The following is a 72,089-nucleotide window of genomic DNA, read 5'->3' on the forward strand; positions in this document are numbered from 1 at the left end:
TTTAATTCCTCGCTGAGTTCGTGGAGCACACAGGACACCATCAGGTCCCATGGATGCTGTGTTTTTGGCTTTGAGAGAGCAGTTCTCACTTGGGCGTGAGATGTTTGGGGGCTGCAATCGCTTGGTATAGATATCTCTCCTTTGGGGAGGGGGAAGTTTGCACTGAACCTGTCAGCCAGTTGGCAATGTCTGGCAATGTCTGTAGGATCACATCATTTTGAACTAGTTCTGAGCATATCTGGGAGTTTCCTCCCAGGTTTCTACATCAGCCAGCTAAAGAAGGCCTTATGATTGTCTTTGAGTCTTTAGCTATTTTCTCTCAAAATTTGCTTTGGATGATTTTATGAGAGCTCTTAGTTTTTTACTTATAGTGATCAAGGGTGTCTTACCTTTTAAGGATTTTGCTTTATCTTGTAGTAGCCTCCTTTGTTGTAGAGTTTGTTTATGGCTGGGGTCCACCAGACTGGACGCTTGCCTTTGGTACAAAGAGTCTTTGTTTTGCTTGGGATTGCCTTATCCATGCAGTCCTGCAGGTGCTGGTAGAAGGCATTTGTATACAAGTCTTTTAACTGCATTGTAAGATATAGGTACTGTTGTCTGATTTCTTTTTGCATTTGTTGAGTTGGAATATATTCATTTCCTTTGTGTTTCCTGAAGCATACCTTGATTTTTGTTTTAATATCCGGTAAATTACTTATTCCCTGTATGATTAAATTATTCAGTCACTAGCTTCCTCACACATGCATACACAAAAGTGTGCACACAGACAGGCAGACACACATTGGACACTGACTCATGATCTGACTCCCTGACTCTGTAATTCATATTAATTCAGACGATGACCGACTCACTTATTCCTTGACTCATTCACATTTATTTTGATTCTGACTTAGTGACTCATTGAAACACAAAATGATGCATATTTGCACATCATTTTGATGTTATTCACTCACTGGAAAGCATTATATATTAGTATTATAAGAATGACATCTTATTTCCCTGTGGTTTACTATCATTTCACTGATCGCACTTTGTGCGTGTTATTGTTTCAACTAACCGGATAATGGAAAAAAAAAAAACAACTGACACAAAAATCGAACGCGGAAGGGGAGAATGTCGAATTTGACACAATTCGAACATTCTCCACACATCTGCAACTGGCACTACTATGCAACACACAGTAAGCAACATTTTTGCAGGGGGCAAGCCTCCCTGCACCCCATACCCTGCTACTTATATATACACAAACTCAGAGTTCGCACCAGAGTGAGGGAAAGGGTACATTTCCCGATCCCCACTATAGTGCGATCTGCATTAAAATGTTGAAATTCAAAACAGCGGATGCTGTAGTGCAGTTGTGCATTTCAACATTTATTTTTTTCGTTCTTTTGATACTATTGAATTGGGCATTTGGGCTAACATAAATCGAACAAAGACCGATCTCCCATTTGATAGTAACCTTTTCCCTGCATAGACGTGGAACTTCCATGGAGCTCTCTAACTACAGACCCATAACCATTCCTCAGAACAAAATGTCCTTTCACAACCATAGCTAACAATTCAGCAGGTGAATAATTAAAAAACTATGCTGCAAAACTATGGAACTTTATCCCATTCCATCTAAAACAAATAAAAAAGGTACCCAGCTTCAAACAGCAACTAAAAGAGGACCTAACCAAACCGTGGCTCTATTCATGCCATACACCTAACAACATCATCTCATCTTAACATCTCCTTTTCCTATTCAAAAATCTAAAAAGGTTTTTCTTTCAATGCCTCCTCATATCTACCATTACTCCACTCTCCTTTCTCCTACATTAGATAAGCTAAACTTTGACCTGCCTTACTCATAAACTGCCTTCAAAATTTATACCTATGTAAACGTTCAAAACTTGTACCATTTCTGCTGTTTTACCACTATTATTTTTATTTGTATATCTTTGTTTACCAGGAAAGTCCGACTACGTGATACCAATTTTCAGCAGAGGCCTGGGGAGAAAAGCTCCATTGGCTTACATTGCATTATACTGATTTTCAGTTAAACACAGAGTAGTTACATTTATATATATACAGTAGTTACAGTTATACATTCTAAGATTTTACAGAGGTAGAAGTTACTAAAGAGAAAGTCCATGTGCAACTTAGTAGATTGTACAGGCAGCAGTTGTGTATAAAAATTGTTCTGTCTTTTTAGTGAGTGGTTGACAGTATTCTGTTTAAGGAAAGTGTTTGGAGAGTATTGGACAGTGAACACAAAGTCTTGACATTGTGATGAGCATGTAGGACCAGGATTTGTTATCCTCACTAATACGCTGGAAGCACTTATTACAATAAGTTATGGTCATGTTCTATATCTATTGCAAAACTTCCATGTTATTCTTCATGCTGCATCTGTACTGTGTCATTTTTTCAACTTTATATATCTGATGTTTAGTTAACATAATGTATTAAGACTGTAACATGCTTATCTTACTGTAATCATATAATGATGTATTGTAATGTAATTTATAATATATATTTTTTCTGCTGAGCTTTTTTCCCCTGGTCCTCTGCTGAAAAGGAGATATGCCAGTCATCCTATTCGCACTGTCCCAGTAAACAAATGCTAAATAAATCAAAATAAATAAAATACACACTGACTAATGCACTTACTAACGCACTGAATGACTCACTGACACACCAATTCACTAATTCACATAGTGACTCAAAATGGCAAACACCGACTCTGTCACTGACACACACACACACACACACACACACACACACACACACACACACACACACACACACACACACACACACACACACACACACACACACACACACACACACACACACACTTTCACTGAGTGACTCATATACTAACTCAGTGATGCATACAATAACAGTAACACACTAAATGACATTCTCATTGAAACACACACGCACACTCACGCTCTGATGCACTGACTGACATACAGATTGTTGACACACTCACTAATAGACTTACTAATTCACAAAGTGACTTACAGTGACACACACTGATGCACTCACTGACAAATACTGAATGACACTTGCTGACTCATTGATACTCATAGTGACTCACAGTGAGTAACACTCACTGATGAATTCACTGATTCACAGACAGACACACATACACACACATACATATACACACACACACACACACACACACACACACACACACACACACACACACACACACACACACACACACACACACACACACTGACTGATGGACTTACTGACGCAAAGATATTGATTCACGTAATCAGTGACTCCTTGATACATACATTTCATCACACAGTGACATGTATTGACTCATTCTTACTAAGTGAGTTGCAATATAAACAGACTCACTCATGCACATTTTGACTCACAGCAAGATGCACTGCCTGATGCTCTAACTGACACCTGCACTTACTGAAGAACTCACTGACAAGCACTGGCACACTAATGCACATAGGGACTAATAGTGGCATACACTAACACATTCACCATCACACCTTGAATGTATTTCTCACGCACTGAATCATTGATGGACACAGTGACTCAGTCACACACAGTGATTGACTCCTTGATACACACATTGCATTGCACACTGACATGTACTGACTCTGTCTCACTGTCTGAATCACTAATAAACAAACTCACTCATGCACATAGTGACTCATAGTGACACAGGCAGAGAGACACACACAAACACATGCACACAAACACATACTCACCTGCTGACCCAGTCACTAGCACAAACTAACTCATTGGTTCAAATAATTATTTCAGTGGCACACTGAATGATGCATTCCTTGACATATCACACACATGCACTGAACGGTTCACTTATGCACACATTGACTCACTGAGATTCATGTAGTGATTGGAAGATTCAATGATACACACTGATTCACAGATTCATATAGTCACTCACTGTGACATACCCTGACTGATGCACATAATGACTCAGAATGGCACACTCGCTGACACACAATGGCTCACCGATTCACACTGACAAATCCTGACTAGTGCTGTCACTCACACACACATACTCTGACTTAGACACACTCACTGATGCACACAGTGACTCACAGGGACACATAGCGCCTGACACAATTACTGGCATGCACATTGCATGACTCACTCACTCACATTGTGTTATTGATTTACATAGGCACTCACAGTAACACTGATGCATTCACTGACAAACAATGACTGATACATTGACTGACACACAGTGGCTCACCTAGTAACCTACACTGACACATGTACACTGAATGAGTCACTGACACTGAGACAGTGATTCTCATAGTGACTAACTGGCACACTCATTGACAGAGGAACTGACTGATGCACTCACTTGCACACTGATTCACATAGTGACTCAGAATGACACATATGGTCTGATGCAAAAAATCACTTCCTCACTGATACAAACATTGCTTCACACTGATTTGTTCTGACTCACTGTCTCACACAGATGCAGAATCACTGATGCACATAGTAACTAACAGTAACACACATTGGCTGACACACTCACTGATATACCCAGTGAATTACTCACTCACTTACTCTCACACCCACTAACTGACTTACTCACTGACTCACTCAGTCTTCCACCCACTCACTCACTGACTCAATTACTCACTCTCACTCCCACTCATTCACTCACTGACTCACTGATTCATTCACTCACACACTCAATCCCTCCCTGGCTAACTATCACACAAGTTAGTCATACTGACTCATTTTCATTGAGTCATGTATCGACACATGCACACACATGGACACACAAACACACACATATACAAGCACACTATATGACTCACTCATACTCCGACTCACTAATATGAATAGTGACTCATACTTAGACACACTGAATGACTCACTCAGTGACTCACTGATATGCACATTTCCTCACTTGTTGAGGTATCTTAATTCACTCCTGTTGATTGGCTAATTGACTCTCACATACTGGTGCACATAATTACTAACACTATCACAATATGAATGACTCACTTCAACAGATATTCACTGATGCACACATTGGATTGCTTACTCACGTAATACATCAATCATGATTGACTGAAAAAGTGACTTACAAATACTTATTCAGTGTCTCACTCTCATTTATTTAAATCTTATTCATTGCTTCACACTTAACTGACAGTCACAGATTGGCTAGTAACTGTTTATAATGTCAAAACTTGGATTGCTGAGTCCCAAAATGTGGAGATCAAATGACCAAAAATTCTCTGAGATTGCCATTTCTTGAGATAGTCTCTTGCTGACCTGAAAAAAAAACAAGTTTAAAGAAGAATGATATCTCATATTTGCCTTTTTCCTACATTTGTGGTCTTTTCTGTATTTCAAGACTAGACAATTTGAGTTACAGTATGTCAGTAGGAAGCCCACTGGCTACCTTATTCCTCTGAGATATCAATCCACCAACTGATATGTAATGAGTCAGTTACTGATGCTTGCTGATTCATTCAGTCTAAAAAGGTACGAAACCACGGAGACTAGTAAAGCAGATGCTATATGTCTTCTGGCTGTGTCAGTGAGGTAGTTTTTCACCCAGCATAATGTACCCATTTTTGATGAGTTCTTTTAACCACATTTGATACATGATGGTTACATTTCAACTGGTCGTCTATGATGTGATGACACAGTAGTTTTGTATGTTTTACTTGTTCTATCATGGTATTGTTGGCAGAGATGATAGTGAATGGTGTTTTGGTAGATATGTGTTTTGGGGTAAAGAGCAGCAATTTAGTTAATTTAGGGTTTAGAAGTAGTTGCAACTTATTTAACCGTGTGCAGTTGATAAGAAGGATTGTTGTATAAGGTCTTTGAATTTAGACAGAGAGATTTGACAAAGCAGACTAGGTTTGAGTCATCTCTGTATTGAACTAGGGTTGCATTTTTTGTTGTAGTGTACAGGTCATTGATGAATATGTTGAAAATTATGGGGCTTAGTATAGATTCTTGTGGAAGACCAATGCTTACTGGCAAGAAGATGGAGAAATCATTTGTCCATTTCATTGCTTGTGCTATGTTTCAGAGGTAGCTATGGAACCACAGCAGTGAAGAGTTGGTGAGCCCTAATAATTGGGTTTATGTAATTGTTTCTGGTGGGAGACAATATCAAAAGCTTTTGATAAGTCTAGGAAGATGGTGGAGATTAGGCTTCTGGTACTTCTATGACTGTTGACAGTATTAAAATTCATAAAAATAGTAGTTGTCCTGTGTTGAAGATGGATGCCATCTTGGGTTGAAGATTGAAGCCGGTTATTTATTAGATAGTTGAGAAGTTGCATATGATAACATGTAATATTTTTGATGGGGGAGATAAAATGGAAATTATTCTATAGTTTGAAAGATCTTAATTGATTCCAGCCTTGTGTAGTAGAATAATTAATGCTTTTTTCCATAGTGAAAGGACTTTAATTTCAGATAGGGATCAATTTATCAGAAATGAAACTAGATATGCAATAGCATCAGATGCTTTTTTAAGATATTCACCAGATAGATTGCAAGGGGCAGTCACAGAGTTTAATTTTGGGGCATTTTTGATGGTTTTTCTGTGATCTGGTTGGAGGGAGAAATGTTGATAAAGTTTATTTGACTGAGTAGGGACCTTAAGAGCTTGATTGGTTAATGAGTGTATTGTCTGTATAAGATGGGTATTGAATTTGTTGGTTATGGTATCCTTTTGTTTCTGTGTGTTCGATGTTGGCTGAGTAGCTTGTCCTGGATTTAACAGTGTATTGACTGAGGGCCAAAATTGATTTGGATTATTAGTGTGTATGTTTTGATTAGCTGAGTAGTAGTTTCTTTTATCTGTAGGTTCATCCTGCTAACTTCCAGTTTAGATTCCTTTAATAGAAAGTATCATCACCAGTATTTGATGTTCATTGTTGGGTAGCAGCAAATTGGCTGGTATTTTATGGGACCAACTAGGGAGCTAGCTATCTGAATATCGTGTTGTGGTGGTTAAGGCTAATATAGTCTTTGAAAAAACTAGGAAGCCTTGGAGTAACTTTTTTGTGGCTTTTGTAAACACTGTACATATAGGGATATAGGGGCTTTTCTTAACTTTGGTCATACTGATTAATAATTTGGTGATAATGGTCATATTTTGACTGCAATACTAGAATTGTAATTTATGTTGGGTGATGCATTTACTGTGACAACGTCTATGTGGGAAAGGCATGTAAAAGCTGTCACAGTACAGCTATGAGTTCCCCTATGCCATGAAGTCAAATGATAATGTTAATGCCCTAAGAAAGTAGACAACACAATATCTAGACTTTAAAAGGTCATATGTTTGTGCTAATATGGCCAAACTTGGGCCACGTGGGGGTGAGTCTGACAGTCTGTTGGAACATAAATAGATGTAGTGGCAGATTAAATTAAATATCAGTCAGCCATAGGTTAAATAAAAATATAAGTAATATGAAAAGGTAGCATGTATATCTGTATTTTTTTTGTGTGTCTGCTTCATTCTTTGATGATGTACATATCTTCTTTATGAAGTGGACTAAACTGGCCACAGGTGTGACTTTGCATGCATGCGTTTAGTGTGGAAGAACAACTGCAGGAGGATTAACCCCCTGGCAGTGTGAACATTGACTCTAAATGATTGTCATTGTTGAAGTGACATCCCTACTTCTTGTGCAAAAATTGGAAAAAAAAAGGTTGCAGATAGATGGATATGTTCTGGTAAAGGCTGTGTCATCCTTACAAAATAAAAGCATCTAATTTTTTGTAATAAAACAGTTTTGTTCAGTATCAGCTGTTCAGATATGTATTGTTTTTGCCTGACTCAGCTCAGTCTCGCTGCTCATTGATGCACATGCTGAAGCTCTCACTTACTAATTTGATGTCTCTCACACTGGGCTGGCATACTTTAATTCACTGATTCACTGACACACTGATGAAATTAATCACCGATTCACCAATTGACTGGATAACTCGCTCACTCACTCACTTACAAGAACGTGAAATACAGCAATTGGCATGTTATGTAAATGGCTGTATGAGACAGAAATGAGAAAGATTATCATACTAGACCAATGCTGAACTAAGAAATGTGTGGTAAGGCACAGCTTTTAGTACAGCTGTATGCCATAATTTCCTGCTGAACAGTGACAGACTGCACTAAGATGTTTGGGGTAGTGGCAGGATTTGATGAAGTGTATGTGACAGAGGCCCTTCTCTCAGGCACTAGTCATATTGGTGTGCATTCTCTTGCATAGCCAGAGGATGTGATCATATCTAACATACCAGCACCTGCACTAAACAGACACAGTGGACTACTACAGTGTGTTCAGACAAATCATACATGAGCTGGTATAAATGTGCCACCCTCACAGGCACATGGGATGTGTAGAAGACCAATTACTGTAGACATAAATGTATGTGTAGCAGTAACAATGATGACAGGGACCTTCCAGTGACCAAATGGGGAAGCAGTGGGTGTATCCAAAGCATATGTCACATGGATACTATACCAGTTCATCAATGCCATGCTTCAGCACATGAAGAAGCTTATGTGATTGCCACATATCACAGACAAGAGAGAGAGACAGAGATAATGCTATTTGGGCATTCTGTGAAATAGCCTATTTTTCCCTGATGTACTTGGTGCCATTGACTGTACTCGTATCATTATAAAGACTACATCTGGGATGCAGGATCCATGGTATATCAATTGTAAGGGATTTTACTCCATCAACTGCCATGTGGTCTGCAGTGAGCAGGGTATAATATACAGTGTGTCATTGATGACGCTATACCAAAGAACAACTGATAAACCATAGCAGAAAATGCCTACAACTAGGAAGTGGTACAGACTTGTATTATTGTTGAACATGTGTTTGTATGGATAATGATCTGCTTTCACTATTTAAATGTCTCCAGTGACTCACTGCAGTATGCTCAACAAATCTGCATCAAGATATTTGTCATCTGACGGTTTTGCACAGCATGTTGGTAGGCAGACAGGTGCATCAGGATATTGCCATTGAAGGACATGATGTATCAGAGTCAGCAGTGCAAAATGGGCTTAGTGAGCAGTTATTGGAGGACCTAACTGCATGGGCTGATCATGTGACATGGAGGTTAGTGCAGTGTACTAGGCTACTAGCTAAGAGGCAATGTCTGAGTCAGAACTATGGGCCAGATCTGATATAGCGAACATTAGCAGTGATATATATATATATATATATATATATATATATATATATATATATATATATATACATACATACACACACACACACACATACACACATGGTTCCCCTTTAGAAGGTCGAACGGCTGAAATCTTGAAATTCATATGGCCGAAGCCATATGCTCGAAATTTAGAAGCTCGACCTTCTGAAAGGGAACTACAAAAAAAACAACAAAACACAAAACAATGTTTCTGCAGGGGGGCAAGCACCCCACACCCCCCGCTACTTATTTATTCTAACTCCAAGATCGCACTACAGTGCAGAAAAGGAAATCTCCCGGTCTGCGCTGTATGCCAATCCCCATTCAGAAGGTCGAGCTTCTGAAATTTCAAGCATATGGTCTCGGCCATATGAATTTCGAGATTTCAGCTGTTCGACCTTCTAAAGGGGAACCATACACACACATAGACTAATGGTAACATCTCCTACCTTAAAATAAAAATAAAGACAACTTACAAACTGGTATAGTTTACATTCATTCATTACTAAAAAACAAAAGTTAGTTCATGCACTCCACTGTTGTATATATTAAGGTTTTTGTGCATTGAATTTACAAAGTGTAAATAACTGCAGTTTAACAACTTTAAATTTGGATAAAATTATTTCCCAATGCTTCCTGCCACCAATGTTAACTAAATAATAAAACACACATATAGACTGAGATTCAGATATATTATTTACATTGCCATATAATGATACAATGACACTTCAAAATAGTGCCATGTGGTCAGGACAGATTAATAATCCCCCATTTTCGCTTTCCTGCCATGCAGGACTAGCTTAGTCCTGCATGGAAGCAGCCGTTTAGGAGCAAGATGGCAGCATGCCATGCATATTAATGAAGGCGCGCTGCCTGAGCTCCTAAACGGACATGGAGCATGTACGAGTGCATGGGGCGTGTCTGATAGCAGAGCTCCCAGAATATACATGCCCCTGCAATGAACAGCAGTGTATGAATAAGAATGAGCGAGACCACTCATAGGTTTTCGCATACCCCCAACGACATCCCCCCAAGTTTACAAGAGCAATAGTTAAAACAGTAAAGATAAAGTAGTTTATTTTTTTGTAAAACAGATTCAATGTAACTGTAGTTGTGTGAGTTTGCCCATCACTTAGCTATGGTTAATGCAGCTTAAATGGCACAAGAGGATAAAAAGCAAGATATATGCAAATGAAGCAGTACAACAATAGTGCAGTGGGCAAAGCATTCACCTTCTGAGCAGTCATTCCTGGTTTGAGTCACATTATGATCAATTTAGTTTGTTGCACACCCTACGACATAACATATATTTGTGAACTGGAGTACTGCATTAAATGCAGATGTGAGGTGTCATTGTCATAATGTTGCAAAGTTCACAGATAATCACAAGTGGCCCATACAGTATATGTACACAGGAATCAGGGATACAAATAGAAGGTAAAATGTGTAATGAATGATAAATCCATACAGTTTCCAAATCCACTACCTTCCCAAGAACCATTAGACATTGCTGTCTAAATTAGTGTGGTGGTAAGTGGGTGTAAGCACTAGTAAGCAAGAGTAAGCATATTTAAGCAGTAGAAAGTGAGAGTAAGCATATTTAAACAGCAGTAAGCAAGTTTAAGCCCGTTTGCGTGGGCGTCAGCAATGCGCACACAGGTTAAGCAATATTGAAGCTACCTCTCTGTAAGCATATTTAACCAGAGGTTATCATTGCTTACCTTAGTGCAAACCCACTTACAATTGCTTAAAAGTGCCTAAATAACTCTGTATGCATTATCCGCTGTTCTGGCCAGAAAAAAAATAAACAGCCTTTGCAGGTCTTGAACCCAGGACACTGTATACTGTAGTCATAGTAGTTAACCACTAAGCCATCACAGCAGTACATACAATTGAAGTATCAACAAACAGATCCTCCCTATAGCAAATAAAAACTGAACACGTGAAAGGCATCTATATACAGTTTTGTATTGTATAACCTACTACAGGACATAAATGTGTGAACTGGAGTACTGCATTAAGCCCAGATGTGAGATGTCATTGTAATAAAGTGTTGAAACCCCCCAATAAACACAAGTAACCCATAGAGTGTACGTACACATGAAACATGGATACCAAACACATATATAACATGTAATGAATAATAAATCAATGCCACAATGATCAATTTTAACAATTGGCTAAAGTATTGGTGTCATTCAAAGGGGATCCAGTGTCTGTCATGCTTGACAAGCCACTTTGCTTCTTGAGGGCCATCTTGCACCTGTCACCCCTGGGCTTTTAAATATTGGCTAAGGCTCTTGCCACCCCCATAGTGCCTTTTTTAGGCAAGGCTCAAAAGACAAACCCACCACCATAGACAACACAAGGAAAAAAAAACTAAGGGTAATGCTGCTCAACACCAGAAGTCTAAACCTCAAGATGCACTCCTGGCTCTCCTCAGTATGGAGAATATCGATATCTGTGCAGTAACAGAAAACTGGTTCAAGGCTCCCGAGAGCACCCCAGCACTACCAGGTTATACCTCATACCATGCTTTTCGGCCCCAAAACTTGGACCGAACCACAAAAGGAGGGGGAGTATCCATATTCATCAAAGCTACCCATACCTCCAGGTTAGTGGCACTGCACGAAGCATCGGAGACCATCCATGTGCAACTAACAGTGGGCAAAACTGCCTTTTAGTTTGTAGCCTGCTATAGACCACCCTCCCAAACTCAGGAACCCCACTCAGCTTTCTTGAGAACACTGGAGAATATGAAGGTCTCTCCGAACACCATCATATTGGGTGACTTCAACTACCCAAACATAGACTGGGAGCACTACACAAGCCCCAACAACCTCGCCCAACGGTTCCTAGAATTTATAAACTCAAATGCTATGGAACAACTGGTCACCACTCCCACAAGAGGGAAAAACATATTTGACCTGATCATCACCAACATGGGGACTCTATGTTCCATACCAGAGGTATACTCCTCATTGGTAAGATCTGACCATAAATTAATCTCACTGGACATCCATATCCTGTCCCCACCCCCAGCCAAGGAAACCACAGTGAAGAACTTCTCAAAAGCAAACTTCACACTTCTCAAAACCGAGGTGGAATCATTCAAAGCCCCCGGGCCAGTGGAAAATATGGCCCAAACCGCAGAATCCTTTCCAAACGCATTCTATGGACACCTACAGGAATGCATGGATTGTGCTATCCCAAATAAAATCAAGACTCACTCCTCCAAAGGCAGGAGACCTGTCTGGTGGACCCCAGCCATAAATAAGCTATACAACAGAAGGAGGAAGCTACTACATGATCGAACAAAATCCCAAAAAGGGAAGGCATCTCTGTTCAGTACTAGCAAGAAACTACGATCCCTCATAAAATTATCTAAGGCCAGCTTCGAAAGAAAAATTGCACAAGACGCTAAAGATAATCACAAGGCCTTCTTTAGGTATGTCAGGAACCTGGGTGGCAACTCCCAGATATGCTCTGAGTTAGTGCAAAATGACAAAAAATACACTGAATCCACAGACATTGCCAACATCCTGGCAGACAGGTTCTGTGCAAACTCCCCCCCTTCCCCCCCAAAAGAGAGAACGTCTATCCTAACAGAGTGTAGCCTCCCTGACATCACAGATGCACAGGTGAGAGCTGCCCACTCCAAAGCAAAAAACACAGCATCAATGGGACTGGACGGTGTCCCGGGCTGCGTCTTACATGAGCTCCAAGAAGAACTGAACCCTCACATAAATTCACTGTTCAATCTCAGCCTTACTACAGGATATGTACCCAAGAAATGGCGTACAGCAACAGTGGTCCCACTCCACAAAGGTGGTGCCACAACGGACCCCAGAAACTATCACCCTATAAGCCTGACTAGCCTGGTCTGCAAAGCTATGGAGTGTATCATCATGGAAATCATAAACAAAGACATTGGGAACCTCCAAACACTGGATCCTACCCAATTCGGCTTTGTTAAGGGCAGATCTTGCCTCTTAAACCTGATCAACTTCTTTGAAACAGTCACCAAGGCCATAGATGAAGGGAAGGTAGTCCACACAGCCTACCTGGACCTCGCAAAAGCCTTTGACACAATACCCCACTCGGGCATCATAAATAAGCTCACCAGCTTAAATATCAACCCCTATGTCACAAGATGGGTTGCAAACTGGCTCAGGGATAGAACCCACATGGTCAGAATTGCAGGTGCCATGTCAGACTCTAAACCAGTTACAAGTGGCATCCCACAAGGCTCAGTCCTGGGACCTCTCTTGTTCGGTACATATTTCTCTGAGGTACAGGCTAACACAGGAGGACTATAGCTGACCAAGTTCACAGATGACTGCAAACTGGGTGCCATAATTGACTCACCGACTGACACAAGCATCCTCCAAAAGGGTCTCACAGAGATGGATAACTGGTGCCAGAGCCATGGCCTAAAGCTAAATGCCAAAAAGTGCATAGTCATCCCCTTTGGGAAAAACAAAGTGCCCACAAATTACCACATAGGTGGTAATCCATTAAGTACGGAAGAAGTAATTAGGGATTTGTGGACCCAAGTAGATAGCAATCTCTCCTTTGACAATCATGTTGCCAAAGTGATTAGAAAGACCTTCTATATAGCCCACCTTATCACGAAAGGGTTCACATCTAGATCAAGAGAGGTCATTGTGCCTCTCTACTCATCACTCATCAGGCCCATAATAGAATACAATGCCACATTTGGGATGTACCTTACCCGACATCTGCAGCAACTGGAAAGACCCCAAATGTACCTCACCAAGAGGAACAAGTTACTCAAACAGATGCCCTACGCAGTTAGGCTAAAGAAACCCCAGCTCTACTCAGTTGCTTACTGCCTACTCAGAGGCGATCTGTGCCTGACATATAAAGGCATGTGCAAACCAGAATTAATGGACATGCTCCACCTCAGGAAATCCAAATCCCTTAGAGCTACACGCTCCAGAGAATTAAACCTCAGCACAGAAATAAATAGGATATGCTGGAGGGATAGATTCATATCCTAGAGGCTCCCCTCACTCTGGAACAAAATCCCAATCCATGTTAGGCAGAGCCCCTCAATGACCCTCTTCAAGAGAAATCTTGACGAGTGGATGGGAGATCGTAGGTTTAACCCTGGGATCTCTTCTGTGTCCCTACTAGACAGAGGCACAGTAAACTAACCTTAAAAGGGCTATCTTCTGTGACCTACTATACAGAGGCACAGTCAACTAATCTAAAAGTGTGGCGAAAGCCAAACACACTCTGGCTAGGCTTATAAATGCCCTAGGGCAGATAGCCTAGTATCAACCTATGAACCTATGAACCTATGAACAATGCAAATATAATTCAAATTAAATATTAAGCAAGGCTAAGCATTGCACAGCCCAGCTTAGTAGGTGTCAGCAATGTGTAGGCCAGCTAATTCAGTCTGCCCATTGGTATACCTCTTTAAGCAATGCCACTCTTAGGTAAGCAGGTTTGACCACAGCTTAGCATTTTCAAAACCGTCCAATCATGGCAAAGTGCGGGAAACTGTCCCTATTTAAACCCAACAAAGACTCTTTGTGAAAGACCATGACCAGAGACTGCTGCAGGGCCAGTACCAGTGTTCCCAATACAAAACAGAAGCCTGGGACCATCTTGCCCATGACCTCACCAGTGCCACTGGCATACCCCAAACTGTTGAGCAGGTTAGGCATTACTATGTCGACCTGAAGCGGAGAAAGGGGGATATCTTGGATCAGTGGATCCAAGAGGCTAGGAGGACAGGAGAAGTCCCAGACGTGCGTATCAATACACTACCTGTTTAATAATTGCCAGCTCATGTATATTATGGATAGGTATGGCTAAATATTCTTCTTATGTCTTCCACAGTGGCAGGTGAGCAGGCTGTGAATCAGGAAGCCTATGTCTGTAGACTGCAGAGGTTGCGATGCGCAAGGCCGGTTAGTAATACTCTTGCATGTACTGTCATAGAAAATAAATCTAAAGGTAGTAGTAAGTTAATTGCCTGTATAAAACCTGTACTGTTTAAGGCATGTACTGCATACACCAGAGAATAGGGCAGGGAGAGTCTCATATAGGTTGTATGTAAATAAAAGCATAATAGCCTGACAAAGTCTTCACTGCTGGACTGCATTTGTTCACTCTGGTATCATATGGTAATGTAGAGTTGCAATCACTTAATAGTACTGTTGTTGTAAGCACTGTTACCCACACTGTGCTACATAAATAAATTAGGTAGGAATGTCTGTTGTAATCCAACTAGGTCAAATTGTACAAATGAGAGAGACTTAGACAGAAAACACTGAAAAGACAGACAACAAAACCCAAATAGCACTGTCAACTGCAACATGAACTATTGTATTTTTTGCACACACAGCCATGGTTCAAATTCTGGGAGTGGTAATAAGCTGTATGCAAAATCATACCCCACAAGTATACAGAAATGTCCAGAATGTCCAGTTATTCGGCCCATATCTGCTGGCTGTTACCCTGCCCCCTGCCATATCAGTGTGCTTATGTTTGACAGGTAGGCAGCATTTCATGTCATATAACTGACTGTCAGACCTGTACATATTTGAAAAATGCCAAATAAAACAAACCTGTCATTGTACAAGTCACTAAAGGTTTAAGAGGGCAATAGTCGAAATATGTCCCGGTTCACCTGCATGTGGTAAAGACATGCCCAGAGTGTATGCAAAAAGATGGACAGGTATGTGCATAACATCAACCTGGAATCTGGGAGTATGTGTCAAAACAGGTAGTGTTAACAAACAATACCTCCACAGGTATACCAGGTAAGAGGTGTATACTGCAGGTAAAACCAGTTCATGTATATAGCTGTCGACAGCCATACCACTGTCCAAACTAAGGCAATAAGGTAGTGTACTAATACCTGTAAGGTACAGATCACAGCACTGACTAGGAAAGTAATGCAAACTACAGGAATATACTAGTTGTTAATTGACATCTTTCTCTCCCCCCACCATATCTGCAACAATAAACTAAATACACAACTCAGTTGGTATGTGCTGACTTCACTCTACTGTTGGGACATATGTCCTATTGTTGGATAATTATTTAAATCTGTTTCTATGCATGTGCTATGTTTAAATACTCCCACATTGGTGGCATGCTGCCATCAATGTACTTGCATGCTGTTGTAATGACCACTGTGGTCCCATATATGCATGTGTTCTGTTTGCTATGCAACTGTTCCATATCTGATGTTTGGGTTAATGGGAATATCTATGCATGCTGTTATACCTAATCCTGGAATGTTTTGACTATTACTAACCCACATATGTTGATAAAACATAAACACCATAGCACGTTTTGGAAGGCCAGTCCCGGCGGGCCCACTTGTCCCACCTCAGTTGGCCGTGGCACCAGGCACCAGCACATCTTGGGCCCAACCCTGGACCTCCTCATCCATTGGTCCTGCACCACCTTTGGGAGGAACTGCCTCAGGGGATGGGGCTCACTCCCAGGGGGCGGGCATGGACTGGAACCTGTCACCCGTCACCAGGTCCAGGTCGTGGTGTATAGCGAGCTTTGCAGGGAGGTCGGAGATCTGCTATGCCAGCTTGAGGGCTGTGTGTCATAACTAGAAGGTCAGCCTAGCCCTCCTACTCAGCCCTCAGCACAGCCACCTTCTGGGCTGTGAAGGTGCAGTGGTGACTGCCTATGGGTGGGGACCTCAGTCCCACTGTTTCTGCTAGGGGACTCATGGGCTTCTGATTTCCCAACACCCCTCCCCATCAAGGTGTTTACCCCCACATGTATCATATACTGCCCCTGCATGTGTCTTGTCTGTTAACCTACCCAAACTACCTCCTCAAATATACCTACTGTCCCTCCTCAACATCCCACTCTCACCTGAAAAAAAAGGGCTATCTGTTTGCCCCCCAAAAAATCTTGCCCCATATATAGCTGTCCATTTTGCACACGTGTCCACTGGACACACGTAATCTAGTCTAATTGGCTTAACAACATATTATTGTTGTCCTCACCCCTCTCTCAGGGTATGAGTGTCCAAATCTATCTCCAAAGTCAGTGTATATGCACAGCTGTTGCTGTAGAAGAAATGGGCAGGTATGGACCTTCCCTACACCATCCTGCACATCCCTAGCTATTTCCCTACTGTCTTTCCCTCTTTGGGCCCCTTTTTCACCACTTTCCTATCAACACTTTTTCATTTATTTTAAAGAAATTAGTGCGGGGATAAGCAGGAGTAAGCACTTTTAAGCATCAGTAAGTGGGTTTAAGCCTGTTTGCGCAAGGGTAAGCAATGCCTACACAGGTTAAGCAACTGAGAAGCTAACTGAGTATAAGAAACTGTAAGCAGAAGTTAGCAGTGCTTACCTCCATGCAAACCCACTTACAACTGCTTAAAAGTGCCTTAATCACTCTGTATCCAATTGTCCTTGTTCTGCCCAGCAACAAAATAAACTGCCTCAGCAAGGCTCGAATCTAGGACCCTGCACACCATAGCCAAAGTGATTTACCACTAAGCCATGTCAGATATACCTAACCTTGATATTTTCACAAACATGTCATCCAGCACAGTCATTCAACAATACAGGAAATGTATTTAAACATGTAGATGTATATATTTATTTATGTAGTTATTTATTTTACATGGGTTAACCGTGTTAGTCTGACTGAGCTTTTGGCTCATTTTCGGCAAAGACCTGGGGAGAAAAGCTCCTCAGTGAATAAAATGTAACAAAGTCCCATTGCAGTCAGCAAAAAAAATTACTATCAGGTTATAATAGCACGTGTGTGTGTGTGTGTGTGTGTGTGTGTGTGTGTGTGTGTGTGTGTGTGTGTGTGTGTGTGTGTGTGTGTGTGTGTGTGTGTGTGTATTTCTATCTAAATAGTGATATAAATATCTATCTATATATATATATATATATATATATATATATATATATATATATATATATCTCAATGTATATATACATATATATATATATATATATATATATATATATATATATATATATATTATTTATATATATATATATATATATATATATATATATATATATATATATGTATATATGTAAGCACATATATATATATATATATATATATATATATATATATATATATATATATATATATATATATATATATATATATATATATATATATATACAGATATATAGCTATAGATATAAAAGAGAACATAACAAATACATTTATGACTAGAGGCACCATTAATGGGGGTGAGGGGGCCAAAGCTACATACGTCTTGTACATATTGATATCCCCCCCCCAGCCAAACAGGTCTGCCCTGCAATACAGTACCAACTGTTGCAAGTCCCATAACCAGGACCCAACACAACATGGGCACAAGATGTTAACAGTAATCCATCCCACTTGTATGATGCCAGGCTGTTATCAATAACATATCATGCAGTACAGTCTGGCTACCATAGGGAATGTACAATGTGGAAGCAATAAACATTCCTAAGATACATACACACACACACACACACACACACACACACACACACACACACACACACACACACACACACACATATATGTATATATATATATATATATATATATATATATATATATATATATATATATATATATATATATATGTAACTACACATACACACACAAAGATATATATAGGAAGATACATATTTAGAGGGTGCACACCATACGTAACAGCCTGTATTCCTACACTTGCCACCTTACCAAATGGACACTGTATGAGTCACCCATGCAAAAGACAATTGTTGCCTGAAATATATACCCACAAGGAGGTCAAATATAACACCACACACAGGTTTGCATACATCAGAAAGCTTTATTTGTGTAGTATTACAGTTGTATATGCCATGTCATATAGCTGTTTAGACTTTGAAATACATACAAATAGATGAATGCAAATCTCAAAAATATCAATTAATACAGTATTCATAGGTTCATAGATTAGTACTAGGCTAACTGCCCCCGTGAGCCATTTTAAACCTAGCCATTTAGGCCCCTGTCAGATTCAAACCCTATACCTTGTGTTTGTAAGGCAAACACCTTAACCATTAGGCCACCCTCCCAACCCAATTCCGGAAAGTATAACATATGTTGCTGTCCAGGCCAAGGCCATCAAGTAGTACAACAGTAAAGACAGACTGGGCCACAGGATAACAATCAATCAATCAACAGTAAGTAATGCAGATGTATAGTCCAGCAGCCTCTATCTACACTCTGTATGCAATCCCTAGGGGGAAAAGACTTCAGCTGACACAATGGGATGTATCTGTTACATAACAAGGCATAACTGAAACCATCACAATCACACAGACAAACAAAACAGTCTGTATGGCAGGAAGCAGTAGGCCTGCATTTTCACAAGTTGTATTGTATAATAATGTAAATCCAGATACCTTAAGGCAGCTTACACCTGATATCCCCCACATGTTGTAACAGCCTAGGTTAGTTATGGTGCATCCCCCATAAACTGACATACAGGGATATATACCACTGTTACATACACTGACCTCTGAACTGCAGAAGGGCATACATATATTGTGCAGATGAAGCCCACACATATATGGACCCAGCCCCACAATATGTGTGGGGGTCACAACAGCAGTAGAATGATGGCAGGAATGGCAGCATAACATACTCACAGGCCACTACATAACAACCCCTGACAACATGTTATATGGACAAAGCCTGGTATGTAGGTGGAGGAGAGAGACCGGAACACAGGCCCATATGTGAAATAGTATTGTCATACACTAAGCAAGTTGCTGGTGTTACAGGATAGTCTGCAACATACCCTTAGACAGGGATATGAAGTCAGAAACAAATGGATGTAGCCATGTACTGATAGCACTCAACACACACTGCCAGTGATATATCTGACACAAGACCTTTGTGGTGGACAGACAAAAAATAACAGCGGACGTCTGGCCATCAAGTGGATAGACCAACAGTTCAGAGCTATGCAAACCGACTGCATGCCATGTTAAACTAGTATGTTCACACAAACCCTGCAGCACTGTTGTTATGCAGTGCATACAACAACACTACTCACATTCTGTCTGTAGTTCTGGTACCTCACACAACTATGTAGCTGGCCTGAGTGTGCAAGTTCCCCTGTAAGAGGTATTGCTACCTGCTGTCTGTAACACTGCTGCCCACACACAGGAAAGATGTCCACCATACAGGAAAGGTAAAGGGACCACGCCCACATGATGTAGGGATTTATAGTAGTGGGTTCCCATGACAGTGGTAATTGGAAGTACTACACAGCATGCTACATGCAGGTAGCAAGTGGAGGACACTGCTTGGTGCAGAGGCCATCACCTGATCATGTGCATCACCTACAAAAGCCATGCTGCAATCTGTTCCGAGAAGCTCAATCCATTTACTGGAGAGAGAGAGAGAGAGAGAGAGAGAGAGAGAGAAAGAGAAAAAGAGAAACCAGATCCACAACCATAACCAAAACCAAAACAGAAACAAAGAAAGCAGGCTATGGCCATAGCCAAGGAGAAAAAAAAAATCCTACAAGGAAACCATCCACAACAGACCTCATTCCCATGACAGGCATGTGAAGTATATATGCATGTAATTGACTGTAATACTTGGTCCATAACACTGGAATAGATGATGTGGAATTATATATATGTGCCATCAGGTGTTGTTGTAATGATGTTCAGCTGAACAACTGCTACGGACAATAGAGTCTGTCCCTGTGGGTAGTGGGCCATACCCGTGAACTGTGCAGAGCAGCAATGAATGACAAGATGTAAGCCAGCATAGTATGTGTTGTGTAATGGAAAGGCCAATAGCTGGTGGTGGAATTAATGCCATAATGATGGACATGTGGGTTCCAGAGCCCACCACTTGCAGGACACTCAGGTTAACATGTATGCATGCTGAAATGCCATATGTGTGTAATAGGCTTACTTGCAATCTGGCCCTATATATACACCCCCCTAATGTTAGGCTGTGTCCATATGTGGCACCTGTCTGTGTTGTACCAAGGCAGAACAGTGCAGCTGTGCAGGAAGGAGAGTTAGAGATTGTGGACCTAATGTCTGAATGTACCCCATATATAGGTATGTATGTGTGATATATATATATATATATATATATATATATATATATATATATATATATATATATATATATATATATATATATATATATATATATATATATATATATATATATATATATATGCAGACACACACACACACACACAGACACACACATGTATGCCTACAGATATACAGATAGCCATATGTAGATATATATATATATATATATATATATATATATATATATATATATATATAAAACATAAAATATATTTGCACACACACACACATACATGCACACACACACACACACACACACACACACACATGTGTGTGTGTGTCTGGGTGTGTGTGTATGTCTACATATATATATATATATATATATATATATGTACACAAACACACACATATGTATGTAAATACATGTCCCCTATATTACCACCACAGTGCTGCATGCTATGTGTGAGGGAACATCACATATAGCAATACACACAAATATATACAGCTGTAAGTGTGCGCAACATGGACGGGTATGTCACATGTGAACCCCTTGTTGGGACCACATTGTCCTTGTCTGTGAAGTAGGGAATGGGAATATGGGGAAGGATAGCTGGTATATTTGTGGAGGTGGTTCGGGTTGGTAGATATAGAGGACAGCCTACAGGTGTGCTATATGGCACATGTGGTGGGTAAACACCTTGGATGGTGCGTGTGGTCTGCGATGTGGAAGCCACATGAGCTCCCATATGGAAACAATGGGAACAAGGCCCCCACCCATTGCTAGTCACAACAGCAGTTCCACGACCCTGAAGGTGCCTGGTCTGGAGGCTGAGCAGGAGGAGCATGTGGACCCTGTGATTGTGTAATGGGTGCTTCAAGGTGCTGTAGCACATCCCACAAGTTTCTGTGGAGCTCCCTGTGGAACAGACCCTGGACCTGACCTCGGGTGACAGGATTATGTCTGTGTGTGCCCCCAGGGGGACAACATCCCCTGAGGTGGTTCCACCTGAAGGTAGTGCTGGACCAGTAGATGAGGAGGCCCCATGGTGGGTCCCACATGTGATGTGGCCTGGTAACATGGCCAGATGAGGTGGAAAGGTGGTTCTGCTGGCAACTCTTCCCTAAACATGCTACTGTGTCACTGGTATAGAACATATGTGGGTAGTAATAGTCCACACAGTCCCGGAACATGTCCAACAGCATGAATAGATATCCCCAATAACACAGAATGACAGATGTGAAGCTATCACATAGCAAGCATACCACATGCATATATGGAACCATAGTGACCCTGACAATGGCATGCAGGTGCAATAGTCTATAACAGGCAAGCAATGATAGTGTCAACACATGGAACATGGCTACAAACACATAGCACAAATTGTGGTACAATACAATATATGTCCCAATGGTAAGTAAGCTGTAGCCATACCTATTGAGTTGGGTGAACAATTTCTTGTAGCTGATATGGTGGGGGGTGACAGAGATGTGTATTGAGAACTATGGTAACCTTACTGTATGAGTTGCTCAGACCTGTTTCCATCTTTATGTCTTTCAGGCAAGATGCCCCACGGCCGTTTACCAGGGTATTCGGTGGTGGAAAATGAGGTCATTTTGAACCACCTTATACAGCACTATCCGGTTCTGTCTGGCAGGGCCTCCCATGAGCAGCAGGAGTGGACTGCACTGTGGAACAATCTAATCCACAGGGTCATTGATGTGGGCCTGCATAACTGCAGTTATGAGCAGATCTGGCATCATTGTATTGACCTGCTTTGCAATGCCCTTTGGCATGCTGCTGCAGACCGGGGGGAATCACTTCACAACGGGTGCGGATATTCCATGCATCTCCCCCTGACACATGTTGTGGAGCTCCTCGCCAACCTCATGGCAGCTGCCCGCCCACCCACCCAACAACTGGCAGAGACCATGGTGGAGGTGGATGCTACCCACACACCAGCTGAGGAGCGTGCAGGTAAGGCCACAGGGCACATCAGTAGACCACTGTTGTGTATGCATCCACATCTGTACAGGTAGATCATGCATATGTGAGATGTCATATATATAGTCTGTTGCTGCATAGTAGTAATAAACAGATGTGCATAAGCGGTAGTATTGTGGACTTGTACTGTTGATGTACTGTAAAGTTGCACCCACCCTGTAGCAATGACACAGCTGTGGCCAATGACATCACATCTCTTACACTCTTATGTAGGTCCATCTGGTATACCATCAAGGCAGCAGCCTGTAGCTGGTGAATATGGTTTATGTTCATGCTTGCCAATACACCGGGCATGTAATGGCTATGGTATATTCCATGGACACATCTAACACACCTACCCATAATGAATGCCATATCTGTTCATATATTGTTGCTTTTAAATGCACTGCATCACAGTGGTGACCATGATGGGGTATCTGAAGGGTATGTCAGACACCTGCAAGATAACTAACATCCTGTCATTGTGAAATGTGTCCACAGGGATGAACATAATGGTGGAACACATGGCCTACAGTAGGGACATGTGTGAAACATCACCCTTATACAGTGCTACAACAGTGTATATACCAGTATTACAATGACAACTGTTACAGATCTACACTATGGCATAACATAATACTGTGGTCCACATTATTAGCTGGTACTAGGCTGTTACACGTTGTGTTCAGTGTTTGGGACACTGCAAACTGACACATGTGTAGGCCATACTTGTTAAGCATCTGCAAAAAGGCTGAAGGTGGGGAGGGGGTGTCAGCATGACACACCAGTGCACTGCAGCAGGGATCCTAAGGATGCTAAGATTGGCTGTAGCTGCACACAGTCTGGTTCAGGAACTGTGGCAGACGTACCGCTAACACAGCAATGGTGATGGGAGTGTGTGAACTCCAAGGGATGTGCACATGAGTAGACCTTGCAATCATGGAGAGTTGGGGACACGTGTAGGGCAGACTGACCATATACTGGCAAATGCAGATGGCCCATGCTAGTATACCCCTGCCAGGAATAGTGACTGCTGTAGTAGACATAACAATAGGTGCAACAAACCATTATGATAAGGGCATGCACACATAATAATGCACATGCCAAAGGCCTAGTAGGGTGTTGCATTGGCATATCTCACCTATGGGCAGCAACAACAATATCCGTACTACTTTGTGGCAATGCGTATTGTAATAGGCGTATGTGGCCTCAGAATGCTGTACCCTACAGGATATACAGGCATGCACACATACACACACTTGCCAGAGCTCAGTGGGTATCCCATGCCTATCAACCTATTTGTACAACACTGTTGTGTTGGTACTGCAGGGCTCATATAGCCATTAGGGAGAGGAGTGTAACAAGGTACATGTAATGTCTGAAACAGCAGCAGCCACATCTTACTATAACAATGGGTGTTGCAGTGGTTGTGAAGGCCCTCGTGGTATTCCTAACTACAGGTGTACTAACACACAGACACTGCTATCCTCAGTAATGCACATGTACACATGTCAATACTGGGGTGCACTGCTGCAGGTGGTCATAGGTGTGTACCTGGCAATTGTTCATGGAGAGATGGGTAGTGTAGGGGATTTGTGTACAGTGGTATCTGCCATGTACCAGCAGGCAATCTATCAACAGACACCACTGTGGTGACCCTCAGGGTAAGAGTGACATGCATCAGCCAATCCTCTGGATGCCTCCTGCAAATGGACACTGAGGTGATCCAGTTGACATGTATGCAACATGTACTACAACACATGGTTAGTGTCTGTGATGGAGACCTGTTCACAGGCATGTTCTGTTGACTGTGGTAGTGTAGTGGAGGTACCCATGACATGTGGTGCGTACAGGGTGTTGTCTCTTATATATGTCAGTTATAACACAGCTGGGCAGACATGTCAGTGTCAGTCAAGCATAGGTTGCCTGTATGTATCCAAGCTGGATACCTGCCATCTGCACATCTGTACAGGGACTGACAGACATCTTCTTGGCAAGTAGCTATGCAGTAGGATGAATGTGTTGACAGATAGACATCTGACACCAATATGTATGCCATTACTACATGTTGGAGGCCCTCACTGACATGTGCTGTACAGACAGTTGTTTACAGTCACTTTCCACATGTCAAATCATTATCCAGTAGGGATATACTGTGTCATAGCTCACACACCAGGAACATGACAGTGAGGCCTCAGAGTTCAGCTATGCCTACAATTGTGTGTTGTCAGTGATACATTTAGCAATCTACTGCTGCCTGGGAAAGGACTGTCAACAGTAGTACGACCATGATACACTACATCCAGAGTGACAGCACGTAATCTGGGTTACTACCCTAGTATGTAACACATTCACATGGATAACAGTGCTGTATAGGTCTTATATACTTGAGTGTCTAAGATATGACACTCACACCCCTTGCTACTGTAATGGCAGCACATAGACGCACATATTGTACATGGAATTACATACACTTATTAGAGATGTTATTACCCCGCTTTGTTATCAGAGTGGGAAGTGCGCACTGGTTACCAGGGCTAAGCCATGCTTAGCAGGTGTTAGCATTGCTGCAGTATAACAGCTAAGCAGATTTGCGCACTGGTAAGCAAAGCCTACATGGTATAAGCACCCCTACGTTTAACCGTAGCTTAGCACCGCTTAGCTTTGTGCAAACATGCTTAAAGCTCCTCAAAACTGCTTAACACTCTGTATCCAACAGCCCTTGTTCTGCCCAGCAAAAAACTACACAGCTCTTGAACCCAGGACCCTGTACACTATAGTCACAACAGTTAACCACTATGCCATGACAGCTGTGAAGACAGCTCTTGTTTTTCCACTATATCTGTCACTACACATATTGAATAGTATTGAACAATTGCTTTGACTTCCACAATTGTGTAGTAGTTGTTATTGATATTACTGTTGCATCACATATGTTGTTATATCTAAATATGCACATATCAGATACATATGGTGAGATAAATCTGGGAAGGTATACACAACCGTTATGTTTACACAAGACAGGAATATGGTTATATACATATGTAAATATATGTCTATATGTACATACACATATATATTCATACATATGTATGTCTACACATCTGTATAGTTCATCATATATATGGCCATTTTTAGATCTGTGTGTGTGTGTGTGTGTGTGTGTGTGTGTGTGTGTGTGTGTGTGTGTATACACATATATATATATATATATATATATATATGTGTGTGTGTGCATATCCTATGTGTACAGATATACCTATTTATGTCGATATATATGTAGATATCTATAACTATATGTGCATATATATCTATATATCTGTATACGTGTAGACATATATTGCTATGTATGTGTATATATTTGAGTTTGCATATATATATATATATATATATATATATATATATATATGCATGTAGATATGCATATGTGTACATATATATATATATATATATATATATATATATATATATATATATATATATATCTTTATAGATATATGGAACTATTTATATACATATATGTTTACCATATGTCTAGAACATGGAGTGGATTCCTACCTCAGCATCAATAGTCCCAACCTCTTAGTGCAAGGGGATGTCATGTATGTATTGCAGGTATATATGTAGACTGTTGCTACTGTAACAGGGGTTGTCATAACAGACATGTTGTGTGTGGGAGGTCACATCTGCTTTTGACATGTACGCAATTAACTACTGACAGACATCCTAAGAGCATCATCGTACAGTACCACTGCTAGCACAGTAATGATGCTGTGGGCTATAGCACAGATATGACCAATATATGTGGACAGTCTGACACTCTGTGGTCAGTCCAGAGGTATACACAGATCCCCTTCATGCAAAACATGTGAACCACGCCTAACAATGTGGATGTTAACAGCCATGTACATGGGTATATCATGTAAATACTGGACTACATATGCCCACACAGTTTATGCATTAACACACGCCAGTCTGTCCTAACACATAATACCTGGTGGTGCAGAGATCACATGGCCACATACTACCCAGTAGTTAGTGACATACATCTGTACAGAATCCCACTGCTTTGTCAGAAATACACAACAGTTATGGTGGCCTGGCAGCAGTATTTCTTGCAAATCACTGGGCATAGCACACTGGGTAATTATACTAAGCTGCTAGGCATGTTACAAAGCACTGTGCAAACTACAAGCAGAATGCCACAACACTGGACTACATTTTGTATGGGGGAATGCACGTGTACCTGCAAATATAGCATGCTCTACATGCATGTTCATAGGTTCATAGGTTCATACTAGGCTATCTGCCCTAGGGCATTTATAAGCCTAGCCAGAGTGTGTTTGGCTTTTGCCACCCATTTTAAATGAATTTTGCTATGCCCTTTTTCAAGGTTATTATACTGTGCCTCTGTCTAACAGTGACACAGAAGTGATACCCGGGGTAAACCTACTATCTCCCATCCACTCATCAAGATTCCTCTTGAAGAAAGTCAATGAGGGACACTGCCTAACTTGGACTGGGATTTTATTTCAGAGTGAAGGGAGCCTCTTGGTTATGAATCTGTCCCTCCAGCATGTCCTATTTATTTCAGTGCTGAGGTTCAAGTCTCTCGGCATAGCTCGATGGGATATGGATTTTCTGAGGTGCAGCATGTCCATTAATTCCGGGTTGGACATGGCTTTATACGTCAGGCACAGATCGCCTCTGAGCAGGCGGTATGCCACTGAGTAGAGCTGGAGTTTCTTTAACCGGGCAGCATATGGCATCTGTTTGAGCCCTTTGATCCTCTTGGTGAGGTACTTTTGGGGTCTTTCCAGTTGTTGCAGGTGTCTGGTAAGGTACATCCCAAAAGGGGCATTGTACTCAATTATGGGCCTGATGAGGGATGAGTAAAGAGGCACGATGACCTCCCCTGATCTAGATGTGAATTCCTTCATGATTAGGTGGGCTATATAAAATGTTTTTCTAACCACTTTGGCCACGTGGTTGTCAAATGAGAGATTGCTATCAACTTGGGTTCCCAGGTCCTTAATTACTTCTTCCGTACTTAATGGATTACCACCTATGTGGTAATTTGTGGGCACTTTGTTTTTGCCAAAGGGGATGACTATACACTTTTTGGTGTTTAGCTTGAGGCCATGGCTCTGGCACCAGTTGTCTGTTTCTATGAGGCCCTTTTGTAGGATGCTTGTGTTGGCTGGAGAGTCGATTATGGCACCCAGTTTGCAGTCATCTGCGAACTTGGTCAGCCACAGTCCTTCCGTGTTAGCCTGTACCTCCGAGAAATATATACCGAACAAGAGAGGTCCCAGGACTGAGCCTTGTGGGACGCCACTTGTAACTGGTTTGGAGTCTGACATGGCTCCAGCAATTCTAACCATGTGAGTTCTGTCCTTGAGCCAGTTTGCAACCCATCTAGTGACATAGGGGTTTATAGTTAAGCTGGTGAGCTTATCTATAATGCCCGAGTGGGGTATTGTATCAAAGGTTTTGCAAGGTCCAGGTAGGCTGTGTGGACCACCTTCCCCTCGTCAATGGCCTTGGTGACTGTTTCAAAGAAATCAACCAGGTTTAAGAGACAGGATCTGCCATTAACAAAGCCGAACTGGGTAGGATCCAGTGTCTGTAGGTCCCCAATATCTTTATTTATGAGGTCCATGATGATCCTTTCTATAGCTTTGCAGACCAAGCTAGTCAGGCTTATGGGGCGATAGTTTCCAGGATCCATTGAGGCACCACCTTTGTGGAGAGGGACCACTGTTGCTGCATACCACTCTCTGGGTACATATCCTGTAGTAAGGCTGAGATTGAACAGTAGTTTTATGTTTGGGTTTAGTTCTTCTTGGAGTTCATTTAGGATGCAGCCCGGGACACCGTCTGGTCCCATTGATGCTGTGTTTTTTGCTTTGGAGAGGGCAGCTCTTACCTGAGCATCTGAGATGTCAGGGGGCAGCACTCTACTGGGATAGATATTTGCCCTTTTGGTGGGGAAGGGGGGGGAGAAGTTTGCGCTGAACCTGTCAGCTAGGATGTTGGCAAGGTCTGTGGGTTCGGTGTATTTTTTGTCATTTTGGACTAATTCTGAGCATATCTGGGAATTCCCACCCAGGTTCCTAACATAACTAAAGAAAGCCTTGTGATTATCCTTAGTGTCCTGTGCAATTTTTCTCTCGAAGCTGGCCTTAGACGATTTTATGAGTGCCCATAGTTTTTTGCTAATAATGATCAGAGATGCCTTCCCTTTTTGGGATTTTGCTCTATCGTGTAGTAGCTTCCTCCTTCTATTGTATAGTTTATTTATGGCTGGGGTCCACCAGACAGGATGCCTAACTTTGGAAGATAGTGTCTTGGTTTTATATGGGATTGCATGATCCATGCATTCCTGAAGGTGTTCATAGATTGCGTTTATTAAGGATTCTGTGGTCTGGGCCGTATTTTCCACAGGCCTGGGGGCTTTGAAGGATTCCACCTTGGTTTTGAGGAGTGTGAAATTTGCTTTAGAGATGTTTTTCACTGTGGTTTTCTGGGCAGGGGCTGGGGTTGGGATGTGAATATCTAGTGAGATTAGTTTATGGTCTGATCTTACCAGTGAGGGATACACTTCTGGTCTGGAGCATAGAGTCCCCATGTTGGTGATGATCAGGTCCAGTATGTTTTCCCCTCTTGTGGGAGTGGCAACAAGTTGTTCCATAGCATTTGAGTTTATAAATTCTAGGAACCTTTGGGCTAGGGTGTTGGAGCTAGAGTAATGCTCCCAGTCTATGATAGGGTAGTTGAAGTCGCCCAATATAATGGTGTTTGGAGAGACCTTCATATTTTCCAGTGTTCTCAGGAAGGCTGAATGGGGTTCCTGGGTTTGGGAGGGTGGTCTGTAGCAGGCTATAAACTGGAAGGCAGTTTTACCCACTGTTAGTTGCACATGGATAGTCTCTGATGCTTCATGCTGTGCCACCAACCTGGAGGTGTGGGTATCTTTGATGAATATTGATACTCCCCCTTCTTTTGTGGTTTGGTCCAAGTTATGTGGCCGAAAAACATGGTATGAGGTATAACCTGGTAGTGCTGGGGTACTCTTGGGAGCCTTGAACCAGGTTTCTGTTACTGCACAGATATCAATGTTCTCCATGCTAAGGAGAGTTTTGAGTGTGTGCATCTTGAGGTTTAGACTTCTGGCGTTGAGTAGCATTACTCTTAGTTTCTTATCCCTTGTGATACCTATGAAGATGGGTTTGTCTTTTGAGCCTTGCCTAAAAAAGGCACTATGGGGGTGGCAAGAGCCTTTGCCAATATCTGAAAGCCCAGGGGTGACAGGTGCAAGCCATCCCTAGCGAAGCATTGTGGCTTGTCGAGCATGTCATCCCAGGCAGACAGGCATTGGATCCCCTTTGAATGACACCAATACTTAAGCCAATTGTTGAAATTGATCATCTTGTCTTCATATTGTGGCATCATTCTTGGTGAGGGTAAGATGCTACTCAAGGTCAGGGTCATACCGGCCTGGGCTACATGCTCAGAGAGCTCCTCTATGTCTCTTTTCATGTAGTCCAGGTAGGTATGTCCCAGGTCATTCACACCAGCATGGACAATGACTGAGTCATATTTGTACTTGCCTTGGAGTGACCTGAGTGCTTGTGTTATGTGGTGGATCCTAGCGCCCGACAGGCAGCTCACCGTGACCTTCTCCTTGTTCAGCCTGGTCAGCAGGACGTCAGTGTGCCTGATGATAGAGTCATCTATTACAAGTGTATCAGGTGTGTTGTTTAGCCTTAAGGGCTGTGACTGTTCGGCACACTGGCTTTGTGAGCTATGTGTTGCACATGTTTTGTTTTGGGGTAGCGGTTGCTTGGGTGTCTGCTTTGGAGGTCTCTGCTGCTTAGGCAGATTTTTATTTATAGCCTCCGAGTATGTTTTTGTGTGTTTATGTGTTTGGTTTGCTGTCGTGGTAGGTCTATGTGAGACTGGAATTGTAGTGAGTGGGGTTTCCTTCTCCTCCTGACTGGTTACACCAGTACTGAGTTGAGAGAGCTTAGCCTCCAGTTTGGCTATATGGTTGCATCTCTCACATGTGTTGGAATTTGTTGGGAGGAGGAGAGGGTTGTCTGTGTATATGAGGCAGTTGTAACATTGCCTCAAGATTCCCAGATTCACCAGCTGGACCAGAGAGGAGATTGACAACTGACCTTTGGACATGCTAGAATAGTATTGGGAATTCCTTTATAATTGAAAAAAAAGGGCCAATGGGGAACAAAGTACTCAAGGGGAGTTTGTGAGGGTGTAGTGCTTTTCATTTTTTAGTGCTGACTTATATAATTGCTTTAGTGAGCAAGTGCCAGGCTTTAGAGTGGGAACAGGGTGTTTATTATGAGAACTAGATCAGTTCTAAGGGAAAAAGTGAAGAGCAGACTTTGTGGAGCCGAGAATTGGTTAAACCCAATTAAGTGGCGCTGCCCGATGCTGCGCTATGCGTAAAATCGCTCAAAGCCGCGCTAAAGCAGGTTTTATACAGGGGGACTTGAAAGAGCTAGAAATTGGCCCAAAACTGCCAATAGACTACCAGAGTCTTGTGCTGGGAACACTCCTCCAGGATAGATAGGCTGCTCCAAACTCCTCACTGCCACTGGTGAACAAAGAAGCCTCCCTTTATCCAAGAAAGGAAATGGGCAACACAGGAACTTTCCAAAAGTCCAGAATACAGCAAAGCCTGTATTTGGAGTACTCTAGGTCCAGAAAGATGGGAAACAAGGATAATTTTTTTTTTCTTTTTTGCAACAAACAGCAGGAAAGTGCAATAAATATGTAACACAGGCTAGTGCACTTGAGTGTGTAGCCTCAACAGGTAAATGCAACAAACAGGGCAAACTTTAAAAGTGCAGGTGCAAAAACAACTTTAAACAGTTTAAAACAGTTCAAGAAGCAGAAATACTTGCAGTTTAGCTAGATTGGACAGTCACCCAGGTAGTAGCAGGAAAAAAAACACTTTTATCAGGTTAGCAGTCATTCTTTTAGCCTCTCTGCTGCTAGCACCACTCTGCAGGACCACGAGGAGCTTGGCTGAGTAGTAACAAGTGCACAAACCGCACCAAAGCGGGTTTTATACAGGGGTCTTGAAAGAGCTAGAAATTGGCACAAAACGGCCAATAGACTACCAGATTCTTGTGCTGGGAACATTCCTCCAGGGATAGATAGGCTGCTCTAAGCTCCCCACTGCCACTGGTGAACAAAGAAGCCTCCCTTTATCCAAGAAAGGAAATGGGCAACACAGGAACTTTCCAAAAGTCCAGAATACAGCAAAGCCTGTATTTGGACTATTCTAGGTCAGGAAAGATGGGAAACAAGGATCATTTTTTTTTCTTTCTTGCAACAAACAGCAGAAAAATGCAATAAATATGTAACACAGGCTAGCACACTTGAGTGTGTAGCCTCAACAGGTAAATGCAACAAACAGGACAAACTTTAAATTAGAAGCGCAAAAGCACGCTAAAGCTGGCTTTAAAGAAGGGGGTTAGAAAGAGATAGGAAATGGCCCAAAACAGCCAATAAGCTACAGGTCACTGGGCTGGAACCACTCCTCAAGGGACAGATAGGCTGCTCAGAGCTCCCCACTCTCACTGGTGAACAAAGAAGTTTCCTCCTACCCAGATAAGGATATGGGCAACACAGGAACTATGACACAGCCCAGAGATCAGCAATACCTGAAGACTGGACTATTCTAGTTCAGTAAAGGTGGGAAACAAGGATTTTTTTTTTTTTTACAAAGTAGCAGAAATTAGGTAGAGAAACACAGTAAATGCTTTAATTCGGCTAGTGCACTTGAGTGTGTAGCCTACACCAGTTAAACTAAGCAAAAACAAACGTTAAAAGTGCAACAAAACTCAGAAAGACAGGCAGGAATGCAATAAAACAACTTTGCAGAGCTTATTTAGTTAAAGAAACAGAGAAGTCTATATATACAGAAAAACAGCTAAAACACACAAACACTTCAGATGCAGTGCAACCTAGAGCACTTGAGTTGTAGCAATATTAAGGCAATTACAGTTATAATAAATACTCTGAAATATACTCTATGTCACAGCAGAAAGTAATAGTCACTTGTGAGAAAGTGCATACCCACAACCAATGTGAATACAGCCACAGCCATATCTGGTACAAAAGCTCAATATGACACTATATGGACTGTCTAATAAACACCATCCTCATATGTGCCACTCACACACTACCCCTACATACACTGGGTCATGACACAATGTGGTCCAATGCCTGTCTGTGGTATGGGACACGTGTGTGTCTGGCCCTACAGACATTTGAGCTGATAGGGTACCATACACTGGAGCAGCGTGTAACATCAGATAGAACAGGACCAAGAACAATGGCATCTACCATAGTCTATGCACAGCTCAAGGTACGTTTGTGCAATACACATACTGTCAACAATTACCATAAATACACAGACCCCAGTACTGTACACAGAACCGCAGAATGCCCAGGTTATGTCCTCAGAAATAACCCCTAGTATACATAACATGTCTAGCAGTCTGATATCTGACTGGCTTATTATCAGGTATGATGTCAATAAAGAATGGTGTACAGAACATATGCACCTCTTGCTGCATGACATATGTACAAAGGTTGACAGACTTGGGGCTGGAGCCACAGACACTGGGCCAATATTGGCATGTTGCTGTGATAACCTCATACATTTACTGTCATACCAGGGTTTCTTGTGACATATGTCCTGTGAGGGATATGAAGTCAGTAACTCTCATGACTGTCACCATGTACTGACTACAATCCTCAGACTATGCTTCTGCAGTTCTAAGGTAGGTGTTCTGTGAGTAACACACGAAACATAAGGCTCCACACACTGCCCAGTCTGCAGATAACCCTACAGGTTGGAGTTTCCTCAAACACAAAACACTGCCATGATAGGTATTAAATCATGTAGACCAGCCATATCCACACACACCCTGTTAAACCGACATTACTCCAAATGCAGAAGAACAACACTTACATTCTGTAGTCATGTCTGGCACATCCCCTTCCTGTATGTTGGCCTGTTTCCACTGTGTATGTTGTTAGAGGTAAATCCTAATACCATGTGCTGCTATTTGCCAAACACCAAATTGAGTTCCTGTTCACAGTGAATGAAAAGGCCCAACACCCACATGATGTTCCTAGATATTGGAGTGTGTTTCCATGCAGTTGGCTATGGGAATGTTACCACAGCTGTTCCACATGCAATCAGCTAAAGGGGGACTGCAATTCTTGCAGAGGCCATCAGCTGATCATGAGCATCACTTACAAAACACAAGCTGCTGCCTAAGCAAAGCAGGTGTACTTTTCCACATCCACCAGAGAGGGAGCGAGAGAGACTGACAGAGACAAAGTAAGTCAGGGAGGGGGTGGAAGAGTAAAACCTAAGCATGTTTGTGTCACACACCTACCAGTATGGGGTTTCAAACCCCTGAGTGACTATGTATTGTTATCACATGTCTATACAGTTACTGCATGCACCACATAGCTTACATGTTGGGGAGCTGTCCAAAGGTATATTTGATGGTGAGTGACCTCTGCAACAGTGATATAGGAGCAATAAGGTAGGTGTAGTACACGTGTCTGTCCACATCAACAGGTGTCAACGTCAACACAGCCACACTCTTTCAGGGACTCACACACATTGACATAGTTGGCAGGGTCAGGAATAGACTTCCTAACTAGCTAGTTTGCCACAATACAGTATTGCTCAGGTATCACATGCACCATAGGGGTTATCCGGATGATATTGGGGCAAAGGATATGTGAAGGTGTCTGACATCAGATGGCTTCAGTAGGTGAATGGGAGTTGTAGTGAGTTTGCATATGGTCAAAAGCATCATACTCCACACACACACACACACACACACACACACACACACACACACACACACACACACACACACACACACACACACAGACACAGGGTGCCATTACTGACATGCATGGGTGCATTGCTTCACAGGTGTGTAGTGGTTGACTGTGACAGAAGGCTGTACAAGGCTAGGTAAAGGGTATACCTTGGTATCAGGCCACATGACAATGGTCTGCAGTGTGGCTCAGGGGTGTAGTGTCTGGATTGGCCCACAGAGGTGGATATTGTATTCACCATCCAATCACCTGGGTTATTACTGTATGTGGCCAGTGCTGTGCAATGCTTGCCATATCTGTGTTCCATAGCCCATGACATGGATGGTGTCTGGGATGTGCACATGTCCCACATCCATATTCAGTGACATGTGGAACTGTACCTGGGGTGTCTGGCCCATGTTGTGCACACAAATTGTTATCATCAGATGTGCCAGTCCTGGCCTCATGTGGCGGGAACTAGTAATGGACACCAGGTTGACCCTGCACCTACATTGATAGCATGATACAGGTATTCTTTGGTGTTAGTAGCATCTGTCCATACAGGGCATATGTTTAAGGCATGGTATGTCATTTGTGGGTCACATGTGATGGCACCACAGTTGTTGCAAGCATCCAGTGGGGAACATAGTGAAAGTGCACTGTCTGCACTTATATGCCTATTGTAGTGATGGCACAGGGTGCCATGCCCTCTGTAGTCCATTGCAATCACACCATGGTTACTATCTGTGGGCAATATGCAGGGTACTACCAACAAAGTGGTGGTTGCCTAGGCAAGTGTGTTTGTGTATGAGACATGGGTTGAGAGTGTTCCCTGGGTAATACAAGGGTTGCTTAATTTGTTCACCTAGCCTTCATGTCACATGTAGGGGTATGGATTGACACCCCAGCCTCTTTGCTATTTGGCATCTGTTGCTTAATTTGTTCACCTGGCCTTGATGTCACATGTAGGGGTACGGATTGACACCCCAGCCTCTTGGCTATTAGACATCTGTTATCCTTGTAAGGTGGACATTGTGACATATAATAGGCCCACCATATAAGAAATTTGCAAAACCCACTCTACAATGAGTTCAGTTGTTAAATGCTCAGAGCCACCTCCACACAGGATGCCAATGACAAACACAGATACACACACAGAGTTGCCATGCCTGGGATTAGAACCCCTACCTAACTAGTTTACCACATTACAACATTATGCAGTTATAGGACACACCACAAAGATTATTGGGCTACTCCTTCCCCAAAGGTGTATTTCAAAGTGAATGACATCAGCAGGCTTGCCAAAGTAGGGCACTGGAAGTGACTATGAATGGCCTCAAAAGCATTGTTCTCTACACAGACAAACTTTCACACTTGCCATGTCTGGGAATAGAACCCCTACCCGGCTAGTTTATTACACAACAGTATTACGCAGTTATAGGATGTGCCACAGAGATCTCTGGGCTATTTCTTTCCCAAAGGTGTATTTCACTGAGAATGACATCAGCAGGCTTGCCAAAGAAGGGCAATGGGGTTGTAGTGACTGTGAATGGCCTTAAAAGCATTGCTCCCTATACAGACAAACAAACACACAAACATCCACACTTGCCATGTCTGGGAATAGAACCCCCTAGTGAACTACTATATCACATTTCAGCATTACACTGTTACAGGATGCCCCATGGAGATTACTGGACAACTCCTTCACCGAAAGTGTATTTCAAAATGAATGACATCAGCAGGCTTGCCAAAGAAGGGCAATGGAGGTTGTATTGACTGCAAATTGCCTCAAAAGCATTGCTCCCTATGCAGACAAAGAAACATCCACACTTGTCATGTGTGGGAATAGAACCCCTACTGAACTACTGTATCACACTACAGCATTATGCTGTTCTAGGACACACCATGGAGATTATTGAGTGACATATTTCCCAAATGTGTATTTCAAGATGAATGACATCAGCAGGCATGCCAAAGTAGGGCATTTGAAATTGTAGTGAGTGTGACTAGCCTCAAAAGCATTGCTGCCTACATAAACCCACACAAGCGCACACACAGTTGCCATGTCTGGGATTAGAACTCCTACCTAGCTAGTTTATCACACTACAGCATTATGCAGTTATAGGACACACCACAAAGATTATTGGACTACTCCTTCCCCAAAGGTGTATTTCAAAGTGAATGACATCAGCAGGCTTGCCAAAGTAGGGCACTGGAAGTGACTATGAATGGCCTCAAAAGCATTGTTCTCTACACAGACAAACTTTCACACTTGCCATGTCTGGGAATAGAACCCCTACCCGGCTAGTTTATTACACAACAGTATTACGCAGTTATAGGATGTGCCACAGAGATCTCTGGGCTATTTCTTTCCCAAAGGTGTATTTCACTGAGAATGACATCAGCAGGCTTGCCAAAGAAGGGCAATGGGGTTGTAGTGACTGTGAATGGCTTTAAAAGCATTGCTCCCTATACAGACAAACAAACACACAAACATCCACACTTGCCATGCCTGGGAATAGAACCCCCTAGTGAACTACTATATCACATTTCAGCATTACACTGTTACAGGATGCCCCATGGAGATTACTGGACAACTCCTTCCCCGAAAGTGTATTTCAAAATGAATGACATCAGCAGGCTTGCCAAAGAAGGGCAATGGAGGTTGTATTGACTGCAAATTGCCTCAAAAGCATTGCTCCCTATGCAGACAAAGAAACATCCACACTTGTCATGTGTGGGAATAGAACCCCTACTGAACTACTGTATCACACTACAGCATTATGCTGTTCTAGGACACACCATGGAGATTATTGAGTGACATATTTCCCAAATGTGTATTTCAAGATGAATGACATCAGCAGGCATGCCAAAGTAGGGCATTTGAAATTGTAGTGAGTGTGACTAGCCTCAAAAGCATTGCTGCCTACATAAACCCACACAAGCGCACACACAGTTGCCATGTCTGGGATTAGAACTCCTACCTAGCTAGTTTATCACACTACAGCATTATGCAGGGATAGGATGCTCCACAGAGATTACTGGACTATTTTTCCCCAAAGGTGTATTTCAAAGGGAATGACATCAGCAGGCTTGCCAAAGAAGGGCAATGGGGCTGCAGTGACTGTGAATGGCCTCAAAAGCATTGTTCCCTACACAGACAAACTAATGCACACAAAAACATCCACACTTGCCATGTCTGGGAATAGAACTCCTACCTAACTAGTTTATCAGACTACAGCATTATGCAGTTATAGGACACGCCACAGTGATTATTGGACTTCTCTTTTCCCAAAGTTGTATTTCACTGGGAATGACATCAGCAGTCTTGCCAGAGAAGGGTAATGGGGCTGTAGTGGCTGTGAATGGCCTCAAAAACATTGTGCCATACACAGACAAACTAGCACACACACAAACATCCACACTTGCCATGTCTGGGAATAAATCTCCTACCTAATTAGTTTATCATAGTACAGCATTGCACAGTTATAGAACATGCCACAGAGATTACTGGGTTACTCCTTCCCCAAAGGTGTATTTCAAAGTGAATGACATCAGCAGGCATACCAAAGTAGGGCATTTGAATTGTAGTGAGTGTGACTAGCCTAAAAAGGAATTTATCCCTACACAGACAAACATACACAGTTGCCACATCTGGGATTAGAACTCCTTACTAACTAGTTTATTACATACAGCATTGCACAGTTATAGGATGCGGCACAGAGAGTACTGAGCTACCCATTCCCCAAAGGTGTATTTCAAAGTGACTGACATCAGCAGGCTTGCCATAGTAGGGCAATGGGGAGGGTGGTGTGTATGCATGGGCCAAAATCCATTCATCTAAGGTAGACACACCACACTCCGGCACACACACAGGTTTATATTCCACAGGTACATGTATACAACTGCTAGATGACTACTGCCTTGTACAGTCATGTTGCACAGTTAGCACTAGCACCACAGAGTCTATAATGCTGAGGGATTCCAGAGGCAAATGTCTACAGTGAGTGACAATTACACATCATGTGGTTGTAGCTATTTCGCTGTGTGCTGGGTGGGACAGGCCTCATGATGGAAGGCTCTTTGTCACTGTCACTCTCTTCCACACATCTATGTATGCGTACTTTTGGCATATTATAGAGTGTTGTCCTTGGATATATGTGTGTATTCCTATCCAGTGTGTATGTAAAGCATGAATGGTGCATACTGAGGAGTGTATGCACTAACATCTGCAACTGTCAGATATGTATGGTCCACTGTTGTTACCAGACATGGGCTTCATATCTTTAAGTGTGTGAGCATGCCCAGTTTGACCTTTCAGTATTTTGTTGTCTGAAATTGCCTTCATTTCTGACCTTTCAGCATTTTGTTGTCTGACATTGCCTTCATTTCTCTAAGTGTGAGAGCATACCCCTTTATGCCCTTCTGTATTGAATGTGTGGATCCATTCCAGGTAGATTGTATTCCAGTGAAGACTTTTGTGTTCTACACCTACAGCTAGCAAACTGTTTCTGCAGGATATCTGTAGATCAGTTGACAATATGGGGTCAAAGTGGGCATGGGATAATGGGTACTGTAGGTAATTGTGTCTGTGCTGCTTCTGCTACATGGTCCTGGTGTTAGAAATATTCAGACATGTGTACTGTTATGCACTGTGATGTTTTATGTCATCAAGTACTGTCAGGATGACATTTTTGCTCACAGTGATGTCCTGGGGAACACAGGGTGAATGCAGCTGTGTCCAGTATTGTGGTCAAATGCCTACATATTTCTGCAAACTAATGCCATTCTGGAGGGGGAGCTGCAGACACTTTCTGCTGAGTCTGTGTAACTGGTTCAGCACCTTGGTTCAGTGGTGGCAGAGGATCCCATACTTGTACATCCACCGATGTGACAGTATGGCCTTATCTTGCTGTGGCAATACCTCAGAGCTGTACAGATTCACATAGGTTACCCAGAGGTGGGGTCATAAGTCAGGACATTCCACCTATTGTGGTTTACAAGCCGTGTTTGCAGCCAGGGATAGTATATGCACACGGCTGTGTTTCGGACTTCGCACACTCCATGCTGCCCATGCCCCCACCCCTCCTATTATTCTATCCTTTTCCATACATTATGTAAGCATTCTCTGATACTTTTCCTATAGTTATCACCTCATCACAGCAGTACATTGGTGTTGGTCCACAGTGCATGTAGTAGGACATACTGGACATGTTACTGTGGTTTGTCCACATGTCCTTGCATATGGGCTCTGTGGACTGTGTTATGTTGTTATTTGGCAGTCCATGACATAGCATACATTGGCAGTATGGGTGAGATACAGGCCTTTGGCAGAGGACTGTAGGCCATTTGGTAGTGATGCAGGCCAGCTGTAGCAGGCCGTTGCATTCTGTCAGTCCTACAGTCCCAAACTGCAATGTAGTATATTCCTCTGGGGTGACAGGGTAGGTGTGCTAGGTGTTTATGCCAATGCTTTCTGTCAGTATTGATCCAGTGGTGTGGATGCTGGCAGGGTGCTGCTTACAGCTAGGGACACACCTGCATGGGACACCTGCACTGCATGCTGCATTCTTTTGCTATTGCCATATACAGGTAGGAGTCATATTGGACTCATTCCCAACAGCAGGGGTAAGACTGAAGAGGTATCTGTGGGTGGTGGTTGGGTGGCTGGGTGCATGTGTGCTATGGACACTACTTGCATCTGACTGACAGATATGCATGGGGCATTCCACTTATGCTGGGTTGTGCAGGGACATCAGCTGTTTCTCAATACATCATTCCAATGACATTTGTGGTCTGTGAGTGTTTGACCAGACAACATCGGTATTCCCTACTACAAGCCCAGATAATGTGCTGCAAACCTGTATATACAATTCCAAGGGTGTATCCATTTAATGGTTATACATTATACACTGTCTGTCTGGGGTATTTCCCCCTGTGTACTGCATGTATATCTGGCCCAACAGTCATGCCATGCCCATCTTTCAGATGGTGACACATATTACTTCAAACATTTACAATGGCTTAATGCTAGAATGTGTTATACTGGGAAGCATTGTGTTTGGCAATGCAGTTGTGAAGACTTGGCCCTGTCATCGGCAGTACTGGGCAATGGCCACCAGGACAAACCTCACCATGCATACATACTGACCACTCTCACACAATATAAAACACACACCAACCTAACACACACAAACCTGCATATTGTACACATGCTATAATCTATTTAGCTACCTTGGGCAGCTCAGGTAATCTGTGCTCCATTGATATTGTACCTACACATAGATATTACTACATTACTACTGTTTGTCACTATGTGTCTAAATAGGAATGGGGGGCACACCTGACTATTACTGTATTTCTGGATAGGATTTGGGGGGCACACCTGACTGTTACTACATTTCTACATAGGATTGTGGGGGGCACACCTGTGTGTCATTACATATCTACATAGGATTGGGGGGCACACCTGACTGTTACTACATGTCCACATTGGACTGGGGGGCACACTAGACTGTTACAACATTTCTACAGAGGATTGGGGCCATACCTGACACTTATACACATTTGCTATGACTGTACTGGTATGTCAGGTACTCCATTTCATTCTGTACTCTAATCTATCATGCTGACTAAAGGCATATAAGTGTACTACAGGTCTTAGGTTTGCTTGACCTACATATCAGTTTCTGACTTCTTACCCTTCAGAACTAACATCCTACTGCCTGACCTGTTGTAGTCTGTCTGTGTAGGCCTGGCGGGGGGTTACCCATAGCCATCATTCAGAGGCCTTAACACAGCCTTTGTTTGAGTTTGTCTACACCTGTCCTGCTGGCTGAGACTGTTGTTGGGTATGTGAGCCTCCCTGACTGGCATGTGTGTGTCATATGGACACATGTGGCCCAGCACATTTCTTGCAGTGGGGTTTGTCACCATGTGCATTACTGGCTACTATGGTGACACCAGTATTTGTTACAGATCTCATGCTGCCACTGTAGGTGTCTACTATCTGCTGGCATCCCATTCAGCCACCCGATTCCCCTGCATGCTCACATCCATACCATAGATGCAAGTAACAACACATAGTACTCCATTCAGCAATTGGTAGGAAGAGTGATGTACCTTGTGGCTGTGCCAGTATTGAGGATGGTGCTGGAGGGATGCCTATGTCGGATGCACATAGTACACTCCCTATACATGGTTGAGCACAGGTAGTGTTATGTTTGGCATTCCTTTTACTGTATGTGTGAGTCAGAGAGTGGTGTCATTCCCTGGGTCCCTACTGTGTCAGTGTATGTGCTATGTGTTGCCTCTTTGCCAAGGCCAGGGCATACTGGGCATGCCTCCTTCTACCTACTGGAGCAGGCTCAGGTTGTTCCTCCTCTGAGTCACTCTGTGCCTGTGCAGGCCTTTGCAATGGTGGGGGGCTGTGTGGCCCTGCCCCATGCTGTTCCTGCTGCAGCTGTTTCCACATGATCATATTGTGTAGTATGGCACATACGATGACAATTTGAGTACATGTAGCTTGTGAGTACTGCGAGGCTCCACTGCATGTGTCCAGGCACTGGAACCGTGACTTGAGCATCCCAAACACATGCTCTATTATAATTCTGGTCTGTCCGTGTGCCTCATTATTGAGTTTTTGTTCAGGTGTATGTGCGTTTCTGATGGGTGTCATCAGCCATGGCTCCAGTGCGTAACCAGCATCCCTCACTAGGTGACTATTAGGGATGTCCCCATTGGCAAACCTCTGGTACAGCTGCATCAGATGCCAGATGTGGGAGTCGTGATAGCTTCCAGGGCAGCCAGCACACACACTCATTATAATGCCCTGGGCATCTCACATGACCTGGAAGTTGATGGAGGGGAAGCCCTTGCAGTTGATGTAGACCCTACCCTGCTCACTGGGTGGTGCTTTGATGTGTATGTGCATGCAGTCTATAGCACCCACTATCTCAGGGTATTTTGCTATTTGGTGGAAGAGACGCATATTGCTGGCCAACGCCTCACGGGTGTTGGGGAAATATACATGCTCACTGGCATGTACTGACATGGCATCCAGGAACTGGTGGAGTACCCTAGATGCTGATGTCTGTGAGATCCCCATGATATCCCCATTTGGCCTTTGGAAGGTACCTGTGGCTAGTATTCTTAGGCCTACACATACCTTGGTATCCACTGGGATGGGTTCCCCTCTGTTAGTTCTTTGTGTCAGGAGTGGCCGGCACAGCTGAACAATTTGCTGTAGGAGGTCCCTGTTCACCCTATTGCGCTCCACTATCTCCAGCTCATGTAGCCCCTGGTAGGTTACCCTGGGTCTGTACACTCTTCTCTGTCTCCTCACTGTGGTTTATTCGACAGCATTCTCATCCTCACCACCCTCAGCATCTTCCACATGTTGATGTATGATAGTTACTGCAGCACCTATCATTTTGTGGTTTTTGTTTGTTAAAATTTCCCCGCTTGTATACACCATTGGTGTAGAGTATGTGGGAAAAACCAGAGGGAAAAGTTTTTGTATAGTTTATAGTAGTGTTCTGGGCTGGGCTGGGCTGCTGCTTGTGTTATTGGCTGATTCTGATACATTTCACCTGCCAGCTATGCAAGTTCTCCTTGATTACCTTCCTACTGCTGCTTTCCCTTCCCATTCCCTTCCTGTTTAAGCCCTGGGATGCGCCGAGCAAACACAGTGCTCAAATGTGCACAGAGCTGCTACTTCCTGGTTTACTTTTTTTTTTTCCTTTAAAACCCGTTGCATGGCGTGGACACCTGCTTAAGCAATGTAAAGAGTGCTAGGCAGCCTCAAACACACCTCCTTGCTTAACTCTGCTAAGCTAAGGGCAAACCCGAGCGAGAGGGCTCCAATCCACTTACAGTATGCCTGACACACACCTCTATGATGTCAGTTAACTTAGGCTTGAACCAAACTATTCCTGCACTTACACTGTTGGGTGCTGACTAGCACTGAGGGGAGATCTGGGATTCAGTATCATTCCCCTCATTTGCATAGGATTGCCTGCTAATGCATAGTTACTGGTCCCACATTGAGCCTTCCCCCTTAGCAACCACTATTCTCTGGCCATGTTGTCTTCTGTTTCCCATTGAATATTATGGCAAAATAGTGATTTTGGTTAGACTGCTTATTTCAGGTTATTTTTTTATATTTTTGGCCCAATCCCATTTGTGAGCTGTTGCCCTAAGCTTAAACAGCTGAAATTGGCTAAAAGAGATAAAAGTTTTTTTTGAAACTATTTTCCATGCAAATGGCCATATGCTTGGCCTTTGGCATGCTTTATATGTTATATACACCCTTTATTTGGAGCTGTTATGGCTCCATTTTGTAGTTTGCAGAAATGTACTCGGTTATAACTGAGTACATTTCTGCAGATTACACTATTCCTGCATGGCCGGTTGCCAGCTTCCTGGATCACAAATTCACCTAATTTGCATGGTTTTCACCTACAGATGGGGTCATTTGCATGCAGGAGCTGCGTCCGTGCAGGAATAGTGCAGGAGCGCTCATGCCCATCCCTACAGCTTATTCCTGGATTGCATGGCAGACATATGTCCTCCTGGAGCTCCTGCACTGTTCCTGCACACCGTGCAGGGCTTGCTGAATCCGGGGGAATATATTAAGAGCAACATGGTGTGACAGAGTTACACTAATTAAGTTCTTTGCTAGCTGAAATCCCACAGGTCACGTAATAACTGACATTGTGTAACGGAGATCACATTACCTAATGAACACACTATACAAATGATGATAGGTGTTCACAGCTGAGAGACCTGACAGGGCTGTACTGGAAATTCCCAAATTTAGTTCTATAAATTTAAAGGAAAGGGGTTTTATAACACAGTCAGAAAATGGAAAGTACAATAAGAAGAATGCACTGAAGCATATGAGGACCTGAAGACTGCAATGAGGTGGGAAGAAAGGTATTTTGTTTGTGGGACATATGTCCAATTTTCTTGTTTTAGCAACAAAGGCCCAGAGGACTTGTAGGAGAAGAAAAGGAAAGAGGATATAGTGTTGGTATCAGGGCAGACAAAAACAAAAGGCAGATGGAAACCAAAAGGAGAGGTGCTAACACAAATGGAGGAGACACAGAGAAGAGACACTTAAAGAAAGAAGGAAGATAATTGGTGATGGAGAGTATTGGACCATAAAATGGGTAGGGAAGTGAAATCCAAGGGAGAGAAACACCATGATGGGGATAGGATGGGATGACAGTTGATTACCCCACTGCCCACTGCTGCACCCTCTGTGACAGCCCTTATTGCTGGTCATAGCCACTTGTGGCTCACTGGTTAGGATTGGACAATTGTGCAACTCTACTACTCACACAAAAATGTCTCCAAGAAGCCAATAAGGTTGTCCAGCTGCTGGTAAAATAAGGTGATCACCAGGCCATCCAAATTCTGCTGGGTGACATATCATGATCGACCAATTAACCCCCTTGATGGGAAGCCCATAGTCACCATTGGAGACTGGCCACCATAGACTACCAAGGAACCCTCCAGTTCACCTCCCATTGGATGACCTACTTCTGACCTAAGATGAGCTGGAGACCTGGCAGTTCATGGCAAGTCAGGTGGTCAGTGAGGTGACCACTGTTGCACTACATCCCCAGTCATGGAAGATAATGTATAAAATATGGCCATAAATGCAAGAATCACCAGTTTTATGAGTAGCACAGTTGACTATAGCTATTTCCTTTAGAAAACAGGTGTGCACATAATAGTTTACCAAAACAGAATTTTTAATAAGAGCTATAGCTGATGTGATATAGCCTCTTTATCTTCAAATTGTCCCAAAATCATGAACTACTCCATAAGCATAACATGAGTCTGTAAAGATTGTTATGATTTTGTCTTTTGCTAATTGATATGCTTCCACAATGGTTACAAGTTCAGCAATTTGAGCAAACATATTTCCATTTAATAGTCCAGTCAACAGTACTTGATTTGCTGTGTACTTGGAAAATGCTGCAATTAATTTGCTGTCTTCTCTTTGAACACAGGTTCCATTAACAAATAAAAGCAACTGATCTAGCAGAAAGCACATCGTTAGCTACAAAAACAAAATCATGTAGTTTGCCTTCATCTGCTGTAGGAATTAAAGATGCAGGGTTAAGAGATGGGCACCTAATGACCTACAAAGAAGGGTTATTAAGCAAAGACAATTCATATTTAGACAATTGTATGTTTTAATTCTCACCGCATACCTCTCAACTGTACAGATTTTCACAGAATGTCCAGATTTTTGCCTCATATTTTTGTCTGTTTCTCATAAAACTGTGGTTTTCTGGCAAATTATTGAAGATTGAAGTCGAAAAATTATGGCAGACATTTGCATTTCGGACTTCATCTACTTCAGAAAATTCATGCTAATGTAAAACCTATTATTTTATCAACTTTCTAAGTTTGTAAGAATAATATTCAAAAACTGTCCCTATTTTGGGACTTTGTCCCTCCATTTTCTGTGACTTTGTCCAGATTTCTTGCTCTAAGAGGTTAGGAGGTATGGTTCTCAGTAACAACACTTCTATAGAATGCTGAACTGCCACAAAAGTCTTGTGCCTGAGAGTTAGGGCAGCCACCATTTTTACTAGGTGTGCTGTAGTGGCCATAGCCCTAAGGCAGTGGGGGGGGGGGGGCTGCAGCTACAGCATCAAAATGTATACTGAAATAAGCAAAATGTCTAAAACCATAATTTCTGTGCTGTGGTAATAATCTTAATGCTTCTTTGTTCCTTTCAAAACAGAACAGAACAAAATCTCTTTGAATAGTCAGTTAACCCAAGAGCAGGAGGTTTGAAAGTAAATTCTTTAGCTGGTCAAACGTTTGTTCATGATGTTCCTGCCAGCATAAGAGTTCGGAGGTGTTTTTGTTTATTAGTTTCTTTTATAATCTCTTTAATAATTCTAACAATGGCTTTACTACTTTTACATAAGATGAAATCCAGTGTCTGCAGTAACATTTCAGTCCCAGAAAAGCCTGCAACTGCTTTAAAACTGTAGGATGTAGTGCAGTTTGAATAACAGTAATATATGAAGATAAGATTTGCAAGGAGCCTTCTGATTTGAGCTGCCCTAAATATTGAACTTGTGGTTTCCACAACTGCAATTTTGCCTTATTCACCTTAAATCCCAGTTCTGCTCTCATGGTTAAAAGAGAAGTAATATTTTGTTGACAGCTAGAGTAAGAATCAGAAGCTAAAGGAAAATCATCCATATACTGTATTAAGGTAGACTCACATGGAAACTGAATTTTTATCTAATTGTTTCTTCATTCCTCTGGAGAAAAGAATAGGTGATTTTACATATCTTTGAAGTAATCTTGACCATGTGTATTGCTGTCCTTTGTATGTAAAGGCAAAGAAATACTGACTGTCTGGATGAATAGGGATATAAAAGAAAGCAGAGGAAATATCTGTTACTGAAGTGGTGACAGTCATCACAACAGAACTTAGTATGGTAGCCGAGTTATGTATTGCATGCAAAGTTGGCACTACTTCTGCAGTAACTGCCCTTAAATCTTGTACAAACGTATAGGTATCCTTGCCTGTTTTTTAACTGAAAAATATGAATAGCACATAGGCTTCTGGTTAGGAATATTATTTCTTTCTGGACTAATGCAGAAATGACAGATTCAATTACTTTCTCTGCCTCTGACGATAAGGAGTATTGCACTACCATTGGTAGACACTCATGTGGTTTTAAAATAACTCTAACTGGTTCTCTGTTTTTTATGAGCCCTGTCTCATTGTCATGGATACTTCCTAGCTGACAAGAAACAGTTTCAAGTTCATCCATATCAGACATACTAGAGGTCTGTTCTGATTTATGTTTTGTGAAGAGTGTGTCTTTGTCTTAACAAACAAATATCATCTGGATATAGACCCAGAGGGTATGGTTCATTGCTTCATTTGGAATGCCTAATAAAATTCCATCTGGAGTGCAGAATACAGTACAGCATAATTAACACAACAAATCTCTACCTAAAAGATTCCAAGTGGCAGAATTTCCTACAATAAAAACATGCTGCTCTTTTAATGGACCTATTTGAATTGGAACAGATTAAGTTATTAAGTTATTATTAAGATTAAGATTGAGCTATTCCTGTGTCGATAAGAAAAGGAAGAGTTGAACTGCATGCTGTAATGTTGACAAAAGGACCCTCCTGGTGTATCGGACCATAAGAAATAGCTGTCTCCTGTTCATGGCTGTCCTAATGGTCTTGCTGCCAAGTGGTACTTCAAGTAGGTGACTGTCTTTCCATTTGTGTGTGGGGCTTGGTAACTGGGCTGAGTGGTAGGCTGAAAAGACAGATCTGTTTGTTGAAGAAAAAGGCAGTCATTACACCAGTGTCCACGTTTGCCACAATTAAAGTAAGGACCAATAAGTGATCCACGCTACTGGGTCTAAGGTGAAATATGCATCAATAGATTTGTTTTCCTTCTGTGCCATAGCTTTAATTGTGCCTAGTTAGATGTTGGAGGGCACACTGTATTTATTGCCTTTAGTAAATTCTTTCTCACCGTCAAGTATGCCTTGTCTGTGTGTTTTGAAATACTGTCACCTATAGCTGATGTTTCTCATATTTTCTAAAGACATCTGGAGGAGTAGAGTCTTTTAAAACTGCCCACAAGTCTTCAATTATTGGGTTTTGTAACTGTAAATGCCCTTCCAAAATTGTAGCATATTTAGCTGAATGTGTTTGTATGGGAAGTAGAAAATCTACTGTAGTCAACAGGTCGAAAACTCTTATAGTAAGCTCAGCATCACTGTCTCAGGCTGCTGCCGGTTTATTTATCTCCATTAAAGGGTGAAACTGAGTATTAGATGATGTGTTGGTAGAGGGGGAATCATCATCAGAGGATAAATTAGAAGTTAATGTGTCCTTGAAGCTTTACCTGGAAGGTGGTTTCCACCTGTATTCCACTCTGTCAGTAATGCTAGAAACTAATTTCTTCAAAGTATTTGTCTTAGAAGGGGTGCCTTTATTACTAAATCATTTTATGTTTATATGTTTTGTCCCAGAGAAGTGTTTGTGTTTGGGTAGAACTGCCTACTTGTATTTGCTACTCTGATTAACACTTGATCAGAATTTGAAACAGTGTGTTGCTGCTCCTGTTGCCAGAATCTAGTGTCATAAACAGAACCTTTAGGATGGGCTGAAGTACTAGATGTAACTTGGGAAGTATCCGGGGAAATAGTAGAGGGTATGTCTTCAAACCTTTCTCCTATTACTTGCTTTCCTGGGAGAACAGGCTATCTGCAGAAACAGAATGGTCATAAAGGAGGCAGGAAGCTGAAAGAATCAGGGGAGCAGTAATCATCAAAGGAATCAGGTTGAATTATTTTTAATTTTTCTAATTGTTTTAAAGGATAAAGTCCCAGGTACCATGAGATTTATCTTTTGCACATTTCTGTAATGTATTTACTGTTGTATTAGCTACCTGAAGCTATGTTTTTAATCTAGCAGAGTATATTAAATGTCTGACTACAGATTCCTATTCCTTATTTTTAGATTCTTCTTTCCAGTCATTAAAAGCTGACCAATGAAAGGCAAGTACATTGCTTCCTTTTTGTTTGTTTCCTTCTAAGATTTTCTAAAATAGCCTTATCAAAAGTTTCACCCCCTCAGACCAGTTTAACAAGTTATTATAACTGTCTTGCCCACATTTATTAAACATACATCTGTCTGGAGTTCCTAACTCCAGCTGTTTTAATACCCCCAAACACTCACACCCATTGTTATTTCAATACAATGGAAATATTATCCACTCACATACATTAAAACCCATTATCATACCAGATAATGAAACCCACTGTCATATGAATATATGATTAAACCCTCACTCATATAAAATATGAGCAATTCTGATTAAAAGTCACTCATACAAAATATGTTATTTGTAATGTAACCTATTCTCATACAGTTTAACCAGCGCTCATACCAAAAATCACTAAACCACTGGAAAATCATGTAACAAAAGCTTACCTGTAAAGATTTCCAACTCTGCTGAAGGTGAAAAAAATGCATGTGTGTTGACACACATGGAAATGCACCAGACAGAAAACTTGTCAAAATGGGTCCAAAAGGTGATTTCTACTACAGCAACTCACTGACAGCTCAAAATCCAAGTCACGGCACCAAACTGTTAAGGTCAAAAAGAAATAACTTTATGCAACACAGTTTAGGAGAGGAAAGTGATCTTTATTGTAAAAGAACCCTCATACACGGCAGACTAAGCAATCATGTTCTTGTATGTCTGAACAAGGCTACTGTGATTATTTTTATGCTGTAAAACCTTCTGAGCAAACAGCCACTGGTGAATTAAAACTAAACACCTCTGTCATTTTGTTAACAAAAGAATTTGCAGATATTTTATCTCTGCCTTTCCTTATTCGGCACAAGTTCTGATCTTCCACATTGGAACTATTCATGTTCACACTATCCATGTTAGCACTAGGAAGTAGAATGATTTCAGCATGGGCCTAAGCTGTCAGTATCCATCTTGAAACAACATGAATTCCATTTGTGGGAACAGAATATTATATAGACACTAAATATTTCCCTTCTTACTCTTCTCCCTTCTGAACACACACATAAAACTTCGCTAAGATATTTTTACAACTTAAACTGTGTTATTGTATCTCCTCCTCTTCCTCTCCCCCTATGCTAGGACTGTCTTAGACAGAAGCATTCTTATGCCTATACTTAAGTACAGCCTACATCTATTATACTTTCTTCCAGCCTATAAAACTCACAAACTTAAGTCAGTCGAAACAAGGTACACAGATCTGTAACCTTGTCATATCCTAGAAAAGATCACTGTGATGTCATAAAAACTGTTGTGTCCCTATACCACTCAGAGCTACCCTCTTGAACAGAATACTACTTTTCAAACAGTGACATATTATGATGGGGTGATTTGGTCAACCATCTGGGGCTCACATCACCAAGGGGGGCCCATAACTTGTGGCTACTCAGTATACTGCCCAGGCTGCCTATTTAGGTTTAAAACAGTTTTATTTAAAGATGCTATGCTCGGCATGACTAACATGTTAAGTTGTGTTTTGAACACGACAGTATTTTTTTCTCTGTAATGAACTAGATAAAGAAATAAAAAATAAATAGATAAAGAAATAAACAAATAAAGTCAAGAATTGAAATGCATTCACTAGTATTTCCTTTATATGTACTAGGCATAATAATCATTAAGGAAATATATTTATTTATTTTTAGTTCTAATTCTAATGTAAAAAAAAAGTATTAAATGGCAATATGCCATGGGCATTTAACTAAGTATTCTCACAGTGTCTAACATTTGTGCATGAGCAACACAGGATGGTGACATGCTTCACCTCAGGATGCTTTATGTTTTTATTTACGTGAAGAAATGTTTCTTCACTTAAATAAACAGATAGCCTGATGTGATCCTGTATATATAAAGTACTGCAGCTTTCTGTTCAATACTTTCCCATGATTCTTTTGGATGCCAGTGTGCGAAAGTATATAAATATTAAGTAATATAGTGAAGAGTTGCAAGTTGCAGGCTGTATGCATGAAAACGCAATAGTGGCTTGCAGTAACATGAGGTAAATATTTTTTTACTCTGTCAGACAACGAGATATGGAATTGAGGAATGGAGTAACTAAATAATGCAAGAAGGTGAGCTGGCTGTGGATAAAACAGCTTGCTGTTTTCCAGTTTAAAATCTAATTTTATGGACTAATCTGAAATAAGTTGGAATATTTGCTCTCTGACTTCTGTTTATATAAAAATAAAGTTGAAACTGCACCTGATTTTGTAAAATGTCCCTGACATTGCCTCATGTTCTTGGTCTGTGCCTTAGAAAATCTGTAGATTTCAACTGGCAATTCAATGAAATTGTAGTCACTAAATGAGTGGGAGCTGAGTTGTTTGTTCTGCAGATTGATGTCCTCTTTACTACATAGCCACACTACTTATACTTCAGATGGTTTGCAGTACTTAACACTTCATTCTTTCTGGAATGGATAGATTGTAAAGGCAGCATTCTGAGTATTCTTAAATAGGAAGGTGAGTACAAAGGGACATGAACATTTATATGCAATTCAAAAATAGTGTGTTTGGGAAGTGGGAACCCATGCTTTGAAAGTAACCTCGGGCCTAATGTTTACTTAGTCTGCTAATATTTCAAAATACTAAATCTTGGATATTGCTCCCAATGAAAAGGGTATTAATACTAAGGGTAAAAAAGCAAATTACAACCAGTGAGGAAGAATACATGATAGGTCGCTGCCCTTTCAAGATTGTCATTGGTAAAAGAGCCTTTTCCAAATTAATGCCAGCTATATAGAACAAATTACCAAATGAAATAAGAAGTCAGCAGACACTAACAGCTTTTAAAATTACATTAATAAAAAGACCTTTGGATGGAAGTCATTTATATCTGTTTTGGGGAGACTGAATGATATTCAACCTTCCCCATCATTCACCTCACTCATAATGTGCAGTGCCTTCACACTACTGTAGACCTCCTCTAACATGTAAATAGCGTAAATACCATTGTATAACTGCTTTTTAGTTCTATTTTCATATACACTATTATCATGCTTTCTACCTATTTTATCATTCTCTTATATAATTGCACATTGTAATTTGCTGTATGTTTTCTGCAATCTCAGCCCAGATCATGACTGAACATGGTCAACAGACTATTCACCAACCTGATTAATAAACAAAAACATCTGCCACAAATGATACTGGGAGACCAAGGCAGATCCCTCTGGACCACTCAAAGAAGAAGAGCCTTTGCTCTCCATTCCTGAGAAGTGGCCATTGACAGCACCAGTGACCTGTTCAGGTTACTTCCTGCAAGGGAACCATTGTCCCTTGCTGAAAGGCCTTCCTTGTGGCTACTGGAGGCCAGGTGCCAGAGGCTTTAGCTTGAATAGACTGAGTAGATCAGCAACTTAATGAGAAAAAGTGACTGCACACACATATTCTAGAAACACAATCACAGTTGTATAGTGGACAGGCACAGATGTCATTCTCATCCCAGAACTATGATAATCTACTGAAAAGTGCCAACCTGAGAGGTAGCTTTGGAACCAGGGGATAGCATTTTGACTAATCGCAGTTTAAATTACATGGTCAATGAGTATGGAATGGTCTACTAAGTTGATGGCTCTGGTGAGGTCAATATGACCAGTTTTTGTCAATGACTGTCAGAATCCAGAGGGCAGTGGATGTGTAGCAAACCAGACAAAAAAAAAAACACATTTTTAACTAGAAGATGTTTACGAAATACCATCCTGTTCACAATCTTTATGAAAGTTTTGCACACATAAAACAGACAAAAATCTTTAATAATACAAAAACGTAATATTTGGAGCAATGTCAAAACAGACAAATTAGATCACATGCAACTTTAAAACTACATAGCTTGTAACAATAGAATATTCATATGCAGACATTTTCTACATTGAAAGTAGTCAGTATTTTCTTTTAGTGTGACTTTCGTTCTTGCATCCTGTCAAGGGTGATTTAAAACATTAGCAGATGCTTCCATTTAGTTTTGTTTACTGTTCCCCTTCAGATGTTATCAAGCAGACCTATTGCTAAGCTCTCATATTATTACATCCTCTGAGATGATCTCTTCACTAACTTTGGCTGCCATGTATGTGCATAGTACAACTGGTTTTATTCTTGATAATTCCCTTCCTTCTTCTTCTCTCATTAAATTTGTTACCAGCCAGTTTCCCTTTTCCTGCACTTGTTGTATCTATCCAATAAGTGGTAAACTATTTGCCTTCCTCTTCTTCCCTTGTAACTTCTATTTTTTTCATGATTCTGTCTTACATTACCAATAACCTGGGAATTTTCTGGTTCTCAAGGGGTTGTTGTCACTCCCAGAATGACTGGCTGACTGAACATAAGATGACCCATATTCAGTTAGTGGCACATGAGTTGGAAGGACTGGTTAGGGATGATGACAGTCAGTGGAAAATGGTGGCTTGCCAACAGTGTGGAGTGAGTTGTGGCTCAGTCTGCTGCATTGGTGACACTTTTGGGAGAGCAGCTGTATCATCCCTGACAAGGAGCCTAATGTGAACATGCTGAAAGTGGTACCACACTCAGGCATGAGGCTCACCACATGTGGTAGCACACATGTGCTTCTAGAAAATGTCATTATGTCTAGCATGCAAGCTACTGGAGGAAGGGAGTAGACAGGATCTATACACGAGCCCATTCCATACTACCCAACTTTCACTTAAGTGGGGGAATGAAAAGAATGATAATTCTTCTTCATCTGGAAGCAATCAAACTGCAGGTATCTCACTTGGACCAGTAAGCCTGGCTCTTACCTCCATGGAGGAACAGATGGGACAATATGTATATGTACAGGATGTCGAGAAGAGCCACTGAGACAATTCTGCACACCCATTTAAAAAAAATAACTGACTCTGAAATGAACCTAGTCTTCTGAACATTATACCTGTCTACACCGATTTCTAAAGCTATTCTCTTTGGGGTAGCCTGGTTTCCATGAAACCCCTCATAAACCACATGGGACACTTGATCTTCAGATTCAATGCTCACTCTTACCCTTTTTTGAGCACTGCTGTTTATATCTGCTTTGTAGTAAGGTGTGTTACATATTTTGTTCTGCATGAAAACACCAAGACTGCGTCTTTGCTGTGGCAAGCAAAAGCTATAAAGTGGCAGAAAAAAAATGAAAGTTAAAAAAAAAATATATATATATATATATATATATATATATATATATATGGTTTACTTTGAGAATTACGAGTACAGGCTGGACGGAAACAGGAATGTCACACCACAGTTGGCTGATTCCTGTTTTTGCTGAACTGCACTATAGCTAGTGTGCAGTTTAGCGAATGCCACTGTACATTCGCACATATGTCATTGGAGTTATGACTACAGATCGCTGTACAGTGGGGATTGGGAAATTACCCTTTTCCTCACTGAAGTGCAATCTTGGAATTTGAATATATTCTTTGTATGGGGGGGGTACAGGGAGGCACAGCCCCCCTGCAAAAACACTGCTTTACATGATATGCAGTAGTGACATGCAACACAGAATATCAAAAGTGCAAATTTGAATGTTTCATTATATGCACTTTGACATTCTGCCCTAATTAATAACATCACACATCTGAATCAAAAACATGAATGGATATTGTTCTGTACTTCAACAGTCTCAAAGTAAACCATATAGATATATATATATATATATATATATATATATATATATATATATATTTATATATATATATATATATATATATATATATATATATATATATATATATATATATATATATATTTATATATTTATATATATATATATATATATATATATATATATATATATATATATATATATATGGTAAGCCATCATAAGTTCACCGGCCACATCTTCGACACTGCTGCCCCGAACTGCAAACCGCAAAATTCGAAAATCGCGAAAACCGAAGTGCCAAATTATAAAACCTCGCCCCCTCTTTGACCCATGGTAGCACTCGTTTCAGCAGTGGAGTGATCAGAATTGTTGAAATTCTATATTTTTTTGATGGTTAGTGAAGTCGGTGTGATGGAATTCGGCTAAATGGTTCGCATTTAAACACATTCTGATTTGTGCTTTCGATCATATGAAGATATACTATATATATATATATATATATATATATATATATATATATACATATATATATATATACATTTATATATATATATATATATATATATATATATATATATATGTATATATATATATAAAGTAATTGCTTTTCTGTTTGTCCTCCACATCCGCACTCAGTCTTGGCTCAGCAATAGATTTATGTAGGGCTATTTAAATCTTTTCACATTACTGTTTAACATTTTATTTCATAATAAACAGCAAAAAGAGAGCTACAAAAAAAAAATACTTCATTAACAGACTGACTATCCAATGTAAATGACAACATACATCTAGGTGTAGCTCACTGAAGGCCTGCAAACTGTTTTATAGTCTTTTAAAGTTTAAGTTTGGAAAGATTATATCATACTTCTAATGCAGCATCTATAAATAGCTTATTAAAACATAGTGGTATACTTTTAATTTTAACTTGCACTTTTCAACAAAATAAATTTAAAATTTATCCTTAATCATCCTGACAGTATTGCAAAACTGATTGCTTAGGCTTATTTATTTATGTAAATTAGGTGAAGATATGAAGTATTTATAACTACAGACACATATTTTCTTCCTGCAATACTATTTCCATAATTCTACCACATAGGCTTAAAACTTTTAGTAGTGTTATAAACTTTAGTCAGAATTTATTTATTTATTTGTTTATTGCATTTGTTGACCGGGAAAGTCCACTGGGCCTAGGAAGAGCCCATTTTCAGTGGCGGCCCGTGGAGAAAACCTCCACAGTATTACATACATAAGCTCCACAGTAATACATACATAAGTAATAGAACAATGTTGGTACATACAAAAGTAAAAAACAAAGCTGAAACATAGGACAATGTCATTCTATTAATTACATACAAAAATCCTTAACTATATGCAATAGTAAACTGTGTTAATGTGTAGGATCAAGTATTATGGGCAGTAGTATGAAGAAGTGGCAATAATGTATTACAGTCAGCTACAGATGTGAAAGTAGTGATGCCATGTATTTGGATAAACACGAGTGTATACGTATATTTATTGAGTTCTAAGGTGAGGAGAGCTGACTTCAGGGTATAAAGGTGGTGACAGGTCAGAGTTAGTCGAGGTGATAGAAATGAGTCAGAATGGTACAGAGGAGAAGAGGGGAGTATTTTTTTTTTTAAGGATAGATAGAGGTTGAAGTTTTAGAATTGAAAAATCCACCAGGTCTTCACTTTTGCATTGTCCTAGGTTTGCCAAGGCTAATGATTTCTGTTTGTTTTGAATCCAAACTAGAATTAAGGTTATGTTCTTAGTGAAGTACCATTTCATCTGACTATATCCTTGGTGCAGGAACAAACCTTAATTGGTTTATTTTCTGAGATTTTAATGTCAGGGTTAATGCTCACTCAGATTCTTGCAAGAGGCATTCTTTCAATTGTAACAGTTCTAGTGATTGTTCATTTGATTACCAGTGTAGCCATTAATAAAGGAGTCATGTGACTTGATATTTCATAGAGGTGTGGTCAGCTGATAATACCAGTCATTTGATCAGACCCAACCTGGTTCACTTCTTTGTAGAAATATAAAAGAAGAAGGCCAGGCTTCTCTCCTCAAACAACTCCTTGATGCTTGAGATGTTTATAATCAAGACAAATTAGCTTTACCTATAACATTGAGGGTTATGATCAAGTGTCTAAGCATAACCAAGTTGTTATGTATTCAAAACATAGATGTCAAGAAATTTTCCTTGTCATTAGAATGAAATGAAGATTGAGAGGTAAATCTTGACACACATGGCAAGCGCACATAATAACTGACTAGAGATGCTCAATCATAATTTTTGGGTCTATATTAGAACACTGAACATTCAAAATGTCGAGTTTTCTAATATCAAACCCTACCAATTGAAAATACTAAACATTAAACATTCAGAACAGATATTTTTTTCCTAGGGAAAAAAAATTGCTGTTCCAAAACACGCACAACACAAGCACACTAAACAAACAGCAATCCACACATATATACCTAAACTCTTACACCTAACCCTACACTAAGCTATACATGCACCACTAACTATCCACTTACCTTAACCCAAACCCTAACCCTAAGGTCCGTCAGTATTGCACACTCACCTCACCCGCGCCCTAACCCTAACTCACCTAACCTGCCCTAACCCTCATGTCCACACAATCGCACACATACATAACCCGCACCCTAACCCTAACTCACCTAACCCACCCTAACCCTCATGTCCACATAATCACACACATACCTAACCCGCACTCAATCTCACACTTACCTGAACCCAACCCACAACTTTCCACCAGAGCGCTGAAAATACAGAAGCAACAGAAACGGACAACCAAATTCTTTCCCTAAGAAAGAATTTGGTTTTCTGCTTCTTCAATATTTTCAGCATTTGCTGAAAACAGGTCGATATTAGAACACTCGACATTTTAAATGTTCGGTGTTCTAATATAGACCCTAATTTTTTGCAGTTCACGGAGCTATATATGTTCATTGTACTACCGGTTACAAGAAAAAAGTATAGCAGTATAAAATGATTCACAGTTTTAAAAATTGCATAACACTTATTGGTACTACACAGATAGTCAGTGGTAATGTTCCACTGAGGAATGAACAGCTTTAAAAGCTGTTAGACACTTTGCACTGCCACACTTTTACTTCGTTGTATATAATTTTCAAATCTGTTGAACTTCTCCCTACTGTTATGTTCAACAACCCTGAGACATGCTTAACAAAGCTTTCTAACATCAAAGAGGTGCATAACCTTTCCCAAATTGGAAAGTATAATCGTAGGGCTTTAGGTGTTACAAGGTGGTTACACACTCCTTGGGTTGATTGGCTCTGAGCATGTGCATCTTGTTTTGTTGGTACTGTAAGAACCTTTGTTCATTCATGAGGTGAGTTTTGTTGAGAAAAGTGGATGCTGTTTAGGTTCATAGGTGTTTACTAGGCTAACGACCACAAGAGCCTTTTTAAGCCTAGCCATGCAACCCAAATCATTGACAAGTTCTGATACCCTTGATAAGTGTAAGCATGGACCTGGGAGATGAACCATTTACAGGTTGCCTGTGTCCATTAAAGATGTAGGTGCCAAACCAGAGATGAATTTCCAGTTTTCCATCCAGTTGTCTAAGTTGCACTTGAATTGGGTTAGGGAAGAACTCTGCTTCACATGGCTGGGGAGCCTGTTCCATAGACCGGTAGTTTCTGGGATATATACCTATTTCTCCAACAGGTCCTATTTATATTCCAGGCAAGTTTAAGTCTTTAAAATGGGTAATTCTGGTGCTGTTTGTTTTTTGGACGTCCAGTCGGTCCATCAGAGTGGGGTCTGACAATGCCCTGTATGCCAGGCATAGATCACCCCTCAAAAAGCCTGTAGCAGACAGAATACAGGAATACATACATACATACATACATACATACATACATACATACATACATACATACATAGAATGCAGGAATACATACATACATACATACATACATACATACATACAAATGTTTCAAGCATGGGCATTAAAGCCCTTCTAGCTTGCCAATATGCCAAAACACTTGTTCCCATAATAAATGTCCAGGCTGTTCTTAAAAATATCTAAACTAGTACTTGCTTTAATGTAATTTGGTAGTCTGTTCCAAGCATCAGCTACTCTGTCAGAGAACCAATTAGTACACTTCTTATACCTATAGAATCTTCTACATAGGTTATTTGATGATTCTCTAGTACTTTTTGATAACCCCAAACATTCTCAGAGGTAGTTGTCCCTAAATGCCTTATATACCCGAATAAGATCTCTTAAATATCTGTAACAGACACTGTACAAGTTCAGATATTTTAGTCTTTCATAATAACTTAGATTTTCACATCCATGGGTGCTCTTAGTATATTTCCGCTGTACTCTTTCCAATTTATTCATGCTTGTTTTCCTATAGGGTTTCCATATTGTTATGCCATACTCAAGTTTGGGTCTATTGCAACTAACAAACAATGACTTCATTATGTTTGATTTCCTAGACTTTATAAATCTTTTTATACAACCTATAGTTCTATAACTATCATTAGCCAATTGGTTGATATGATTAGAAAAACTCATAGCTGAATCTACCCATAGACCCAAGTCCTTAAATGAGTCTACAGTTTCAATCACTATGTGCTGCATTAAATATTCACCTTTCAGTTTGTCTCCCAAATCTCATATGCGTAGTTTTTGATGTACTTATCAACATATTATTCTCCTGTGCCCAAATGATCAATTTAGTCAAATTATTTTTCAGACATGCCTTATCTGTAATACTTGTAATCAGTTTACCCAATTTCAGATTGTCAGCATATAGACTGTAGAACACCTGAGATGAAAAAGTAAAGTCTGAAAGATACAATCTAAACAAGTAAGGGCCTAGTACAGAGCCCTGTGGGACACCTTGACTGTAACCAAGGATTTCACCTGTCCAGTTGGTGTATGATACTTGCCATGTCCTATTTGTAAGCCATGCAGCTATCCATCTTATCAACAGTACATCAATACCTAGTTGTACTAATTTATTGATCAGTGTTTTGTGCATGACCCTGTCAAATGCCGAAGTTAAATCTATATAAATCACATCACAGCACAATTTTTCATTCATAGCTGTTATTATATTGTTATAGAACATCATGTTACAGGTGGTAATAGATCTATTTTCAACATATGCATGCTGATATATGGTTTTAAGTCCCAACCTATCCAGTTCTGACAATAACTTATCCAGTATTACCTTCTCCATTATTTTTCTACAACATGAAAGTAGACTTAAGGGTCTATATGATTCTGGGTTTGTCCTACTCCCCTTTCCCTTAAAGACAGGTTTACTAAGTGCATGTCTCTAATTTTGAGGAATCTCCCCATATTTATATGACCTAGTGAATAGTAGATGTAATGGCAGTGTAAGTTCTTGCTTAAGTGTTCTCAAATCATTGTTACTTATTCCATCTCCTCTCTGCACTTTGTTTGGATCCAGTTTGCACAGTTCTTTCTCAATATAATCTAATTTGATTTCAGTATCTGGGGTTACCTGGATGTCACTAGGACAATTTACCAGCCCTTTTGTGGAGCCAAACTGTTTTGCATAAGATTTTGTAAATATATCTATAATCTGTTGTGTCTGGGAATACATTTTAGAATCTGCACACAGTTTATCAATTTGTGTATCTTTACTCCTTCCACATCTTATGTATCTATTAAAAAGTTTCTTATTATGCTCAATATCTTTATATAAATTTTCTTCAAAATTTTCTTGATCTTGTCTAACACTATGCTTAATCTGTTTGTTCAGCTCATTTATTTAAATTTTCAAAGTTGTAGTTTGACCTCTCTTCCATTTCTTATATTTTTTGTCTCTCACCTTAATCAGTTATCTTGTTCTTAGGGAAATATACCCCCCTGATGTTACGTGCCTAGATCCTGATGTTAAACATTTTTTTGACTTTTTGCACTCAAACAATTTATCTTTCAAAACTTTTCACATTCCATCTGCAGTTTTTCCACTGAACACCTCACTCCAGTTAGTCTTATATAGCACCTTTTTTGCTTCCCTACAATCTGTAATTAACCTTCTGTGCATTGGCTTAGATTTCAGTTTGGCAGAATTATCTAGCAACAAATTAACCTTTATGACACATGATCACTGCACATCAATGGTGGTAAAACTTGACTTGAAGTTACAGTAATTTCTTTAGGAACACAAACAATATCTAGTATATTCCGTCCCCTGGTAGGTTTTTTTACAATCTGAAGCATTTGTTGTTCCTGAATATACTCTGTGAATAATTTCTTTACTAACATTGTTGAATCAATATTATTCCAGTCTGTTTCTGGTAAATTTAAGTCCCCAGCTAATATTATTCTTCCCTCCTGTGTTTCATGTAAGAAATGTATGAATTCCTCTAGGACATCTGCGTTTGACTTTGGTGGTCTGAACACTCCAGCAATTGTTATATGTTCCAGGGTTGTCTTTATTGTCACAGTTACACAGTCTATAGTATTGGTATTATCACTGAACATGTAATAATTACAAGTCTCATAGCTGTCTTTAATGCCTATCATAACACCTCCACCTGATTTTTTGTTAGAATGTCTGTTACAGTAAAAACACTTATACCCTGACAGAACTGGTTTCCAGTCATTGTTCTTTAACCATGTTTCACAAACTATAACATCAATCTTGTGGGAACGTAGCAAATTTTCTAATAAAAACACTTTATTATTAATGCTCCTGGCATTAACAACCATCAGAGATGCATCAAATGTTGCTGTCTGTGAACTGTTACATTTCTGACCTGGCAAAAATCCTGGCTAGTGTTTGTCAAATATTGCAAAATATCTGTTGCAAAAATTCTCTTCCCTGATGTAAACAAATGCACACCATCCTGTCTGAACACGTGTGCCCAAAAGAAAGCTTGGATGCTCTATACATTTCCATTTTTTAAAACAGGACATTTTTCCATTTAGGTATTTATCCAAAAAATCTTTTAATTCACAGTGACCTGACTATCCTTTCTATAGGTGATTTGTGAAAAATATGTCCTAACACCAGTACAAGCTATACTATCTAGGAGGGCTGTCAGTTCCCGACTAACAGTCAGAGAATCTTTGTTGGTGACATCATTTGTACCAACATGAATAAAAACAGATCCATACTTCCTTACATTAAGGCATTCCAAGGCTTGTTTCACATTTTCTATTTTTGCTCCTGGCAAGCATAACACCATTAGATGTTCATTATCATCTCTGCAACTATATGTATCAGTTCCTCTAATAACTGAATCACCAATTACAAGAATATCTTTGCTGACCATCTCTGAAGACTCTTCAGCTTCTAATACAGTCATTTCAGCTCTATCAATTGTTACAAAGGATATATCTTCATCATTATTAGTCTTATTAATTCCACTGTTTTCATTGTGTATTAAATTATCATCCAGCTGGCACTGTAAATCCACAGCTTGAGCCATGTAGTCAACATCTGTCTGTCTCCTTTTTTCTTACAGTAATGTTCTTCAATCCTTCCACGTTCAGTTTTGATTTCTTCCTTTTTACTTGCCCCTTGCCTCTTTTTTCTACCTTTTCCATTGGAAAGGTGATGCCTTTTTCTGTAGACTGAGGGTTTTCTGATAGACAGATATCTTCATTCCCTGTCACCAGTGTGTTACATAACAAAGCAGAATCCTTGTTACTACGTATTCTCTTTCCTTTAAAGTCATTAATCAGTTTCTTTTTCTTCCTTGTTATTTGTTAAGAACTTCTTCCTTTCTTTCTTTTTTTGTTTCCTTCTAAACAAACCAGATCCTCAGATTGCTGAGTACTTGCATCCACAATTCCATAGTTCTCAGGGGCCTCATCATCTTTCATAGGAGTTGAATGTTCTTTGCAGAAAATAGATGCATCATTTCCTAAATCTGTTCTATTTGTTCTATACCTGACATTATTTCGTTCATCAGTCCAGTCATTAATATATGATACAACAGTTCTCCAAGCCATGCCAATTGCACATGTGCAATCATCATCATTAAGTCGAGATTTGCTTCTAACAATGGTAAGCAAATCATCCAACTTTTGACACGAGGAACAAAGATCACCAGTGTTATCAGCTGTTACCTTTAAATATGCATAGCATTTATTACACTGTACAAGATACTTGTGCATTAGCAAATCGTTAATTGCATACTCATTTAAGGAATCCATATTCAGCTTTAATTGAATAAAATACTGCAAAGGAAAAAAATACACAAAGTAGCAAAGAATTCAAAGGAACTTAAATCAACTTCTATGACAAAAATTATACCAGCAATATACAACTAAATAATAAAGTACAATAAAGTTGTTCTGACCATACAAGTTTTACCAGCCAGACAGAAGTTGTAATTTCTTTACGTCGCATGCGAAGTGCAGTAGCTTCTGCTCACTATAGCTCGCAGTCGCACCTCCTTTTAACAGTAAAAATAAATAAAACTTCTCTTACCAGTCAGCTCCACAACAAATCACAAACCAAGACAGGATTGTTTTGATATGCTCAGAATTTTCCTGTCTGCAGTCTGTGTAAATTTATAGCTGTCTAAGCCACTTGTGGTGGCTAGAGCTTGCCTGTCCAAAACCTATCCCTTTCTCACAACCAAAAGTGAAACTAAAGGTAAAACAACAAAATATAAATCAAAGTAAAGCTTGTTAATAAGCAGTCTCTTCCTACCTACAAACAGTTAAAAATAGTGATAACAAATGCAGTATAAATTCAAATAAAACTTCTCTTACCAGTCAACTCCACAACAAATCACAAACCAAGACAGGATTTTTTTGATATGCTCAGAATTTTCCTCTCTGCAGTCTGTGTAAATTTATAGCTGTCTAAGCCCACTGTGGTGGCTAGAGCTTGCCTGTCCAAAGCCTATCCCTTTCTCACAACCAAAAGTGAAACTAAAGGTAAAACAACAAAATATAAATCAAAGTAAAGCTTGTTAATAAGCAGTCTCTTCCTACCTACAAACAGTTAAAAATAGTGATAACAAATGCAATATAAATTCAAATAAAACCTCTCTTACCAGTCAACTCCACAACAAATCACAAACCAAGACAGGATTATTTTGATATGCTCGGATAGGGCCTTGAGGCGGTCTGCATAGGACATTTCACTTATGCCCTATATTCTTTTAGTGAGGAACCTCTGTGGATGTTCCAGTTGTTGGATATGCCCAGTTAGGAACATACCAGAGGGAGCATTGTACTCAATGATAGGTCTGATGAATGCTGAATACAGTGGAATAATGACTTCCTTGGACTTAGATGCCATACCTTTGTTTATAAGTTGTGCAACATAGAATGATTTCCTCACCACTAAAGACATGTGTTGGTCAAAGGCTAGATTACTATGTGTGTCCCTAAGTCCCTGACTACTGGGTGAACTGTAAGGGGTGTGTTGTCAATATGATAATTACCAGGGATGGATGACTTCCCAAAATATACTATTATACATTTCTTGGCATTTAGTTTTAGTCCATGGCTCTGACACTAGTTGTTTGTCTGTGTCAGCCCCTCCTGGAGAACATTTGTGTCATTGTAGATTCAATGACAGCTCCTAATTTACAATCATCTGCAAATTTAGTCACTAAAGAACATTGAAACACAACCAGAAATGAACTGAAGAAATGGAAGGCAGAACAAATGTCCTCAAAACAGAAGGCAACACCAGAATTCCGTCACAAATAAAAACTTCAGTTTATTGTAAAATAAAATAAAACACATAAGCACTTTCGTTTAAACAGTGTAAAGTTCATCAGACAAAAAAGTAATACTAGTCAAATACTTAAATAATGCTCCACTTCATCTGATTGGGTGAAAACTTAAATAAAATTAACCCCTCAGTTTCCATGCCTAACACTGAATATGTGAAAATATATAGATATGTAAAATAGTAACAATATATCAAAATTGCAATAAAATTGGGTAAAACATCAACATTAAAAATTCCTTTACTATTGCTGTATATTATAAGCAAATATGAATCAACACTTAACAGTGAGTCCACTAAAACCCATACCAGATGTCAAAAAGGCACTGAATTTTATGCTATATGTTATACTTCTACAATTGTATTTCTTTGGAGCGCTTTCAACTTTAACACCGGGTAATTGAAGTTCTTTCATTATTGCCTGGCCACCTATCAGCCTGTAGGCAAATTTGCCATTTTAGTTCTTTTAGCTCTAAGTATGACTCCCCCATGGTCTTTTGTCGTTAATGTCTACATGGTCTATGGCCATGAACCTAAAGTTGTGCTCAGCTTTATCCTGAATATGTCTGGCCAAAGCATTATTCAGATTTTTCTTTTTAATAGCATACTCATGTTCATAGATTCTGTGGCTAAATTTCGTTTCGGTTTTAAAATACAGGACATGAGTCAGAAATAGCCACATATACTATTGCTTTTATAGAGCAATTATAATTCCCTTTGATGGAATACTCAGAATTTTCCATAGTAAATGTATCCCCTATTTTAATATTGTGACACAAATTACATGCTCCACATTTGTGCATGCCAAGGAGGCCATGCACACTGGGGCTGTGTTTATTCTTAAGAAGGTCCTTCAAGTTCCTACCTTTCCTATATGTTATTGTGGGTTTGTCACCTAACTGGGTTCCGATGTTAGCATCCTCCATCAGGATGTCCCAGTTTTTCTGAAAAATCCACCTCAAGCTATAGGAATCAGAACTAAAAGTGATGGTCAAAGATCTCAAGAAAGCAACACTGTCTTTCCTGTATGTGTTTTAATCTTGCTGAATGTCAACTGTTGTGTCTGACACCATTACATTGAGGTTACAAAGGTCACCATCTGAAGTGTCTTTAATAATAGGTCTAAAGTGACCTATTTCCCTATTTTTAGTCACTTCATTTTTTAGTTCATTTAATAAGTCCACTGGGTATGCTCTTTTTAAAAACATGGTTTTTAAATTAATGCATTCTACCATGAAATCCTCATCTCTGGACACCATACGAGCAGCTCTTACTAGTTGTCCTTTGACAACTGATCTTTTCTGGTGTTCAGGGTGTGAGCTGCTGTAGTGCAGAAAAGAGTTGGAATAAGTTTTTTTCCTGTAGATTGTAGTAAATACCTCCCATGCATTTCATCCTTAAAAAGGTGGACGTCTAAGTAGCCCATATGATGAAAGTTAACAACCCAAGTGAAATGTAAGAAGGTAGTCGTAGTGTTAATGTATTCAAAACATTGTTCTAGTATGATCAGAGGTCCTTTCCATATTAAACTGATGTAATCTTGGAACCTGTAATATATTTTTATATGGGAATAATAGGCTGACTGAAATACAAATCGCCTCTCCTGGATGCCATGACAGTATTTGCATACGCCCCTCTACAAGCTGACCCCATGGCAATACCAGTTGTTTGCAAATAATATTTGTTATTAAAAGAAAACAGTTGTTAGTTAAAACCATTTCTAACAATTCCAAAATGAGATTAGTCTTGTCATGGTCAATTTTATGTTCTAGTAACATCTCATTAACCCAATCTAAACTGATGGTCTGTGAGATAACGGTGTACAAGTCTCTAACATCTATAGTGACTAACAAGTCATTTACATCAAATTGTTGTTAATGTGTTCTAAAAAAGACCAAGAATCTTTGCATATCTAGATTTCCAATTTCAGTATTTTTTTCAACTCATAATCTAAATATTGGGCACAAGCTGCTGTTATGGAATCCCTTCCATCCACCAAGGGCCTCATGGGAGGGTCAAGGAGCCCCTTGTGGATTCTGGGGAATGCCAAAAAAACACTGGAATTCTAGGAGAAATGATGTTCAAATAGTTGTACAAAGTAATATCAATTCTCCTTTCCAAAAATATGTCAGTTAGTTGGCCTTAAATTATCTTGTATGCTCCATTTAGCTCGTTAAGGGAAACCTCTTTATAGTTGTCAGTGTCAAGGATACTTTGCATCTTATCATTGTACATAGCTTGTAAATCCTTAAAAAGACAGCCTTGGAATTGTTAAACCTGGAGAAGTGCCAGCCCATCTTTGAAGTCTGAAATATTGGCAAAGTAATCAAGAAAGTGGTTTTAGCACTATTGGAATTATATTTCATTTCTCTTGACCTCATGAAGACAGTGCTGAGACAGAATGAATAAAAACATTGAGCCCTAGGAATTTATTTGCAAGTATAGTCCTCCTCGATCTTACAGAAGCATTTGACACCCTAGACCACAAGTTTTTATTGAGACAGTCTGCGTAGCTGCAGTGGTTTATCTTTCACAGTCCTGAATGGGCTTGTGTGCTGAACCTGGAATTAATTTGTTCATGACCTACCATCTGCAGTGTGGTCTTCCTCAGAGCTCCACTCTTGGACAATGGTATTAAATGTGTATATTTACATTAACTTTCAAAGTTGGAATTTTTGCAAGTAATGTTATTATTATTATGTTCCACTCTGAGATTTTCACTATCACGCTTCTTCCTGGATCTAGCAGTTAGTGTTAAAGGGCTGGAAACTGGGAGGGATCATTTGGAAGGGCAGTTAACCAATCTCCTGACTTGTGACTTTTGCCCCCCTGTTCATCTGACCCTGTGTGCATATGAGAGCAAATGCAAGTCTAATATCTACAGGGCCCTCAGTAAACCACATAGGAATAATTTATACAACATCAGCAAACAGGAACTGGCTGCTCTAAAAAAAATATGAGCAGAGATAAGACTTGCAGGATCATGAAGATGGATAAGGGGGGAGGTATCCTAGTCACAGATATAGCCACTTATAACTGCAAAATTGAGTCCATGCTTGGTAATAGGTTTTATAGTAAATGCTATTTTAAGATTGTGAATGTTGCTTATAATAATTTGCAAGAACAACTAAGAATGCTACATGAAGATGATTTAGTAGATGCCAAGTTTTTTGACTTTTTGGTCAACCCCTACCCCCAAATATCAAGCTTCTTTGAGTTTCCAAAACCCCATAAGAATATCTCTAATCCTCCTGACAGACCAGTAGATGCAAGTCATGATTCCATAACTGAGACAATATCCATCTACCTTCATACCTAGATAAAACCAATGGCAGAGGCCAACAAATCTTTTATTTTAGACTCTCTGTATTTTCTTTGTAAAATTACAGATATTCTGGTCACTGACTCCAAAGTACTGGTCACAACAGATGTAGAAGCAGTTTATACAATGTTTCCACACAGCTATTGTATTCAGGCTGCCCTGAGCCAGACCAGTGTGGCTCTTGGTAAATGGGAGGAGGATACAGTGTACCAAAGCCCATATTTTGCATCAATGAAATGCTATCTCCATTTCACTGATGACATCTTTTATCACTTGAGAGGAAGATGAAGCCACAATGAATGACTTTTATAACAGTCTCATAACAAGCCCTTGGTCAGCTTTTTAGACATAACCACATTTAAGGACACTAACAACAAATGCCTTTCTAATAACCTGTTCAGAAAACCAACCAGAGTTGATATGCTGCTACACAGTAAAAATATGCATTCCCAGATCATAAAGGTCAACACTGTAAAATCTCAGAGGACGAGAATTGCATGTGCCACCAAAGAGCTTAGAGATTTCATAACAAATCTAATTAGCCTACACCAAGACTTCTTGGCTAGGGGCTACAACAATAGATTACTGAATTCCATCCTCACGCCCATCAGAACTTTAAAGGAAGCAGACAATCTCATTTTGAGGGGCCCCCCCGGGAGACTCCTAGAGCTCAACAGATACCAAATCCAGGGCCTAAAGAAGTACAAAAAAAGAGAAAAAGAAGCATGGCTGTCACTTTTATGATCGATTACAAAACAATCAGAAAGATCATGACCAACAACTAGTAATTACAGATAATAAACAGCTGGAAAAACTCTAGGACCCAATCCTTGATTTGTTTTTAAGAAAGCCAGGAACGTTTGGGCTGGGTAGAATGCAAATTCAGACAGGAGGATGACAAAGAAGGAACTTAACCCTGTGGCCCCTCTTTTTGAACCTATTGTAATTACATGAGCAGCAAGGACTACTTCTTTTGTTCAGTACTCAGGAGAATAATCAGCAGCAGTCGTTCTCTTAATTGCCACAGTACTTTTGTGATATACTATGTACAGTGTAACAGCTGCAGTTGTTTTTACATAGGGAAAATTGTAAACAACGTCAAAATCAGGGTGCCAAGCCACCTATATGACTTCAGACTCCAGATTCTCAAAAAACAACTTCCCAAGCACTGCCATGATTTCCCAGACTATGGAGGTTTTCACTTCCACATCCTAGATAAACTCACTATGAGCCCACTTGAAGAAACAAAAACGCCATCCTCAAAAAGTGGAGTCAGGCTGATAGATCAGGCTGGACGCCCACCACCACCCCAGTCTAAACTCAATCATTTCCATCAAAAGTGGGCTTACACTCAAGAAAGTAAACCATAAATCATACAGGTAAAACACCTGTGCTGTTTAACCTAGTACTTGGACATTAACTGATAATTAACTCCAGTTGCTGCCATTACTATGAACAAGCCAATCAAGAAAGTAATTCAGTAGATAACTGCATCTATCTTGGTACAGTTTATCTAGTGAACTAGTACAACAGGAAACAAGCTACTCTGTGTATTTTTTATTTTTATCTTTTATGATCTCTTGATGTGTACAAACCTAAACAGTTACTGTCAGGAGTTTGAAAATGCTTTATATCTCATGATGTGCACAAACGTAAGCAGAAACTTTCAGGTATTTGAAAATGTTTTCTACAACTGATTTGGGACCTAGGCTTTCTTTTTGTTGTTAGGAGTGTGAAAAGGGGGGGGGGCAAAAACTAGGCTCCTAGTTTGATTAACAGCCTACACCCCTACTGATTACATCAGCCTTTTATATGATTTAACCCCACCCTGGGCCCTATGGCACCAACCCCTCTCTCAGGAGATTGGTTAACTGCTCTTCCATATGATCCTTCCCAGTTTCCAGCTGTTTATCTAACCAGGCACTGAGCTTTCTAGCCCTGTTTTGTACTGACTTCATCTGGGACCTGAAGAGAGGAAGAATCTGAATAGAAGGAAGAGCTTGATAGTAAAGATCCGGGCTGGAACCACAGAACCATGCTCTGAGGCCATGGGCATTCTCCTTCTTACTGTAGCTACCCCACGGCAACCAGGTACAGATGTTCTAGCCACTTGGCCTGCATTTAACACAATTTGCAGTACAGTGAAAATTGCTATCCCAGGGCCTCACTCCACACACTACTGTTTACACCATAGCCACAGATTGTTTATGCTCAAAGAAGCTTTGCAATCTTTTAACTAAGAATGAGACTCCAAAGGGTGCTAAGCTGGTAAACTCTCACTGGTCTTTCAGGACTAACCTCTAAGCTTTGGGATTGGCTCCTTGTTTTTCCATCTCCCAGATTTTCCTCTAGTCAGGTCCTGGGACCCTCCCACAGTTGTCTTTAAATAACTGACCCATTGAATGTAATGTATAAGAACATTCACCCATCTACCTACTTAACTAATAAACTACTTGACATTTCAGCAGATTGTTCAGATAGGGATGGACATCACAGAGAAACAGTCTCCTAGATCTGTTAGCTAAAGCGATTTTATCCGGATTAATCCTTTGTCCTCTACTTCTTGTTAGTCCTGCCACCCTGTAGGTCACAAGTGGGATATTAGACCTGACTTGAGCTTTTGGGGTTACATGTGTTATCTAATTAATAAAGAAAAAGCTGGCCATATGCATAGTCACTCCAAAAGATGTGTTTTTTTTCTGTTACACTGAGTTCTTTTGCATAATAGTATTTGATGACACAGTCTAATTATAGTCAGGACATAAGAATCAAAAAGTGCAGTACGCTGTGAGCACAGGCTAAGTGAAATGGAACCTCCTTATAACTGCTTTACATATGCACATCATAAAAGTAAAGTGTCTATCATCACATTTTAAACGCAGTTTGACACAATTCACAATCTGTTGTATTACAGCCTCCATATCTTCATATATTTTAAACATTCATCTTTATTTATTTGGTACTTTAATTTTGTTAGTCCATCCTTGCTTCTTGATAAATCTCTTTCCCTGGAAGAATTTTCTACAACAGTTCCATCTGAAATATTGAATTTTAGCTTACCTTAACCATTATCATACAAACAGGTGTATTGAATAGTTCACTTTGCTTTCATTGATCTCTGCAAAGATTTGTTTATGTGCATATATTACACAACTGTCAGTTATAACATGGTTTGGAACAATCTACATGCATGGTTAGTACCTTAGTCCAGCCCTTTGTTTAGAGTATTAGTCTAAACATGAGAAAAGCATAGAAAAATATTGCCTGCCTATAAATGCTGGACTTCTTGGTGTTAAAATACAATAAACTGCTGACATTGATAAACCAGTATGACAGTCACTTAAGTAATGATCATATTTATGTGCAGACAATACTGAACATTGTATGGGAATAATTGGAAAACTAATGGCATTAATTGGTGACTTGTGTATAATTCATTGAACAAAAAACACCCCCCCTGGATTCACTATCCTTCCGTGCAGGACTAGCTTAGTCCTGGACAGAAGCGGATGTTTAGGAGTAGGACGGCAGCACACCATGCATACTAATGAAGGCGCACTGCCTGAGCTTCTAAACAGACATGGAGCATGTACGACTGCAGGGGGAGTGTCTGAGAGCAGAGCTCTCAGAATATACACCCCCCTGCAATCAAGAACAGCAGTT

Source organism: Protopterus annectens, chromosome 2.part0 (assembly GCF_019279795.1).
Source record: "Protopterus annectens isolate FY-2018-M chromosome 2.part0, PAN1.0, whole genome shotgun sequence".
NCBI classification, from domain to species: domain Eukaryota; kingdom Metazoa; phylum Chordata; order Ceratodontiformes; family Protopteridae; genus Protopterus; species Protopterus annectens.